This window comes from Lygodium microphyllum, chromosome 25 (genome assembly GCF_053477565.2).
Source record: "Lygodium microphyllum isolate KBCC chromosome 25, Lygodium_microphyllum_v1.1.10, whole genome shotgun sequence".
In the NCBI taxonomy this organism is placed as follows: domain Eukaryota; kingdom Viridiplantae; phylum Streptophyta; class Polypodiopsida; order Schizaeales; family Lygodiaceae; genus Lygodium; species Lygodium microphyllum.
Window position 1 is genome coordinate 84,026,111 of NC_141159.1, and position 72,089 is coordinate 84,098,199.

The window sequence follows — 72,089 nt, forward strand, 5'->3', positions numbered from 1 at the left end:
AAAGGAACTGAAATAGGCTTACATCCTGTCATCCCATATTTGGACAGCATGTCCAATCCATACTGCCTCTGCAAGAGCTGTATCCCACTTGGTGATCTAATCACCTCAATGCCCAAGAAATAACGCAGCTCTCCCAAATCCTTCATCTCAAACTTCTGCTTCAATAGCATTTTCACATGAAGGATATCTTCATCACTGTCACCTGTCATAATCAAATCATCAACATAAATGACAAGTAGCATAATACCTTTCTCTATTTTTCTCACATAAAGTGAGAAATCTGCCTTGGAAATCTGAAAGCCAATAGTGACAAGATACTGTCCTATCTTGTCAGACCATGCTCTAGGTGCTTGCTTCAAGCCATACAAGGCTTTCTTCAACCTGCAAACAAACTCAGGATGAATAGCATGCACATAACCTGGTGGCTGCTCCATATAGACCTCTTCTTGCAAATCACCATGCAAGAAGGCATTCTTTACATCCATCTGATGTAAAGACCATCCCTTTGATGCAGCCATAGCAATGACTGCTCTTACAATTGCCATCCTTGCAACTGGACTGAATGTTTCTTCATAGTCAATGCCATATGTTTGTGCATACCCCTTGACTACTAATCTTGCCTTGTATCTGTTCACAGAACCATCTGTATTGTGCTTCACCTTATAAACCCACTTACAGCCAATTGCATTCTTACCTTTAGGCAAAGGCACTAACTCCCATGTAGCATTTGCTTCCAAGGCATCCATTTCTTCATCCATGGCTTTCTCCCATTTTTCTTTTCCCATGGCTTGCTCAAAAGATGTGGGTTCTGGTTCCTGTATCACTTTGACCATATATGCATAGTGAATGGCTGTAAATCCATCATATTTCAGCCTATCCACAGGATACCTAGCTCTCGTAGACCTGCGCAAAGTAGTTTCACTCCCAGGTGCTCTCAAAACATCCCTGGTCTTCCTTACTCCAGGTGTAACAATAGAAGGGATACCCAACTCATCATCAATGCTCTGTTCTGAGCCACTGGATTCACCATCCACATAAGAGTGACCTGCATTCACATCAAACATGGGCTGATTAATCTTCTCTTTTCCTTTTCGTGATACCTGCATACCACTATCTGCATTGCTTTGAGAAGATTCTCCTGACCTCAATCTGCCTGTCCATGGCGAAGAATGTGAACCACTGCTAGAGGACGCTCCAGGTCCACTAATATTTTGTGACTGCTGCTGTGAATTCTGTGCAGCATTACCATTTTGTGCATCTACATCATCAATCACATTTACTGGTTTATACCAGCTACTCATCTCATCAAAAACAACATCTCTGCTCACTGTAAACTTACGAGTAGAAGGGTTATAGCATCTATACCCTTTTTGCTGCAGAGAGTAACCAATAAAGATGCACTTCTCAGCTTTTGGATCCAACTTGGATCTCAACTCACAAAAATTTTCAAATGAGAAATATCTGGTTTCCTACCAGTATACCTCTCCTCTGGAGTCATTCCATGTATTGCTGCAGTGGGAGTCCTGTTCATTATGTAGACTGCTGTAGCAACTGCTTCAGCCCAATAAAAATCTGGCAAGTCTTTTTCATTGAGCATGGCACGAGATACCTCTCCAATATGCCTGTTTTTTCTTTCTGCAATTCCATTTTGTTGTGGGGTATGACTGCATGAATATTGCTACTTTATGCCATGCTCCTGCAGGAACCTTGCAAACTCATTTGAGAGGTACTCTCCCCCTCCATCTGACCTTAGGCATTTTATCTGCAAGCCTGTTTCTTTTTCAACCATAGCTTTAAGAGTTTTGAAATGCCCAAAAACTTCACTTTTCTTTTTCATAAAATACACCCAAACTTTTCTGCTATAGTCATCAATAAAACTGACAAAATAATGACAGCCTCCAAGAGATGCAGCTTTAGTTGTCCACACATCAGAGTGGATTAATTCCAATGGTTTCTTACTCTCTTGAACATGTCTAGGAAATGGTTTCCTTGCCTGTTTTCCAAACTGACAGGCTTCACATACCTTATGCATTTCTGCAACCTTGAATTTTGGCAAACCTGCAACAATATTTTGGGCCTGCATTGATTTAAGTTGCTGTACATTAACATGACCAATGCGTTTATGCCAGATATCAATATCTGCAACTACACCGGTCCCATGTGCAAACATTGCTGCACTCAATTCAGACATGTCTGCATCCAATGTAAACATTCTGCCCTTCTTCTTTCCTTTTGCTATCAAGCGACCTTTATTTTTCATATCCTCAACAAAGCATCCATGAGGATTAAATCTGACCTGCAAGCCCTGTTCAACCATTTGACCAACAGAAACTAGATTCTTGGTGATATTCGGGACATGAAATACATCGGACAGGTATTTCTTTTTCCCATCCTGCATAGACAAAGAAAATTTTCCAATCTGCACAATAGGATGTGCAGTATCATCACCAGTCTCCACAAATCCTGGTTTTTCCATTTTCCTTGCATCCTCCATCCATTCTGCATGACCTGTCATGTGGTTTGATGCACCTGAGTCAACATACCATACATCATTGCTTTCTTCTGCACTTGTCACAGAATTGTTCATGTGCTGCACCATAAACAAATGCTCATTTCTCTCATCACCCTGTCTACTAGAAGATGCATAATTTCCTTGTTGCAGTTTTCCATTCATGATGTCATTTCTTCAAGCCATACAAGGCTTTCTTCAACCTGCAAACAAACTCAGGATGAACAGCATGCACATAACCTGGTGGCTGCTCCATATAGACCTCTTCTTGTTGAGATATCGAGCTCCACTCGTGATACGCCAGGGTGACCGTTGTGTATTTATGTCACCGACTTGTCAGTTGCAGACGCGGTTGGTATACCGCCCATGAATAATAGCTACATGATAGCTATCCTTATCTACTCTAGTTCGTGGCTCAGTTAGTATGCCACCTTAGTTAGTTGAGTTTGGTTTGAGACCCATATATAGGGTTCTTCTATTTCTTTGTACTTGAGTTCTTTTGGCTTACACAACTAAGAAGAGGAAAACTGTTTTCAGCCTCCACCCTTGTGTGTCTTCTCCCATTGTGCAAGCAAGAAAGCTACAAGTGAGACTCCTTCCTTCTCTCCCACAATCTTGACATGGTATCAGAGCCTTGTTCATGGTAAGGAGCTCAAGAAAGCAAGCCAAGCTCGCGGTGTTCTAGTAAGAGGAGCAGTGTTGCTTTCATTTTCTGTTTTGGGAGCACATCTCTACAGGTAGCACAGCCGGAAATTGCAAGAGTGCATTGTCTCAGGTTGAGACGCCCTTCGCGGTGAAGCAAGAGGGCAGTATAAGCTGCGGGAAAGAGCTTTAGCTCTTGGCGACCCTGTTTTTTTGATTTGAGGCCATTTCGGGGCCTGTTTTGGAGGCGGAAGTTTTCTGCACGCACTCAGGAAAAAGCCCTGTTTTATGCTGTGCAACCACTGTTCTACAGGTCAGTGAAAAGTTACTGTAGAAATCGCATCGTATGCTTGTGCGCAGAGACATTGGGAGTTACAGAATCATCCCTGTTGCCTGTTGATGTAAAATCGTCACTAGGAAGTGACTGTGTGGTCAAATACCACTTTCGCCAGTTTTGCAGATTTGCCCTTGTGAGGGTGAAGCTGAGTTTTTGCAGTGACAGAATTTTTCGCAGTGTTCTGTAATGGCGTCTGATTCTCTCTCACAGATTGTCACTGAAAAGCTTGACAAGAACAACTTCCAAGCATGGAAGTTTAGAATGACGAATTTCCTTATGGGAAAAGGATATTGGAAATTTGTTGCAGGAAATGAAGAAGAACCAGTTCTTCCTGATGTTCCCAATCAACAGCAAATGCAGGCATTCAAAGCATGGCATGAGAGAGCCAGGAAAGTTATGTACTGGCTGTCTATCAGCATTTCAGACTCTATGATTGTGCATATTCAAGATGCAAGTACGCCAAAGGAGGCATGGGATACTCTGTCAAAGATGTATAGCACAAATACACAAGCCAGGAAAATGCAGCTCAAGCAAGAGTTGCACAATGTGCAAAGAGAAAATATGAGCATCAATGACTACCACATGAAGGTGAAGAAGATTGCAGATGCACTTGCTTCCATTGGGTCACCAGTGGAAGATGATGATTTAGTTTCTGTGACCTTGAATGGTCTAGGAAAGGATTATGCACAGTTTCGGACATCCATTTCAGTTCGTGAAAGATTTCCTGATTTTGAGGAGTTGATTGCTCTTCTAATTTCTGAGGAACAGAGAAATGGTGGTGCATCTTCTTCAGGAGGAACTTCAAAAGAAACTGTCTTCTACTCAAATGCTGAAAGAGGTAGAGGCAGAGGTAGAGGAGGTCGATTTGGAGGCCGTGGTAGAAATCAGAATATGCAGCAAACTCAAGAAAACCAGTCCTATGGAGGAGGACGTGGTAACTCTAGAGGCAGGGGGAGCCAAAGAGGTCGTGGTGGATGGCAAAGAGGCCAAAATGCAAACAGTAATGTTGAATGCTACTACTGTGGTAAAATGGGTCATATGGCTAAAGACTGCTATAAAAGCACCTAGAGTATGGTCAGACAAGATAGGACAGTATCTTGTCACTATTGGATTTTAGATTTCCAAGGTAGATTTCTCACTTTATGTGAGAAAAACAGAGAAAGGTATTATGCTACTTGTCATTTATGTTGATGATTTGATTATCAAAGGTGATAGTGATGAAGATATCCTTCATGTGAAAAGGCTATTGAAGCAGAAGTTTGAGATGAAGGATTTGGGAGAGCTGCGTTATTTCTTGGGCATTGAGGTGATTAGATCACCAAGTGGGATATGGCTCTTGCAGAGGCAGTATGGATTGGACATGCTGTCCAAATATGGGATGACAGGCTGTAAGCCTATTTCAGTTCGTTTGGAGCAGAATGTGAAGTTGAGTGCAGATGCAGGTGAGCTTCTCGAAGACCATACTATGTACAAACGCATAGTAGGAAGTTTGATTTATATGACTATTACCAGGCTAGATTTGAGCTATGCTGTTGGATTGGTAAGTCAGTTTATGCAGGCTCCAAGGAAACCACATTTGGATGCGGCTAGACGCATACTCAGATATGTGAAGTGCACATTGCAGTATGGACTATTTTATAAGACTGGGGTTCAGATACAGTTGCATGGATACATAATGCTGATTGGGCTGGTAGCATTTCTGATAGACGATCTACCAGTGGATATGTGTTCTCTTTTGGGAGTGATGCAGTCACTTGGAGCAGCAAGAAACAACTTATAGTTGCCTTGTCGAGCACAGAGACTGAGTACAGGGGTGCAACAATGGCTGCATGTGAGGTACCTTGGTTGCATAAGCTACTTTATGATATGCATCAGCCTACAGATGGGCCAGTTGTCATTTATTGTGACAACATGAGCAGTATACACTTGGCAAATAACCCAGTCTATCATGCTAGAACAAAGCACATTGAGGTATATTATCACTATGTGCGAGAGAGAGTTTTACTAGGTCTTATTGATCTAGTTTATGTCAGCACAGAGGATCAGGTAGCTGACATATTTACAAAGGCATTGGGCACAGAGAAGCTACACAAGTTCAGAGACCTGCTTGGTGTGTAGGAATTGGGATTAAGCTCGAGGGGGAGTGTTGAGATATCGAGCTCCACTCATGATATGCCAGGGTGACTGTTGTGCATTTATGTCACCGACTTGTCAGTTGCAAATGCGATTGGTACACCGCCCATGAATAATAGCTAGATAACAGCTATCCTTATCTACTTTAGTTCGTGGATCAGTTAGTATGCCACCTTAGTTAGTTGAGTTTGGTTTGAGACCCATATATAGGGTTCTTTTATTTCTATGTACGGGTGTTCTTTTGGCTTACACAAACTAAGAAGAGAAAAACTGTTTTCAGCCTCCACCTTTGTGTGTATTCCCCCATTGTGCAAGCAGGAAAGCTACAAGTGAGACTCCTTCCTTGTCTCCCACAATCTTGACAAATGGAACCATCAGATTTATGATCTGAGCATCAGATCACTGATCTTTCCAAGATCCCCCTCCACAAAGAGCTTCACTTCTCAACCACAAGCCCTCTTCTCCAATTCACTATAAATAAGAGGCATGTGGGGCACTTAGGGGGACATAAGGAGACCCCGAGAGGCTATGAGAGAGAAGAAGAGAGAAAGAAGAATACTCCTTCAAGAGGCTGTGAGAAGGAGAGAGAGAGAGAGAGAGAGAGAGAGAGAGAGAGAGAGAGAGAGAGAGAGAGAGGAAGAGAGTTAGCTCAAATCCCTTGTCTCGATCTTTAACTAATCCATATTCTCTTACGATCTCTCATTTCAAATCTATTCCACCTTCCTTATCTCTCGAACCACTCCTGGACGATGGCTCCAAAGCAACGAAGTGGAAGAATCACGGGGACCAACACAACCGGTCAAGCAATGGGTATTGCCAATGATACGGGAGTGCCCGAGGTTGCGGGAATCGCCACGAACAATGGAACATCGGGTGTGGCTAATGCGAGCACGAGTAAAGACGAAGTTCCTAATGTCGTCATGTTGCCAAACCAGGTTATTCATTACTAGATTATTATTTTGCTATATAAGATAATTACATAAGATATTAGCTTCCATATTCTTCACTTACACAAATTGATAACTCATCTAGAAAACATATTAGTACAAGCATAAAACGATTAATCACTATGATTTGTAGCTAGAATAATTGAGATTCGAAGGCATAGAATCAAGATAGAATTAATTGCCAAAGGTTAATGTACATATGTCTTTATGAGCATTCAATATAGTTATGGTCAAATGCGACAAGGTTAAGAGTTTATTAGTGATGGTTATAGAAACTGATTGTCTATTTAGGAATCCTATAGGTCATATCATTGAGTTATTGACACAATATATTTCCTTAAGGGATAAGTGAACCCAAATGGAAAATTCATGCCTTGCTTAACATGTTGTAAGAGGTGTACTCAACACTTCTTTATGGGGAGGAGATTCCTCATTAGAATGTAAGGTTACCCTAGGATAAGGTCTACCTTGGCTATGTGAAGCTATGAATTACATGTTGGGATGATTGTCGTTGCATCATTTGATACACATTTGAAAGGGCTGTTTGTCTTTGCTAGAATCTAGATTTTTGATTGAAATTATTGTCAAACAGAATAAAAGGAAGGATCGCGCTAGGCTACCCCCAAGCTAGCGGTGAGACCCTACTCCAAGGGGGTCATGATTATCGCTACAAGAGGCTTGGAGTGGCTCCGTAGGCGAAAGGTCTATCCGTAGGGATAATCTCGGACAGTAGGAATTGTAGGTGCCAGAGGGGGCTCTGGCTGTAAATCCTGCATTGTTCCTTCGTGACCCACGATGGGATCCTGGAACCCTAAATACTAGTTATGAGGGTGGAATCTTGGTGGATAGAATATCCTTATGGAATTCTGTGTATCTTCTGCTAGGACGGAATGATGAAAATTGTAATAAAATTCCAATATAATAAAGAAGTTTGCTTTACTGTTCGAATTGTATGCGTGTTGGTGAGATAAATTATGTGAAGGAACATGTGACTTAATGGACTAATTAAGGAAGCTGGTTATATATGTTCCAATAAATGTGTTGTAGGTAATTAAAAAACTAAAGATGACCCATCATCAAAGGAAAGCGGGTGGGCGTAACCCCCGACAGGTCCGTCCAATGGTAGGGTGGTCCCGGTTAGTTGGGAGCTTTTCTAAATCGGAAATAGAAATGGGAAGATGGTGGTAAATTGACCAACTAGTCATTAGGTAGAACCGACTTGCATTGTTTTAGGGGGCCGGAATGGGATTTTGCCTTATGGTGGGTAGGAGGGTTGACGTACCGCACTCGCCTCCGTCTCCCATTCTCTTTGAACCAAGTGCAATGGAAAGTCCGCTTCAGATTGAGTAATCCTCTAAAAAGTGGGACTCGAAATTACTGAAGCTAGCTGGCTGCTAGGAGACCCATCCGATTTGAGAAACCCAAATCTTAAGGTCGATCCTTGTGGGTTCAGTCAGAGCTCTCTCGTTGCGAAGTAGACTTGGTAGGGCCTAAGTGACAAACCCCGTGATGTTCCAAGGGAGCACTGGGCGACATCATTTATGAAAAAACCTACTGATGGACTACTAAAAGGTGTACCATGGATTGAGACTAGCGGACACCTCACACCTTTCTCCTAGACAATGTCCACTAGCTAGTAGGCATGAAGAGAGGGGAGAGAGAATTTATATATATATATATATATATATATGTCTCTTTGAACCAAGAGTGGTGATAGTCTACTCTCAATCTTCACTAATTGCAAAGTGGTCCTTCTTAGCTAGGTGTTGCAATGTCGATAGAGATTGATAGGTCATAGACCTCTCTCACATCAATCCTAGTGGGTTGAGGCCTAAGTTTTTGCTATGAGGTAGACTTGGAAGTTTCTAGACTAACAAAGTCTACAAATCCTAAGGGGTCCATATGGCATTGCTTATGAAAGGTATATGAGTGACTACAAAAAAATGTCCTCTCCCCTAGCTTGGCTAGGGGCAAGTGTGTTACACATGGTATCAAATGAAAAGCTAATGTGATAGGTTGGCTAATACCAAGAAACTTGTGTTGTTCATATCCCAGCTATTCTTGAGATGAGACATCTTGATTTCTCTAAGAAGAAGAGAATGTAACATGCACCCTTGTGTGAGAACTTGACTTTTCTTACCTTGAGTACATGCAACATCTCAAGATATGCATTGTGTGTGTGTGTGTGTGTAAAGAGAGATACATACAATTGGATTACTAAAGTTAGTAAATAATAGTGAAGCTAGTTTGATTACGTTAGTAACTACTAGGTTAGCAATAGTATTAACTAATTTAATATAAACTATAACTTATTCCTATGTATCATAAAGTGCTTTCTCAAAATATTTATTTCACATAACTTTATCTAATAATTATACTCACCAGAACACAAAGCACATTAGTATTCTTCTATCTATCTATCATGCATAGTGCAACCGATGTCACATGCAACACTATGCATAACACACTATGAATTATGTAACAAATAGATAAAACCCACAAAAATAAAGTAATCAAATTTTCATACTGAATTTTGGAGATATCATAAATATTATAATTCCATAATAGGGATAATAATCCTTGAGCCACTTCTAGTACCCTCGCCCTGCCCCAATGCGTTGGCCCAAAAATGGCCTTTCCCACTATTGACGTGCCACCTCCCCGTACCATCAATGGTATCACCCTTCTCCCCCCTAGACAACCATCATCACCAAATTCCTCCCCTCTGGTTGATCCACCATTAGCGATTTTCCCCCTCCTCTCTCCCTTGCACCTATAGTTACAATAACTTCCCCATCCCCATATATAACCCACCTCCTCTCCTTCTTATGAATTCCACACCCCTATTGTACCTCTCCTTCATCCACAAAATGACATGCATCCTCCCCTATCTCAGTTCCCCCACTATGTTTTCACACGAACACAATAGGGGGAAAAAGGTTGTGAGGCTGGGAGAATATGAGAGAGAGAGAGAGAGAGAGAGAGAGAGAGAGAGAGAGAGAGAGAGAGAGAGAGAGAGAGAGAGAGAGAGAGAGAGAGAGAGAGAGAGAGAGAGAGAGAGAGAGAGAGAGAGAGAGAGAGAGAGAGAGAGAGAGAGAGAGAGAGAGAGAGAGAGAGAGAGAGAGAGAGAGAGAGAGAAAGAAAAGAAAGAAAGTTATATTAACATCTTCTAAAGACCAAAACTGGCCTATGAGACAAACTGTGATACAACTGATGAGGTCCAGCTATCCAAAATAAAAGTGCTGAATGAAAAGCTAAAAACTGGAAACTGAAAATACGGTGCTGTGAGTGTGATAAGTGTCGTGTATGTGTATGTGCGTATGTAGCTCTGGTACTCCAGATAATGGCTACAAAAGGGGAACAAATGTCGGCTGTGATAGGGGAACAACTGTCGGCTGTGATAAAGTGGTGCGATGTGTATATGTAACAAATGCAGGGAGATATACTATACTGGGATGTAGTAGCAGTCGTCGAAGTCGCTAATAGCAGGTGATCCCTCCTGGATGCAGGATGCGGTACATCGGCGGTGGAGAAAGAGCAAACTGGAGATCTGAGATCCAATGTGTCGAGTGTCGTCGGATCTCAGTCTGCTGTTGATGTAGATCAAGAATCCTCCGGAGAGAGAGAGAGAGTCCAAAGAAGGACTAAGTATTGAAAAGGACAAAGGCAAACACTTAATAGCATGCATGTATGGATTACAACCAACCTCCTTTTGTCTTATGTAACTTTTCACTTATGTATCCTCACACTATCATGGAGACATGTGGACATTGGGAGGGATCATCATTAGTAACACACCAATGTCCTTCAAAATTCCAGATTCTTTCCTTGTGTTACTCCACTTAAAATTTGATTTAAAATATTTAGGAAATTATCTCTATTAAAAGGCTAAATCATAAATAGATAAAATCACTAGTCTAGGTGTAAGGGCTAGACTTAATTAACATCACTTCCTAAGGTTCTAGGTGTTTTTTTGTTTAACATATTATTCTCGTCAATGAGAATGAGGGTTCTACTAGATTGTGAGACAGTATACGATAAATTCAATTTGTGATTAAAGAGTCTATGTGCTAGGAAAGGGAATCACACCTAAAGATCATAACAAAGGATGACTTATGATATGTGTTTTAACTCCTTGAATAATTGAGAAGGGTAGTGGAGATAGGGAGCACATATGCAAAATAGGTTTCCCTAAGTGGTATCTGGTGTTTTATGATTGTCTTACTTTATATATTGTGTTACATTATCATTAAGGACAATTGAAATAGGATGATATATATAAAAAATAATATTTTCTTGTCCCATGCATTGTCATACTAGTGAAGCTGCATTATCATCGAAGATAGAGACCATGCAATAGTAATTGGTGCAAGGAAGTACCACCATCTAAGATAGGGTTATACTATAGTTGGAATAGTTGTAAGATGCAGTGATTTTTGGAATTGTACCTTGAGTTTGGGAGGATGCGATGTTCTTGAAGATAGGGATCATGCAATGGTATCAAATTATAGACATTGACCTCATGCATGCATGGATACACCGTTGTGTGAAAGATAGGGATTTTTGAATGGTATTGATGAATGCTATTTTTATGAGATCATAGAAATGTTGTTAAAATCTTGTGATTGAAAGTGAGGGTGCTATGAGACAGTCACTATACTCCCTCCATTCGTCTTGCTACTTTCAACCCCAGCCAAATATTACCATCTTGAGTGTGAGATCACCACCTAAATGATGATGTCAAACGTGTGAGAAAGGGTTCTCCTATGGTAGTGTGGGACTAGATGGGGACTCTGCTTATATCAACATTTGACCTATGATACAAGAATAAATCCTTGGTAGGTACTATACATGGAGATAAGCATCAAAGAGACTTCAAAAAGAAGAGAGGGGTAAGGGTGAGACTGACCAAAAGGGATATCCAATGATGGGATATAAAAGGATGGAGGAAAGATGGGTTGAAGCATTCCTTTAGGCTTGGATATGAGATTGGTTAAATTATTTTAAGTAAAATTTTCCTTAATATTGTTTGAAAATTATTTTAAATAAAAATTTCCCTAACATAATTTGGAAAATACTATTTTCAATAGTTTTTGTGTAATGCTTAAAGGCATTTAAAGAACCTTGTGTAGTGGATTGATTAATGAAGCTAATTTTAATTGTTTTCACAATATGGTAGGACCCTAATTAAATAATTAAGAATTTTGAGTAGATTGGGTGAACAATGGGTAGATGGTCAGTATGAGAATGCTATCCTATGGACGAGTGTGCCTGATTAGTCAAGTGCTTTCCTAACAGATGGAATAGGAATAGAGCTGAACGATGACTATGTTGTCATGACACTCTGTGTCTATGGGTTGAAACCTTGCATGATCTCTACTCCTATCAAGATTTCATGTGTATGTCTATGGAATGTGTCTATTAGTGTCCATGAGAGTTGTACTTTGATATGCTAGGGTATGTGAGGATTTCTAAAAGTATTCTACACTTCTTCTTCAAAGGCGGATGAAGTCAGTGCCATTACTTTGGGCTCTAAAAAAACGTGCCAATCAGGCTAGATTATCTTGAGAAAGTGGTCCTTGAATGTTGGGATCAAACTTAATAAATCCCCTCGTGGGATCGTAATGGAAGTTGGATCCCATGAAGTTTGAGTGTCGGATGCTATCGAAACCATCTATGCAAAGGTCAAAGCCTCGGCTTGATGAGTGGGCTAGTTCCCCTCCATCCTCATGGGTTTGGTTGACTCGAGAGTTAACGCCATGCATGAAATCGTGACCAGTACTATTTGTTTCCTATCTTGGATGTGTAGGTGTCCAGTGGTAGTCTCTGCTGTTGTGTCGATGTTGCTATAGTCCCTTCCACTACTATAGGTTTGGAGGTTGCTATTGGCAATGGCTGTGGATCTTGCAATGTTGCAACTCTTTGGCTGCCCATGATGCCACTTGGTGATGGACCTTCTCTTGTAGCCTAGGAGGTTCTTGTGGGCTTATTGTCTTTGCCTTTGGTACTCTTTCCTGATTTGGTAACCATGTTGACTTTTGACTTGTGGAGTTCTTTGATTTCTACCATGTTGATAGTTGGAAATTAAGTCTAATCTTGACTCTATTGCTTTTGGGTGTCATATTGCTGGGCCTTAAGACTTTTCAATCTTCAATGGCTTTCTTGCATATTAAAAAAACATTGTTTATTCGAGGGGTGATAATATCCTATTGTAACTCCCCGATTTCATCCTCCTCCTTCGTGGCCTATGCCAAGAGACGGATAGTCTTCTTGTGGGGTGATTCCAATTGGCTAGTTGTGCTCCTTGGATGCCATGCTAGGACCCTATATTACCTATCTAGTTGTGGGTATTAGGAAAAGATTGGTGTGGTGAGTGGATCTGTAGAAATTACCACAACACCACTGATTGAGACTGCATTCAGTAGCCAAGTGACCCAAATTACTACACTTGGTACACAAGAGGGTTTTGATGGGAGTTATTTGAGCGCCCTTTGAGGGTTCATGGGCCTTGTTCTTTCTCTTGGATTTTGCCAGATTTAGGCATTCCTCTTCCTTAGAGTTCTCCTCCTCACTGCTACTTACTTGCTCTTTGTCCAAATCTATATTAGAGCCACTAGGTTCCATCCGACAAGGTTTGTCAGTGAGTTTGACTGACTTTTTACTTTTTTTAATATTGCCTTTGGCTAAAAACATCTCTACGAAAAGTGTACATTGGCAGAAATAATCCAAGTCATGGCCGGAGAGGTCTTCTATGGCTAAGGCCTTATGGATTTTCCTATTCAATCCTTTTGCATACAGGGAATGCAACATTTTTCCATTTGGTTGGGTGGATGGGGACATTCATCCTCTTAGGACTTTAAATAAACATGCATAGCTCTAGATTGTGGCTATATTTTGTATTAGACTACGCAATTGTTCAAGTTTTTGGACATGAGTTTGGTCTTGCTGGAATCATGAATAGAATGTTGTTCGACATTGCCTAGTTGTTTTCTGTAGTGAACCTATATGCCGTCTCTTTCTGTATCGATGACTCTAATACGGAAACCTTGTGGGTGGGATCTACTTGGGTAGGAAAATTGACCATGTATGCCACTTTGAATTACCGAAGGAAGGCATCCGGATCCTCATTTGTTGAGCTAGCAAACTTTGAAAATAAAACCTATTGTCAAGTGCTTTCACCAAAATTGAAAATCCCTAATGAAACATTAGGTAGGTAGGATTTTTTGAGCTTAATTGTTTGCATGACTATTTTTTGTTGTTTTGTTGGATTTTTTACATTTTTCCAGAGTAGGAATTACTTATCTCATTATTTTGGATATTTTGAGCTTGAAAATTTGATTGTCTTGGTTGAGATTGGTATTTTTCTGGACATATTGGAGATGGATTTTGATTGAAGCTAGTAGAGATTGTGAATTAGCTATGCTCTCTTACTGATATCTTAGCAAATCATGGGGATTATGGGTTCACAAGGTTGAATGCATTGCACTCAAGGGTTGCCTCTTGATTTTGTGAATTACTTCCATGCCATGAGTTGGGTTGATGCACTTGTTGCACATCGTTGAGCACTAGCATGGCATGATGTCCACTATAGCTATATGCAATAAATTTAGATGCACACACACTTGCAAGAACACCAATCATTGAGCATTAAAGGAAGCAATTTTCAATCACTCATTTCTTCATAGTTGTGATTACTAAATTGTTTGTTTGAGACCGTTTTTGGGGACATATAGGATATAAGAATAATGAAAATTTAGGAGGTGAAAGAGGAGGAAATGGAAGAGGATATTTCAGAAGACTAGTGGTTTGTTATTCTTATGGAGAGATAGGTCATATAAGTACAAACTATCCTTATCTGCCTAGACCAGGAGGGGATATGTATTTATTGCCCCAAAATCTTTCGAACAAACAAAATGATTATGGAATTGAAATTAAAGTCCATACCACATCCCAAGCACCAATGCCAATAGAATAAGAGAAAGGATAAAGAGCCATTGATTGTATTCTTCTTGAAAATTAGAGTGAGAAGTACAAAACAATTGATGTGATGCCTACAACAAAGAGAAGGAGAGATGTAGAGAGAGATGAGCCTAAGACTAGTAAGATTGGTGAAGAAAGAGGGTGAATGATAAAGAAAGGAGAGAATAAAGAGAATAAACAATGGAAAAAATTGAGAGCACCCAAGAAACATAATCATGCTTTGGACATTCCATTGGGGGAAGGGGAAAATGACTATGACCTGAGAAGAGATATGATGGGCAAGAAGGCCAATATATCATTTGCACAGTTAATGGAGTTGTGCCCTAGGATGAGAGGACTATTGAAAAAATTAGTGAATCTGAAGGCCAAGGAAAGAAAGAAAGGAACAGTGAGAGTTTTGAGCATAGAAGAGTTACTTGATATTTATCCTATTGTTGATACTTGGTATAAGAATTAGAATATAGGGGAAGCATATATTGATGGAGGAGCACAAGTTAGCATGATTATTCAGGCTTGTGTAGAGCAGTTTGGACTTCAAATTATTGAGGGATCAAAGTTTTGAATCAGGCTTGCTAATCATGCTAAAATGAGGTGCCTAGGCATAGTTCAAACTATGGAGGTCAAGGTTTATGGTGTATCTATGAAAATAGATTGTCATGTTATTCGAGTAGGGTTGGGAGCTTTTTCGCTTCTCCTTGGTAGATCTTGACCTAGAAAGGGGTGTGTGATATAAGATTGGGGAAGAGGAACCAAAACGATTTATGGCTATAGAGGAATAGCAAAAAAGTTTGATATGGCTTCAAGAAAGGAGCAAGTGAATGAGAATGATAATGAAGAAGAAGAGGAGGAGGAGAGTGATACTTCTAAGGAAGATAGTGAGAATGAGAGTTCTAACAGTGATTTTGATTGAGAAGTGTCATCAATTGCAATAGAATTAGTAATTCATGGAAGAGATGGGGGGAGACAAGATAGTTGAGGAGGACTTCTTGATTTTTTTAGAAGATCATGAGGGGAAGGGCTTAGAAATTGAAATATTTAATGACGAATTTGAGGATTTGGATTTGTTGCTGCCTGGATGAGGCTGATGTGATTGAGTGTGGTGGTGAGCTTCTAGATGATGGGGCTGATTGAGATAGTATTGAGGTTATGGATTCTGACTCTTATTGTGATGGTGTTGTTGTCTATGACTCTGATGAGTCATGTGAGTTGGTTGATTATGGTTTGAGTAGCCTTGAAGAGGCTTCTATTTGTGAAGTTGTTGATGTTTTGAGTAGACCTAACTTCATACTTCTTGATGTTTGTGTGGATAATTGTACAGTTGATTTGGGCAAAAATAAAGAAGAGAAAACTTCATTTGATAATCTTGCAGTTTCTTTAAGTTCTTCTAGAGTTTTTGATAATGATTGTGATGATTTTGATTGGGGTTTTGAGGATCCTAAGAGTGACATTGATGAGAATATAAGAGAAGATTTGAATAAGGCTATGAAAATAATTGAAACATTGAAGGAAGAAAGGTCTAAAACTAGGCAAAAGAAGTTTGAAAAAGATTATGAGGTGGAAAATGAGGAGTGGGGAGTTGGATATTTGGATGAGGTCTATGACCCTAATTTGTTGCCTTCTGTTTGTGTTTGTGATGCTATTGAAGCATTTCTCCTAAGATTGTTTGCAAGGATGTATGAATACCCTTTTCTTTATGTGGTGTTGACAATTTGGAGTCATGTCTTGTTGAAGAGATGAATGGTTTGAATGGCTGTCTTGGAGAGGCCCCATGTCTTGATGTGTTTGGTTCTTGTAGTGTTGAGTGTCAGGAGGCAGCTCAGTTAGATGTGAGTAATAGTATGATTGGGTGTTTTGTAGTAATGGGAGAACCATTTCTAGTTCTTTGTAATGACTTTTTTGATTGTTTGGATGCCTGTGCAGATGGAATTGAATTTGGTAGCAAAGAAAGGGTTGAAATATTGTTCAAAAATCCTAGCATTTTCTTGTTTTCTTTTAGGGCGGATGGGAGGGATATGTTATTTGTTGTAGATGATGTGTGTTTCATTGATAGTGTGGGTTATTTTGAGGATTTTTAATTGGGAAATTTTGTTGATTTTGAAGAGAATTTTATGGATGATTTTTATTTGATCACCAAGGAGTTTCTTGAGGCTAATGTGATATTTATTTGTTTTGATTTTGAGTTTTGATGAGAAGCTTGATGATAGATCATTGGACTTGATTTCTGATTGATTGTAAATGTTTCATTGTTTTATAAAAACAACTACTCTACATAAATGCTTGTAGACTAGGGAAAGGGATAAATATGTCAAGTGTTTTTGTGAAAACTAAAAATCCCTAATGAAACATTAGGTAGGTACAATTTTATGACCTTAGTTATGTGCTTGACTATTTTTTTGTTGTTTGGTAGCTTGAATTTTTTTATGTTTATGTAGAGTAGGAATTATTTGTGTCATTATTTTGGATTTGTTGAGCTTGAAAACTTGATTTCCTTGCTCGATATTGGTATTTTTAAAAATACATTAGAGTTGGATTTTGATTGATGCTGATGGACATCCTAAATCAGGTATAGTCTCTTCTTGATATCTTAGCACATCATGGGGATTATGGGTTCACAAGCAGATCATGTTACACTTGTTGAATGCATTGCACTCAGGGATCCTCTTTGATTTTCTCAATTACTTCCATGCCATGGGTTGGGTTAATGCTACCATCATTGAGCGCTAGCATGACATGATGTCCACTGCAATAAATTTAGTTGGTTGTGAGATGGGTTGTTTATCTGGTCAACTTATTGAGGATCATTTATTTCATGTGTGATTGTGAGATATTGGGTGGGTGGTGTGGAGTGCAACATTTCTTTCTTTCACTAAGAGTTGGGAGGTGAGGTTAAGGATCAAAATAATCAAGAAATTGTTTTTGCATTTTGCAAGATGTACAAGTATTTGTAGATAGGCTAGGCAGTTATCTTTCAATGCTATTGAGGGCTAAATTGACTTGTTTTTTGGGCTGCTTTTTGTTGTTTTTGTAGCTCGATGGTTGATTTTGTGATAAAATGATTGGATTTTGCTGATATTGGAAGTGTTTTAGAGTATTTTGGATAAGGTTGAGTAGGTCTAAGAAGATCATGATAGTTTTTAGTTGAGTTATGATGTTCTGATAATTTCTGTGATGTGTCTGTTTGGTTATGATAGGGTCTGTTGTTTTGACTTTGTTTTGGTATGTTTTCTTTCTATTTGCGAGGTTTAGATTATGAATGAGTGTTTTGGATGGATTAAAGAGGTTTTGGTTTGAGCTATATGGTTTTTATGTGTTATGTTGCCCTTCTATAGTGTTTTTTAGAGCTTCTATATATGGTCTGTAAGCCTCTCTTTTCTTCTATATGTATTATGATGTAATATTTCTGCAATGAAATATTAATCAACCCTAGACCCTGCACACCCCGCACAAAAAGAAACCCAAAGTAATCTCCCGCAACGATAAATGTTGGTGGCTAAGTGCTCCCTCCGCGTGCATCAATGAACTCCAGGCTGCATTGTGCATAAGACCTGTGGCTTGAAAACCCTGAGCCGTAGGCCTCCGCGGGAACACCCCCTTCTTGGGGCAAAAAGATAATGAATTTGTGCAAATTTATTTCAAACTCCCCTCCCCTTCAGCCGTTGAATGGTGGGGGAGAGGGAGTGTGAGAGGAGTGGGTGTGGAGTAGGAGAGCATGGGGGGGAGGAGGCATGCAACTAGCCACATGTGTGGCTATATCCCCCCCCCCCCCCCCCCCCCTTCAATCTATATGACCTCCCCCTCTCAAGCTTGAGCGGAGGAGAGGGAAGGTCGTGTTGTTGCTACCCGTTGCCAAAGTGCTGTTGCCCACTGTCAGTCCACAGTCGCGGCCGCCCTGATCACGCCGCCAGACTACCGCCTCCATCCTCACCACCATCATCATCATTATCATCATCGTCAGCATCCTCACCTCCATCCCCATCATTTTCCCAATCATCAATTTCTCTCTCCACGTCATCTGTCTATGATAGAACTTGGAATCTTCTAATATTGGAAGTTTCTAATAGGGCTTCCATAAGCCTTGTTTACCCGTGCTTTCCCTGGTTTTTAAAATCGTGTCCTGCAAGGCTTGTGTCCTACGCGAAGGAGGAGATATCGGACAGAAGTGGCTTCGTAACGTGTAAAAGAGCCAAGAGGAAGTTGCTGAATCGAGATTTAATTCGTCAATGGCTCTTAAGCAAAAGACGAGAGGAGCACACGCGGGAGTTTCCACCCCGAGTATGCGAGTGGACAACGCCTCGAATCTTAATGCCTAGGTTCCTAAAAATTAAATCCGCATGAAAAGGATGGACTAGGCTTGTTTAATTCTCGTAGGCAAGTTTAAACACATTGGGAAATTTAATTGCCCATTCGTTAGTTGCATGTCAAGTATTTGCAATTGCTTGCATTTCTATGGTCAAGGGTAACTGTAAATTCTAAACGCATGATGCATAAATTAAAATATGGAATTGTGCAAAGGCATCTTGTTGCATCGCGAAAAAGGATAGGGCATAAACACAAAATGCACTTACGTAGTAATTTCCTAGTTGTGATTCGTGTATAAGATAAATCATAGACGGCCATTAAATGATGTCTGAATAGTTGCAATGCATGGAAAGGATTTATGTACTTTGCAATTTGCATGCGATGATAATTACATCCTAGGTTGGGTTAAGAGCTAAAGGAAGGATTAAGTCAATGGACTCATGGCATTTGCTCAAGCGTGGAAGTTCTTTATCAAAGTTAAATGCATCTTCATTAAAAAAAAATTAAAGCTTTGAATTCGTTGCATCAACGTAGGGTTTATTAGAGTTAGCTCTGAATATCAATCATTATAGTATAGGGCAAGGAAAAGAATGATCTCTAAGTTGCATAAAAGCAAAAGGTCTATGGTTTGAAGTTGCATACTCGCATGGAATGATGCATCTCACCTATTTTTCAGTTACTTACATCTTTTAGGGGAAAGTACTTGCAAATTTAGAAGAATGTATTTGGATCCTTAAAAGAAAGGTCATCTTAAATCATGGGTTGGTTGGATCAACTAAGTAATCTGCATATGGTTGAGTATTTTACATAGAAATCATAAAGGTACGATTAGATTGCATATGACGATCACCTCAAAGTGCTAGGTAAGGTTAAGTTATGTTAAAATTCTGCCTATATCGCACTTGGGATGCCGATTTAAGACTTTCGATCCCAAAGATCCTACCCACATGCACAGAATGTTAGGGTTAGCTAAATGCCTTTGCAAGAACGATCTAGGGTTCTCACCCTAAGGATCAATTGATCAAATACTAGACTTCCGTATGAATTTAGGAACCCTAGGGCCAAAGCGTTATCGGCCTAGTAGGGTTAGGGTAGGATTGGGTCAATAGGACTCCCAAACCCTATATCTTGGTCAAAGGTATTCTTGACCAAGGAATACCGTGTGATGGAAGAAATAATCCCACAAGTCAGGTGCAACACCTATCTCGTGCAACAAGTTGCAATGTCGCATGATTTTGTGCCTAAATCACAAAATAGTATTGCCACTCCTTAGAACAAGGTTGGCAAGTTCTAAGTACAAGTCTAATTTTTCTAGAGGATGAAAAGTCATCCTGCTACATCACCCTTCCTTGGGCTGATTTGCCAAGTTAGGGAAATTATGAATTGCCTGGTAAGAAATTGACCAATCAAGTGAGGACAACGGGGTTGCCCAGGATTTATTGTCTATAATTTAAGGATACCTAAGGTACTGACAAGTTAAGTCAACAGGGTATAAACCCTAACCCAAGGAAAAAGGGGTAAACAAGCAACTTAGCTTACGAAACCCTTGGGATCTTGCCAAGTCGCACTTGATCCTGGATCGAATACTGGATGTATTTGGAGAAAAGGATTCACACCTTAGCAGTTGGCCGTATGAACGATTGCTGGAGTGCTTGTGTTTGTACACTTAGGAGCACTGTTTGTTCTTCTTTGCTCAAGGAACTAATGCTGGAAAATAACTACTGCTTCAGGTTGAAATCTTGGAGGGAGAGGCAACATCAGTTACCCTTGATTGTCTGCCTGACCCTATCCAAGGGGGTTGTTAGCCGCACCGGGTACATGGACCCAACCCGCTGTTAGAGGTCTCTCCGTGGGTGCTACTTGGAGCAGGAGGACGCTTGGGTGCCAGGGGTGCTCTGGCCATAAATCCCTTGCCTCCGGATCCTGCACAAGAGGCTTACATGACTCGAGATGGGATCTCAAGGCCTGCATACTAGTCAACCGGGGAACTTGGAATAGCGATCCCTGAGGATTATTGGAATAGCCTTTGGGTGGAATAGCCTTCAGGCGGATTATATGATGTATTCCAAAGATTGATAAATAAAGATCAAATGTTGAAAAGAAACTTGCTTGACATTGTTTTTCTATGTCAGTGTCTAAGTTACGTGAAGGAACCAATGATTAATTGGCTAATTAAGGAAGCTATTTTTGCTTGTCAAACTAAATGTGATAGGTAATTAGATAACTAAAGCAACCTGAGGAAAGTGCGGTGGATGTGACCCTGGGTCCGTCCTATGGAAGGGTGGTCCCGGTTGGTTGGGAACTTTTCTCAAAGGATTTGACAGCAAGGTAAACGATGACCTAGAATCTTTAGAGCTAGAGTCCCGGTTTATGCTGTTTTAGGGGAACGGAATGGGACTATGCCTTACGGGTAGAGAGTCGAGCTTCGCATCCCTCTTGTTTTCCATTCTCCTTGAACCAAGTGCAGCATGAATGCTTTGAACCTGATGCTTCCGCGTAAAGTGGTTCGTCTGGGGCTCGACACTAGCTACTTCCTAGAAACTGGACTATTAGGGAAACCCTGATTCAGGTCAGTCCTAAGTGGGAATGGCCGGAATGCTTCTGTTTTGTGGCAGACTCGGGAAGACCTAGATCGCAAACCCCATGACATTCCTTGGGAGTGCCGAGCGGTGCTTTCTGGACTCTCTTCCTGATGGGCTGCTAAGACATGTCCTGCAAGTGGATAGGGGGACATGTTACAGTTAGTATCAGAGCAAACCAACGAGATCTAATATTTACAAGAGAACTTAATGAGGGGAAATAGAGCAATGTTGCCGTTAAGAAAATTTCCTTACTTACTAATGGAAACTGGCCTGCAGTGTCACGAAGCATGGAACAAATTCTTGCTGTTCCAGGTTATGTTTATGACTGCGATGTGTGGCTCCGATTATCGACGGAGCCTAGGAATGATGAATATCCTAGACCGCACCTACAATCCTTCACCCCTATACATGGAACGGAGATGGATGGGAGATTCAAGAATTTATTACATAGCTGCCCACCGACTTGCGTACTTTCAAACCAACTTGAAGAGAATCAAGTGGAAGGAGGATTTAAAGATCGTGAAGCTGTACATCTTTGTCAAGGCTCACGCAAACGCAACCCTATATGTTGGCGGTCGAAAGGTCAAGAAGAACAAGTATGTGTACGAGGAAGTGACTCGAATAATCCCTGCTGATAGAATCAAGGTGTTGGGACGTTATGAGAAGAACGGGTATCAAAGGAAAGGATACCCCAAGCTTCCTATGACCTATCCATTCCTGAAAATCCGTGATTCCACTCCATATTATTACTCAGTTCTTGTAGCCGAATATAACATGATTTTATTTTCCCCAAATTAATGAATCAGATTGTTCTACCTTCCCAAAAATAATTGTACTCGAAAGGGCTATGCCCATATGAATGAAATAGACTTTTTTTTTATCAATGACTGTCTTGGCTGTAAGTGTTGGTAAAGGAGTTAAGTGATTAGGTTACTTGGCTAAAAGCTGAACTAGGCATGTTAATGTAATGTGAGAAACGCTTAGCAAGTTTTTAACGTAAAGAATCTTAATGCTCAGGCACAACCTCAAGTGCAGATTCCTACTCTGACCCCTACACTAAATACGGCTGTAATTCAGGAGAAGAAGTTTCTTCTCAAACAAATCAAGCCACCATAATTCGATGGTAAGGGAAGGATCGTCCAAACTGATGTTGAGGTCTGGATCGAATCCATGGAGGATTATTTCGAAGCAGCAGGTACTGCACCCGCTAACCAAGAGCTCATCAAACTTAAGCTTACCGGTGAAGCAAGACTTTGATGGAAGAAATGGTGCAGAGACCAAGGGATCTCGGAAGGGTCAGTTACCTGGGAGAAGCTTAAAAGAGCTGTGCGAGGGAGATATCTACCACTTGCCTATCGCACACAGAAGATGAACGAGTTCTATGAACTGAAGCATCTTGGTCTATCCCTTGATGCATACTATTCAAAGTTCGTCTCTCTTTTAAATTACATGCCTCAAATGGATATGACACAACAGGTGTCAAAGTTTTGTGCCGGATTAAACCCACCCATAAATACCCGCTTGGAATCAATGCGCCCAACAGACCTTCAGGACGCGCTCATTCAAGTTGCACCGATAATATAGGAGGTGCAGACCAAGCCAAGAAATGACAGGATTTGGTCTTACAAGGATCAAACAAGGGAGTGTATAGGTCTCAGGCTAAGAGAGCGCAGGGCCAAAACTAGGAACAAAGGAAGAAAGCTAGGGTGAACGCTACTAACAACTTCACTCCTACACAAGGTAATGGCCGCAATCTCCGTTGCTTCCATTGTAACGAGCTTGGTCACTTTAAAAGGCAGTGTCCCAAGCTTAGCAAAGGACAACGTCAAGGGCCATTGGAGCCGTCCATGGACAAGGAGCCACCGTCATGGCTAGAGGGAGAACCTCCAGTGTTGCCAACAAGGAACTGCTTAATGAAGAAGACCCATCCATGGAAGCAGACATTGAGAGGGCAACGGTTCACGCCGCTCTTCACAAGAAAGGGCCAAATCGCCAATTCTCGGTGATTCAAACCCCTTCGGATTACCAAGGTAAAAGCTTCAAAACCTTGATTGATTATGGCAGTACACATTCCTTCATTTCACCAGTCTGTGCAAAAAGATTAGGAATAGCCACAATAGATGCACCTACCTTACTCATGGAATTAGCAAATGGTCGTGAGGTCACTTGTACCAGGCAAACTGCCAAGGTGAAATTCCTACTGGATGGAAAGTCGACTTCGGTCAGATTTAGGGTAATGAACCTAGGTGTCCATGAATGTTTGCTTGGTATGGATTGGCTAATACCTAATGATGCCCACATTCACTGTGGAAAGGGCCAAGTCTCCTTTTGAAATTCTGAAGGGGAACTGGTCACAACTCAAGGAGAGGTTGGAAGGCCAAAAATTCAACTGGCCAAAGCAACATGGATATTAAAAGGAGTTAGAAAGGGGATACCTGTCTATTTGATTAAGCTAAATAAGCTAGATCAGAATCAGGAATCTAGGAAAAAGCCTTCATGGTTGAAGGAATACGCAGACATATTTCCTAAAGAGTTGACTAAACTTCCTCCTCAAAGGGAAGTCGACCACGAAATCAGGCTAGTGCTAGGAGCTGCATCAATCGCAAAGAGACCATATAGGATGTCCATCCTGGAAGCGATTGAGCTAAAGGAGCAGCTCAAAGCAACTGTTAGACCAAGGCTACATCCATCCTAGCAGTTCACCATGGGGAGCTCCAGTGCTGTTCTAGAAGAAGAAAGATGGAACACTTCGACTATGGATTGACTACAGAGGGTTAAATCAATTGACCATTAAAAACAAATACCCCATTCCAAGAATAGATTAACTTATTGACCATCTTCAAGGTGCGAAGATCTTCTCTAACATAGATCTTAGGTCTGGATATTATCAGATAAGGATCAAGGAAGAGGATATCCCAAAGACGGCATTCAACACAAAATATGGACACTTTGAATTCCTAGTCATGTCATTCAGGATGACAAATGCTCCTGCTACCTTCAACGGGCTAATGCAGGATATCTTTAGGCCCTATCTTGATGACTTCGTACTCGTCTTCTTTGACGATACCCTAGTATACTCCAAACATGAAGAAGATCATGAACCACAGCTTCGCATTGCCCTTGAAACAATGAGGGTACACAAGCTTTATGCCAAGAAGAAGAAGTGTGCATTTTTCAAGCGATAGATTGAATATTTGGGATTCATTGTATCAGTGGAAGGAATTTCAGTAGATCCGGCCAAGGTTAGAGACGTTCTGCAATGGCCAACACCAACAAATGTCAAAGAAATACGTAGTTTTCTTGGATTGATAGGATGGTATAGGGTCTTTATCAAAAACTATACTTTGATTACAGCACCTCTGGGAATGATCTACTAAAGAAGCAAGTATCAATTGTATGGTCACCTACTGAACAGTCCAGCTTTGACAAACTAAAGCAAAGTTTGGTATCAGCACCCATCCTAAAACTTCCAGATCTTAGTAAGAAGTTTGAAGTGATAACTGATGCTAGCGCACTAGCCTTAGGATGTGTGCTTATGCAAGAAGGCCATCCCGTAGCATACTCTTCAAGGAAACTGAAGAGTCATGAAAGGGACTATGCTACCCACGATCTGGAACTGTTGGCTATCATCCATGCTCTCAAACTTTGGAGACACTACTTGATGGGTAACAAATTTACCTTAGTGACGGACCACAAGAGTCTTAAATGGATTTTCACCTAGAATGAGCTCAATATGAGGCAACATCGATGGATTGAAGTACTAGAAGAATATGATTTTGAAATCAAATACCATCCCAGAAAGGGAAATGTAGTTGCCGATGCACTCAGTGGCATTTCTGAATTCTCTGATTTTGCAAGATCCATCAACAGCAAGATCTCTAGCCACAAATGTATCCATGCCAAACAACCCAATTCTTGAGTTAGCTAGAGAAGAGGCATCCCATGACCCAACCTATCAGAAATTGCTAAGGGATATTCCCATCAAGGATCAAGACCCGAAGCTACAAACAAAGTATCAAGAATTTTCTATCAATAGTGGACATGTCTACTATAGAATGAGATTATGTATTCCGACAAACCAATCACTCAAGCAAAAGATACTTTGGAAAGCCCATGATTCCCCTTTCTCAGGACATCTTGGTTATGCCAAGACCCTCAATGTGGTCAGAAAGAGCTATTATTGGGAGAGGCTCAAAGGTGACGTTCTCAAATATGTCACGGAATGTTTGTCTTGTCAACGCATTAAGGCTGAACATGTCAAAATGCCAGGGAAATTGCAACCACTTGACATTCCCCAAATGAAATGGGAATTCATTAGTATGGACTTTGTTGTTGGCCTGCCCCAAGTTCAGGGAGGATACAACTCCATTATGGTCGTGGTGGATATGCTCACCAAGGTTGCACATCTTATCCCTGTTAAGACAAACTATAAAGCCTCAGACATCGCAAGGTTATTTATCAAGGAAATATTCAAACTGCATCACACTTCTGGAGGGCTATCTTCAAGGCCATTGGGACTCAACTCTGTTTCAATACAGCTTACCATTCCCAAACTGATGGTCAAACGAAATGAGTAAACCAAGTCATTGAAGATATGCTCAGGGCACACTGCTACCGCAAACCCAAAAAGTAGATTCAATATTTGGCACTGGTTGAGTTTTCCTACAATGCTTCTTACTAATAAAGCATTCAGATGACCTCTTTTCAAGCATTGTATGGGCATGATTGTCGTAGTCCTTTGAACTTTTTGGATCCAACCTTGAGGGTTGATGCCTCAAAGCAGATGCTGGAAGACATGGATGACCAAATCAAGTCAATAAGACAGGACATCCAAGCTACCAAGGACAGACAGAAGACTTACACGGACCTGAAACGACAAGATAGATCCTTCGTTGAAGGTGATATGGTCTTCATTCGCGTACATCCAAAGAAGAGTTCCCTATCCTTGGGTGAATGCAAAAAGCTAAGTCCAAGGTATTGTGGACCCTACAATATTCTCAAGTGCCTAGGGCCTAATGCTTACAGACTGCAACTCCCCGAAAACCTAAAAGCTCATAATGTATTCCATATCAGTCTATTGAAAAAGTATGTGCCTAACCCTAGTCACGTGCTTGATGATAAACAAGTTGTAATGTCTAGCCAAGGAGTCCTTGAGCTATGGCCTAACATGATATTAGATGTTAGGGAGAGGCATTTGAGATCCCGGACCTTGAGAGAATACCTCGTCCAATGGAAAGATTATCCCAAAGAGGATGCCACCTGGATGGATTAAAGTAACTCTCAACCAACAATACCCCCAGTTCTTCTCGAGATGAGGACATCTCGATTCCTCTAAGGGGGAGAGAATATAATATTTCCGCAATGAAATATTAATCGACCCTAGACCCCGCACACCCCGCGCAAAAAGCAACCCAAATTAATCTCCCGCAACAATAAATGTTGGTGGCTAAGTGCTCCCTCCACGTGCATCAACGAACTCTAGGCCACATTTGTTGTGCATAAGAGCCATGGCTTGAAAACCCCGAGCCACCGTAGGCCTCCATGGGAACACCCCCTTCTTGGGGCAAAAAGATAATGAATTTTTGCAAATTCTTTTAAAACTCCCCCTCCCCTTCAACTGTTGCATGGCGGGGGAGAGGGAGGGTAAGAGGAGTGGGTGTGGAGTAGGAGAGCATGGGGGGAGGAGGCATACAACTAGCCACATGTGTGGCTATCCCCCCCCTTCAATCTATATGACCTCCCCTCAAGCTTGAGAGGAGGAGAGGGAAGGTCATGCTGTCGCTGCCCGTCGCCGTAGTGTTGTTGCCCGCCATCAGTCCACAGTCACCGCCACCCTGGTCACGCTGCGAGGCTGCCGCCTCCATCCTCACCACCATCATCATCATAATCATCATCGTCGTCATCCTCACTTCCATCCCCATCATTTTTCCAATCATCAATTTCTCTCTCCACGTCACCTGTCTGTGATAGAACTTTGAATCTTCTAATATTGGAAGTTTCTAATAAGGCTTCCATAAGCCTTCTTTACTCGTACTTTCCCTGGTTTTTAAAATCGTGTCCTGCAAGACTTGTATCCTACGCGGAGGAGGAGATATCAGACAGAAGTGGCTTTGTAACACGTAAGAGAGCCAAGAGAAAGTTGCTGAACCAAGATTTAATTCGTCAATGGCTCCTAAGAAAAAGACGAGAGGAGCACACGCGGGGGCTTCCACCCTGAGTACACGAGTGCACAACACCCCAAATCTTAATGCCCACATTCCTAAAAATTAATTCCGCATGAAAAGGATGCACTAGGCTTGTTTAATTCTCGTAGGCAAGTTTAAATACATTGGGAAATTTAATTTCCTGTTCGTTAGTTGCATATCGAGTATTTGCAATTTCTTGCATTTCCATGGTCAAGGGTAACTGTAAATTCTAAACGTATGATGCATAAATTAAAAGACGGCATTATGCAAAGGCATCTTGTTGCATTGCGAAAAAGGATAGGGCATAAACACATAATGCACATACATAGTAATTTCCTAGTTGTGATTCGTGTATAAGATAAATCATAGACGGCCATTAAATGATATCCAAATAGTTGCAATGCATGGAAAGGATTTATGTACTTTGCAATTTGCATGCGATGATAATTACATCCTAGGTTGGGTTAAGAGCTAAAGGAAGGATTAAGTCAATGATGGACTCATGGCATTCACTCAAGCGTGGAAGTTCTTTATCAAAGTTGAATGCATCTTCATTAAAAAAAAATTAAAGCTTTGACTTCGTTGCATCAACGTAGGGTTTATTCGAGTTAGCTCTGAATGTCAATGATTATAGTATAGGGCAAGGAAAAGAATGATCTCTAAGTTGCGTAAAAGCAGAAGGTCTATGGTTTGAAGTTGCATACTCTCATGGAATGATGCATCTCACCTATTTTCCAGTTACTTACATCTTTTAGTGGAAAGTACTTGCAAATTTAGAAGAACATATTTGGATCCTTAAAAGGAAGATCATCTTAAATCATGGGTTGGTTGGATCAACTAAGTAATCTGCATATGGTTGAGTATTTTACATGGAAATCATAAAGGTACGATTAGATTGCATATGACGATCACCTCAAAGTGCTAGGTAGGGTTAAGTTACGTTAAAATTCTGCCTATATCGCACTTGGGATGCCGATTTAAGACTTTCGATCCCAAAGATCCTACCCACATTCACGGAATGTTAGGGTTAGCTAAACGCCTATGCAAGAACGATCTAGGGTTCTCACCCTGAGGATCAATTGATCAAATACTAGACTTCCGTATGAATTTAGGAACCCTAGGGCCAAAGCGTTATCGGCCTAGTAGGGTTAGGATTGGATTGGGTCAATAGGACTCCCAAACCCTATATCTTGGTCAAATGTATTCTTCACCAAGGAATATCATGTGATGGAAGAAATAATCCCACAAGTCAGGTGCGATACCTATCGTGTGCAACAAGTTGCAACGTTGCATGATTTTGTGCCTAAATCACAAAATAGTATTGCCACTCCTTAGAACAAGGTTGGCAAGTTCTAAGTACAAGTCTAATTTTTCTAGAGGATGAACAATCATCCTACTACATCACCCTTCCTTTGGGTTGATTTGCCAAGTTAGGGAAATTATGAATTGCCTGGTAAGCAATTGACCAATCAAGTGAGGACAACGGGGTTGCCCAGGATTTATTGTCTATAATTTAAGGATACCTAAGGTAGTGACAAGTTGGGTCAATAGGATATAAACCCTAACCCAAGGAAAAAGGGGTAAACAAGCAACTTAGCTTACGAAACTCTTGGGATCTTGCGAAGTTGCAATTGATCTCGGATCGAATGCTGGATATATTTGGAGAAAAGGATTCACACCTTAGCAGTTGGCCGTATAAACGACCACTGGAGTGCTTGTGTTTGTACACTTAGGAGCACTGTTTGTTCTTCTTTTCTCAAGGAACTAATGTTGGAAAATAACTAATGCTTCAGGTTGAAATCCTGGAGGGAGAGGCAGCATCAGTTACCCTTGACTATTTGCCTGACCCTATCCAAGGGGGTTGTTAGCCGCACCGGGTACGTGGACCAAACCCGCTGTGAGAGGTCCCTGTGTGGGTGCTACTTGGAGCAGGAGGACGCTTGGGTGCTAGGGGGAGCTCTGGCCATAAATCCCTTGCCTCCAGATCCTGCACAAGAGGCCGACATGACTCGAGATGGGATCTCAAGGCCCGCATACTAGTCAACGGGCGGAACTTGGAATAGCGATCCCTGAGGATTGCTAGAACAGCCTTCGGGTGGATTATATGATGTATTCCAAAGATTGATAAATAAAGATCAAATGTTGAAAATGAACTTGCTTGACATTGTTTTTCTATGTTAGTGGCTAAGTTACCTGAAGGAACCAGTGATTAATTGGCTAATTAAAGAAGCTATTTTTGCTTGTCAAACTAAATGTGGTAGGTAATTAGATAACTAAAGCAACCTGAGCAAAGTGCGGTGGATGTGACCCTGGGTCCATCCTATGGAAGGGTGGTCCCGGTTGACCGGAAACTTTTCTCAAAGGATTGAGAGCAAGGTAAACGATGACCTAGAATCTTTAGAGCTAGAGTCCCAATTTATGTTGTTTTAGGGGAACGGAATGGGACTATGCCTTACGGGCAGAGAGGTCAAGCTTCGCATCCCTCTTGCTTCCCATTCTCCTTGAACCAAGTGCAACATGAATCCGCTTCGACCCTGATGCTTCCGCATAAAGTGGTTCGTCTGGGGCTCGATGCTTGTGGCAGACTCGGGAAGACCTGGATCGCAAACCCTATGACATTCCTTGGGAGTGCCGGGCGGTGCTTTCTGGACTCTATTCCTGATGGGCTGCTAAGACGTGTCTTACAAGTGGACAGGGGGACACGTTACATCTGAGTGATGGATGTTTAGCTTGGGGATGTTTTGAAATCTTGGAAGATGAAGAATTCAAGCTTTGAGTAGCTTTAAGAAGCATAAAAAATCACTGTTGAAGACTTGAACTAAAGATTGAGCTGTCAATGACACTGATGAGCTCTCAAGGGACACTGTAGTGGCTTTGGTGACTCTTCATATCAAGCATACCTCTTGGTAAGGGATATCTAAGACCAAGAGAGGATTATCGAGAGTTATTCTTGGTTATTCCAATTTAGTATTGAGAGAGAGAATATGTGAGAGAGATTGTGTATAAGAGATAGCCAATTTTCTATGAAAAACATTATATCTACATGAGAGAAAGACTATGAAGACTATGAAGATGATAAAATATGAATACTATGTGATGAATTCCATTCAACGTTAATCATTCCTTTGTGTTGTTTTGGTTCTTTGCATAGTTTCTATGAGGAATATATTTAAGTTTTATTATGATTTACTCGTGGGAGATTTACCATGTGATGCTATGTGAAAATTAGTTGTTCTTTGGCATTCTTTTTCTTCTTCTGGTTGATGAAAGTATAAAGAACATGCTTGTTGGGGTGACAAGATATATTTTGTTGCAGTAGTTTTCCCATTTTCTTAGTGTTCCTCTTGGGGCTCCATGTTTTTTTGCACAGCTGTGAAAAATTGCCATCAACAAGCCCTTGCAGAGGCTGAAAATGGAAGAAAAGGCATTGTTGAAGAGGAAGAAAAGTAATGGAAGAGTGTAGAATCCCTACCACTGTTAAAGAGTTAGAGATATTCATTGCCAAAGCCACTTTCTAAAAGAATTGCATTCCTCAATGGTAGAAACATGTCACTATCTTAACGCGGGCTCTATGTGATAGAATGATCCCATTGTCTTTTAAAGCGACATAAAGTTGTATCACTATAGTCAATTGTTTCCAACAAAATTGAAGAGAAAAATAGACATAATCAAATATCAATGGAATATTTAGCCTTCCTCGACAAATTTCTAGAAATCATCAAGTGGGAGATTGTGAAGAAGCTTTAGGACTCGTATAGTCAGTTTTGTGGAGGTTCACAAAAATAAGAAGGAAAAGAGTTGGAATTTATTCGTGGATGCCCAACAACAAGATACATGGGATGCTTTGTGCACTAACAATTTTTTGTTTTTCCAATTGGCAACCCATTGGAAGCTATTGGACAGAGTGTTCTTCACAACCTATGCTATTGAAACCCTCCGAAGTTTGTATTATCAAGAGACAATGACACCATGGTTATTCTTAGAAGAATGAATTTTGATACCTTTAGAATCGAATATCTTCCCCTCTACAATGGAATGAATGCCAAATTCAGAGATATTGAAAAGAAGGAAGTAGAAGAAATGTTGGCAAGGGAGTTCTCTAGAGATTGAAGCCCTTTTGATTTCCTTCTATTGAGTACATACAAATTGGGTGGAGTTAACTCTTTGATGAATGATGCGATCAAGAGGCAAGCGCTAGAATAACTCTAGAGGTGAATGAGAAGAGAAAATGAAAAAATCAAAGGCGAGAACAAGCTAGCAAACAGTAGAAGGCTCCTTTGATACCCTTGTGGCAGAAGTCCCAATGGTGAATCAAGGTCCCCTTCCTAGCTAGATCCATCCTAGAAATGTTGATGATAGGCCAACAAATGTAGTTCCATTGCAAATATTTAAAGGCCTCTCTCTCTCTCTCTCTCTCTCTCTCTCTCTCTCTTTGTACTTACCTTTCTCTATGTGCATAGATTGCATTTGAAATGGACCTATCATCAAGTGCCACATAAGAAGCAAGGACTAAGGTCTGTATATTCATAGCTTCTATCACTGCTAGCCCATTGTCCAATATATAAATTACAAATTCTTAATGCTGAAGAAAGGGGGATTTGCATTAGAGAAATGGTGGACATGTTCTTGCTATTACCCACACTAATGGTCTAATACATTGCAAAAGTGACCACGAGACTAGCCAAGCATATGTTCTAGATATTATGGTGTCGTGACATTGTGCGTCCACTACTGCAAACCTATGGGTGAAATTTTTCACCAAGATTATGAACTCATTAGTCAGCATCATTAGGAATTTATTTTCCATTTTGTGTGTCTTTTTGTTTGCATTTTGCATGACGCACGAGCACATGCAGTAAGGCTAGGCACATTTTCTTCAGTGCATTCATAATTTTTGTGTGGAGTATTGTTTGATTGATTGCATTGCATAGAGTTGAATTTGCATTTTTCAAATCACATGAATGATTGGACATGAAGTTTTGTTTCATAGCATATTTTTTCTAGGGCACATTACATGAAAAAGAGATTCATATGAAGAGGTATTTGGGTTCTCAAAGTTATAGGTTTTGTTGAAGAATAAAAAATATGATGGAATTTGATATGATTTAAAGATGGGAGGTCTTGGAGGATTTCATTTGAATAAGAGATGGACTTTGGCCAATGCTTAGAACATCAAAGGAACCTGAAAGAAGCACGGTAAAAGCATTGCCAGTATTCCATAAGATATCTTAAAACATATATGGAAGTCAAAAGGGCTATAGGCGTTGATGTCCATTCCCTCTCTTTGCATGGAGCCTCTCGACCTTATCATTATGGATAAATAAGGAGATATTGCCATTGTTGTGGACGAAAGGTTTCATCCAAAATATGAGATAGAGGACCTATGGAAGTAAAAAAATAAGCAAAGGGTTCAATAATGCTAATTATCCAAGTGAAGGAGAATTTAAAATTTACTCGACTACAACGGAGTCTTCTTGGATTTGATTCAAAGTGCACCATTGGCTTATGGATTGGATGAATAGATTATGCCGGTCACTTGAGTTTGACTTGGAGGTGAATTTTAGCAGTGTTGGTTTTTGTCGAGAGGCTTGTTCCAAGCTTCTTGTTCCTCATCAAAAATCATCTCTGCTTATCCCTAATGGCCACCATGGACAAAGGAAAGAAATTTGGCAGGTCATGTGCAAATACTACCCTGTGGTCTTCAGAAAATTTAAGGGTATCCCAATCCGAAGCTAGTGCACAATATTGGAATTTCCTAGTTTATAGCTTGTTATAGAAGGTAAAGAGAGGCTTTGCTAAGTAGGTTTAAGCCAAGATTAAGCTCAAATGCTGTTGCAAAGTGAGGAGATATATGTAAGATATGGACGAAAGGTGGAAGGTTGTGGCGCACTCAAAGAAGCCAATTAGGCCAGACAATGCGAAGGGAGCCAAGAAGAAGGTCACATTTAAGCCGAAATCCACTATGCCTGTGTATTCTACCTCTTTCGATAGACCCATTTCATGTGTAATTCTGCCATTAAGGATGTCTGATTTAAGTTTAATGTCATTGGCTTCCCTGAGACAAAGAAGGACGTAGTGGCGCAAGTGAAGAAAGAAATGAAGTTTTTTCTTTTCAATGTCGACCAGGAGTTTCTGCATGGAGTCTTCAAGCTTCCTCAATTGGCGGAATGAACCTTGCTCAGGATGATTTTAAGGACTCCACGTGGAAATTTCCAGCTCATCACAAGCTCATGTAGATATTTTATCCTTTGGATAGCCCAAGCCCAAGCCTGGGAAAGTTCGGAGGTAGTTTCGAGAGCCAAGATTCAAGCCATATGTGGATTGTAATTGTGATGACAAAGTTGACGATGCAAACGGAAAGTTGACATCATTGTGTAAAGTTGATACTCGAAAAAGCTTTTATAACCAAAAGCTTTTTGGAGGCTTAAGATGGCCTGAATGATGACTTGATTGACATTGTTTTTTGATAGCAGCAAGACGTATTCATTGACGTCAAAGAACGATGCTTTTTTATGTAAAGCTACGACAGTTTGAGGTGGCGATGGCTATAACAGCAACAAGGAGGGGCGGATGCAGTGAGAGATGGTGATGAAAAAGAAGGCGACTAAGATGGAGAAGCAGACTGATCTTCTATGCAGTTACTCTTCACAACGATCGTGACTATCAACCTAGGTGGTAGCCTCCAAGCGGAGATCAACGTGGGCGACGAAAGCCATAACTACTTGGAAGATGCTTATTAAAGCATAGCAAAGACAACCTTGAATTCATCTTCTCTCAAGAAGATTAGGTGGTAATGCATGTGTCCTCGAGCATTCTCCTGCGAACATCTTCCTTCCTGTAGCTTAGGCCAAGTGTAAGAGGCTCACCATATTCTCATTCTTGGCCATGAAAATCAGAAGTTCCTTGTACGGCCTTGATTTCAGCATATATTGTTTGAGGTCAAGGTGTTGATGCTTGAGTTTATCGTTTTGGCTGAGATGTTGCAATCATCGTGTTGTCTTGAAAATGACAGTATTTTAGTCATGTGAGCTCATCTATTATCTCTTTTTTGTGATCATTTAATTTTCATTGTGAATGGCTAAGATTTGTTTGCTTCTTTTATTATGACAAGGAGTGATACCATGATGAGAGTTTATCGCTTCATCCTGGTGCCTTTACATGAGAACGAAGATGCTATTCTAAAGAAGAAGAGCTTCATGCCATGCATAAATATTCTTTACCATATCGATATTGCCATCCAAACAAATTGACCATATTTCTTTTCAAGGTTGATGTATGAACACCTAATTTTGTATGAATTCCTTGATCTCTCTAAGAAGATCATGTTAGAAAGGCTCTTGAGGTCAAGCTTTAAGCCCTTGCCTACATCGAAGTTTCTAAACTTGCAATCTTGCTTGGATTTCTACTTTTGTGGTGCGCAGATCGGACGCAGGTAGCTCACGTAGTGAATTCCCAAAGGTCCCCAAGAACAAAGTACTCTACTTTTTAGCACAAAAACCAATGTAAAAGCAAGCACGACATGAGACAAGAGACAAATTGGGTTCAATCTCCCCCATGCCTTGTGTGAGCGCTTCACAAAGCATGTATTTAATGTATATTTCCAATCTTTATGCTCAAAAATAGCCCAATTACAAAAATATGACAAGCTTTTAGCTTTTGAGTTTGCTTTCTACCAAAAATAGGAAAATAAAGCTAATGGACGGTGCCCATAGAGTCTGGCACGCCCAATCTCAATGTCCAAATAGAAATAACATATCCAGGCGCATAAGCGCATACAAAATAATAATAAATAATCGATGTCTCTATAGACATAACAAAATATAGGCGTGGTGCCTATCAAAATATAGTCCAAAGATCGAAAACCCGCTAGACTCCAATGCTTTCCTCCGCCACTGCTGCTATCTCTACACATCAACTGAAGCATTCACAATCGTTAGTAAAATAACACAATTAAACCGACAAAAGTGAATACCTAGCAGTCTTCAGCTACATAAATAAATCAACTGGTTAGAAATAAATCCTAACTTTAATTTATTACGAGTGCGCACTCTAAACTCATAAACGTTTATTAATTTAATATGCATTTTGCGGAATCACCCGCTATGGAATCACCCATGTACACACTAAATTAATGAAACGCCCGAAAAGGACAGGCGTCCCCATCAACTTCTCGCACAAAGAATCCTCTTTGCGTATGAGCCCCGGTCATCTAAGTAAGTTTACGGAATCCACCGTAAAACCTCACGGAATCCACCGTGGAATATGCCTCCTGGCATCATTTTGGAACTCCCTACTCCCATCTCACAAAGCATCCTTGCAACGAGCGACATTCACAAACCCCCATGCGAATCCCATGTGACATTGTGAACTCGACGTGAAAGCGTTGCTTCTTGATCATTGAGATCGGAGACTCTTCAAATAATCCACCCTCTTCATCAATTGCTTCTTCCTTTGGATTGATGAGATGAAGACTTTAAAACTATTTCTTCAACCATTATAATGCATAATCAACAAATGCAGTTATCTATGCAGCATCAATAGCAGTTACATCATCAGCAATTGGATCGACAATGGCTGTTGCATCAACAACAAGAGCATACACATGGTGCAACCAAGGTGATCGAGGGTGTGGTTAGCGAGCGCAAATTATTTGATGGTTGGAATGTTTCAGCCTACATTAATATCTTTGAAAGCCAGATGTGCTTCTTCGGAGTTTCAACCAATTGGAGCAATTATTTCTCATGGCTTGTCATGCCAGCTTTGCGGGTTAGAGCAGTAAATTTGTTTGTGCAAGACTCTAACTGGAATGTTTTCAAGAAAGCACTCAAAGATGAATATTTTCTGGAGGATTATGGTATTACTACACGGAAGACATTTAGAAAGTGGGTTTATCAGCCCAACAAAGGACTTGTTGCTTTTGAATCGTTGTGGGAATTTGAAGCGCGATACAACCAGTTGGATGCACTATAGAAAAGAGCTCTGAACTCAGAGAAGGTGGAGTTATTCTTGTAGGTGGATGATCCTGCACTTCAGGATGACTTGGGAGAGTTTCTTGAAGACCATACGTAGCCTATGGGATTGAACACTGATTGGCAAGATGCTGTCGATGTGGTTTCTACACTGACAAAGAGGTGGAGATGGAAGGCTCGTTTGCAGAACGACATCCAATCACCGCCAACGATGGAAGGCTCGTTTGCAGAATGGCATGCAATCACCTCCAATGATGTCTTCTCCTACCTCGACTTCTCCTACTTCTCTTATTGCTCCATCCACTTCTTCTCTTATTTCTCATCCTATGTCTATGCCTACTTCTATGCCTATGCCTAGTGCGGAAGAGATTTCAAAGAACTTAAAAGATCTACAAATCAAGATGACCAGAATGGAGTAGCAGCTACTTAGTCCAGCTCCAATTTCTGCCCCGGCCTCTTCTACTCCTACAAATTCTTCTAGAAGCGATCGTGTTTGCCATTGCATGTGGTGTGATATTCTAGATCATGAGTGGAAGGACAATTAAGATTTTGACGAGGCAAAAAGGTTGAAGTTGGTAGTTTGGAAGGACAAGATGATTTGTTTCGGGGATATAGAGCAACCGATTAAACCAAATTTTGCTAAGGGTCATATGAAGAAATTGTTGGAGGAGTCTCTTTTGCACTCTTCTTATGTGATGCGAGAGGTGGCAAGAGAAGTTGCTGCCAATAGTCTTCAGTTTGAGCAATTGCCGAAGGAAAAATCTCCTTTATGGTCCCATGCACTACACACAGAGAAGAAGGGAAAAGATTCATCATCCAAACTTTCAGCCATAGGCGATGCAATCAGAAAAGGGACTAGATGGGAAGATTGAGTTGATGTCTTTTCTATCTATGCTTATATGGAGAAATCCCAAGGATTTGAAGTGCTTGTTGAGGAGAAGTAGAAAAGAGATAATGATCAGCTTGAAGGATCAAAGAGGATGACTAGGAGGAGTGATCCAGTTCTTCAGCCTTCTTCTTCAGGTCCAGAGTAGAGTATGGATGATGTTCAGAAGCCAAAAGTGCAGGAATATCAAAAAGCCCCAAAGAAAAAGGATCCGAATCCAAAAAAGCAACCTGGATACAAACTGCTTTCCGACATTGAGACAACTATGGACTTGAAAAAGATACTTGAGGATCGAATTCTTAATTGCAAAATTGAATTTACTATTGGAGAAGTCTTGGGGATTGCAAAAAGAGAATTTCATGATGTTATCATCGACATCATTAAAAGAAAACGACAGGTTATTGAGGAGCCGACACATGATATGATCCATCGAGAGGATTTAGCATAGTTGCTGAGGCTATTATTTATGGGTTTGTGGATTGAGGAGATTACTGAGGAGTCTACAGAAGGAGCTTTATGTATGCAATCCAAGAAGACTCTTCAGCCTTTACTTCAACACGTACAATATGCTGAAAATGATGATGCACCTAAATTGGTACAATATGCTGAAAATGATGATGCTGAAAATGATAATGCACCTAAATTGGTGCCTCGTAGCCATTTTTCTTGTAGTCATCGGGCTCGTGCGACTACGGAGACTGTAGTCAAGCTTGGTGAGACAGAGACCCCTTGTGTTGCTCTTTTGGATCATGGCTCCAAAATCAATGTTATAGTGCATGGATTATATGATATTGGTAGATGGCTAGTTGATGTGGACACCATGGTTGGCACATGCTTGCGGCCAACAACACTGCACGAGATTTGTATGCTGCTTATCCAAACTTGAAGATTTCTATTGGAGATGTGGATGAGTCTTATCATTTCTTTGTGCAAAATTCTTGTTCCTATCCTATTATTTTGGGGCAGGCATTTACTGATGAGTCTCCGATGGAGACTAAGGTTCTGGACAATGGTCTACTTATACACAGATCTGAAGCAAGGATGGAGAGAGGCTGTCCAGTTCATGACCGTTTGTATCAACCATCAATGGAATAAGGATTCCTTGAGGCATTCTCCTCTTCCAGCGTAGGAGAGCCAGATTTTTGCTAGGTACCACTATCTTGTGAGATAATGGTGGTATGAGACAAGGGAAGCTTTCACCTCCTGGCAGTAGCGGCAGTTTTTCCTCATGTGTTTATGGAGTATCTACTAAAAGTACTTTGTGTTTTCGAGGTGTTTTCAGTATATTTCAAATATGCCTAGAGCTGTTAGTAAGTATGTGAAAAGAAAAGAGAAAGAATTGAAGCTTGCAAGTGTTTTGCAGGAAGAAGATAGGGTAGATGGTCTCTATAATGGGCGTTCATGCTCGGATACTATGGAAGAACTTTCAGCATTGCTGAAACCTAATAATTAAAAGTTTTCATATGTCTTACAAGTCCATTCTCTGGTGATATATTGTGAAATTACTGATTTCATGCTTCAAAAGAATTTGGGTGCTGAGGATTCTCAGCAAAAAGTATTCTTTACTGAAATATTTTAGCAAAAAGAGTTGGATGCTATTGTTTATACACAACAAAATTTGTGTTTACTAGGGTATTTACAACAAGGACTGAAATTTGCAGGTTGTAGCAAAGAAGCCAAAGTATAGACAAAATATATGACATTTGACAAGAAGGTTAGACTAATTGTAGGACTGCTACCTTTGGACAGTGATGAGATGATTAGGAGAGATGCTTTGCAACCTCCTTTATGAGATCCTGTAGATATTGGACATAAGTTTTAAGTTGAGACACTGAAAGAGATGAAGATTGGGATTGAATATTTTCTGCTTCCAGAAGAGATGAGATGTTTTGAAGAGATATTGTGCATACATGGGAAAGCTTTTGCTTTTTTTCCACATGAGATTGGATGCGCTGATCCTAGAGTTGTGACGCCTATGGTTATTTTTACCATTCCGCATGTCCCTTGGAATCTAAGACCTATTCCTATGCCTAGAGCTCACTTGCCCAAATTGGTGGAGCTTTTGAATGAGCGGATCAGAATGGGAATTCTAGAACTATCTTCAGCTCCATATTCTAATAGATGGTTCAAAGTTCCTAAGAAGAATGGGACACTTAGATTCATATAGAACTTACAACTAGTGAATAGGGTCACTATTACAAATGTTGATGCAGGACCTATTGTGGATGAGCTTGCAGAGGCTTTTGTTGGATGTGCTATCTATTCACTTGGTGATCTTTATTTTGTATATGACTAGTTCCAGCTTGCCCTTGAGAGCAGAGATTTGACTATGATGAAGACACATTTAGGCCTTGTCCGAATGTGTACGCTTTCGCAAGGAGCTACTAATTTAATTGCTCATATGATGAATGGGATGAACAAGGTCTTATGAGATTTTATTCTAGAGCTTACCATGCCTTTCATTGATGATCTTCCTATTAAAGGTTGTTTCGAAAAAGAGAAGGATGAGACTTTAGATGATCATGGATGTAGGTGTTGAGATATCGAGCTCCACTCGTGATATGCTAGGGTGACCATTGTGTATTTATGTCATCGAGTTGTTAGTTGCAGATGCGGTTGGTACACCGCCCATGAATAATAGCTAGATGATAGCTATCCTTATCTACTCTAGTTCGTGGCTCAGTTAGTATGCCACCTTAGTTAGTTGAGTTTGGTTTGAGACCCATATATAGGGTTCTTCTATTTCTCTGTACTAGAGTTCTTTTTGGCTTACACAACTAAGAAGAGAAAAAGTGTTTTCAGCCTCCACCTCTGTGTGTATTCCCCCATTGTGTAACTGAGAAAGCTACAAGTGAGACTCCTTCCTTCTCTCCCACAATCTTGATATGGTATCAGAGCCTGGTTCGTGGTAAGGAGCTCAAGAAAGCAAACCAAGTTTGCGGTGTTCTGGTAAGAGGACCAGTGTTGCTTTCATTTTTCGAGTTTGGGAGCAAGTCTTTGCAGGTAGCACAGCCGGAAAGTGCAAGAGTGCATTGTCTCAGATTGAGACGCCCTTTGCGGTGTAGCAAGAGGGCAGTATATGCTGCGGGACAGGGCTTTAGCCCTAGGTTGCCCTGTTTTTTTGATTCGAGGCCATTTCGGGGCCTGTTTTGGAGGCGGAAGTTTTCCGCACGCACTCAGGTTAAGGCCCTATTTTTTGCTGTGCGACCACTATTCTACAGGTCGGTGAAAAGTTACCTTAGAAATTGCATCGTATGCATGTGTGCAGAGACATTGGGAGTTACAGAATCATCCTTGTTTCCTGTTGAGATAAAATCATCACTAGGAAGTGACTGTGTGGTCAAATACCGCTTTCGTCAGTTTTGCAGATTTGCCCTTGTGAGGCTAAAGTTGTGTTTTTTGCAGTGACAGAATTTTTTGTAGTGTTCTATAATGGCATTTGATTCTCTTTCACAGATTGTCACTGAAAATCTTGACAAGAACAACTTCCAAGCATGGAAGTTTAGAATGACGAATTTCCTTATGGGAAAGGATATTGGGAATTCATTGTAGGAAATGAAGAAGAACCAGTTCTTCCTGATGTTTCCAATCAACAGCAAATGCAGGCATTTAAAGGATGGCATGAGAGAGCTTGAAAAGTTATGTACTGGTTGTCTATCAGTATTTCAAACTCTATGATTGTGCATATTCAGGATGCAAGTATTTCAGACTCTATGATTGTGCATATTCAGGATGCAAGTACGCCAAAAGAGGCATGGGATACTTTGTCAAAAATGTATAGCACAATACGCAAGCCAGGAAAATGCAGCTCAAGCAAGAGTTGCACAATGTGCAAAGAGAAAGTATGAGCATCAATGACTACCACATGAAGGTGAAGAAGATTGCAGATGCACTTTCTTCCATTAGGTCGCCAGTGGAAGATGATGATTTAGTTTCTGTGACCTTAAATGGTCTAGGAAAGGATTATGCACAGTTCCGAACATCCATTTCCGTCCGTGAAATATTTCCTGATTTTGAGGAGTTGATTGCTTTTCTAATTTCTGAGGAGCAGAGAAATGGTGGTGCATCTTCTTCAGGAGGAACTTCAAAAGAAGCTGTCTTCTACTCAAATGCTGGAAGAGGTAGAGGCAGAGGTAGAGGAGGCCGATCTGGAGGCCGTGGTAGAAATCAGAATATGCAGCAAACTCAAAAAAACTAGTCCTATGGAGGAGGACGTGGTAAATCTAGAGGCAAGGGGAGCCAAAGAGGTCGTGGTGGATGGCAAAGAGGCCAAAATGCAAACAGCAATGTTGAATGCTACTACTGTGGTAAAATGGGTCGTATGGCTAAAGATTGCTATAAAAAGCAGAATGACATCATGAATGGAAAATTGCAACAAGGGAATTATGCATCTTCTAGTAGACAGGGTGATGACACAAATGAGCATTTGTTTATGGTGCAGCACATGACCAATTCTGTGATAAGTGCAGAAGAAAGCAACGATGTATGGTATGTTGACTAAGGTGCATCAAACCACATGACAGGTCATGCAGAATGGATGCAGGATGCAAGGAAAATGGAAAAACCAATATTTGTGGAGACTGGTGATGATACTGCACATCCTATCATACAGATTGGAAAAATTTCTTTGTCTATGCAAGATGGGAAAAAGAAATACCTGTCGGATGTATTTCATGTCCCGAATATCACCAAGAACCTGGTTTCTGTTGGTCAAATGGTTGAGCAGGGTTTGTAGGTTAGATTTAATCCTCATGGATGCTTTGTTGAGGATATGAAAAATAATGGTCGCTTGATTAGCAAAAGGAAAGAAGAAGGGTAGCATGTTTACATTAGATGCAGGCATGCCTGAATTGAGTATATCAATGTTTGCACATGGGACCGGTGTAGTTGTGCCGATATTGATATCTGGCATAAATACATTGGTCATGCTCATGTACAACGACTTAAATCAATGCAAGCCCAAAATATTGTTGCAGGATTGCCTAAATTCAAGGTTGCAGAAATGCATAAGGTATGTGAAGCCTGTCAATTTGGAAAACAGGTAAGAAAACCATTTCCTAGACATGTTCAAGAGAGTAAGAAGCCATTGGAATTAATCCACTCTGATGTGTGGACTACTAAAGCTGCATCTATCGGAGGCTGTCATTATTTTGTCACTTTTATTGACCACTATAGCAGAAAAGTTTGGGTGTATTTTGTGAAAAAGAAAAGTGAAGTTTTTGGGCATTTCAAAACTCTTAAAGCTATGGTTGAAAAAGAAACAGGTGTGCAAATAAAATGCCTAAGGTCAGATGGAGGGGGAGAGTACCTCTCAAATGAGTTTGCAAGGTTCTTACAGGAGCATGGCATAAAGCAGTAATATTCATGTAGTCATACCCCACAGCAAAATGGAATTGCAAAAAGAAAAAATAGGCATATTGGAGAGGTATCTCGTGCCATGCTTAATGAAAAAGACCTGCCAGATTTTTACTGGGCTGAAGCAGTTGCCATAGCAGTCTATATAATGAACAGGACTCCCACTGCAGCAATACATGGCATGACTCCAGAGGAGAGGTATACTGGTAGGAAACCAGATATTTCTCATTTGAAAATTTTTGGTTGCATTGCCTATGCTCATGTGCTAGATGAGTTGAGATCCAAGTTGCATCCAAAAGCTGAGAAGTGCATCTTTATTGGTTACTCTCTGCAGAAGCAGAAAGGGTATAGATGCTATAACCCTTCTACTCGTAAGTTTACAGTGAGTAGAGATGTTGTTTTTGATGATATGAGTAGCTGGTATAAACCAGTAAATGTGATTGATAATGTAGATGCACAAAATGGTAATGCTGCACAGAATTCACAGCAGCAGTCACAAGATATTAGTGGACCTGGAGTGTCCTCTAGCATTGGTTCACATTCTTCACCATAGACAGGCAGATTGAGATCAGGAGAATCTCTTCAAAGCAATGCAGATAGTGGTATGCAGGTATCACGAAAAGGAAAAGAGAAGATAGGTCAGCCCATGTTTGATGTGAATGCAGGTCACTCTTATGTAGATGGTGAATCCAGTGGTTTAGAACAGAGCATTGATGATGAGTTGGATATTCCTTCTATTGTTACACCTGGAGTAAGGAAGACCAGGGATGTTTTGAGAGCACCTGGAAGTGAGCCTACTTTGCACAGGTCTACCAGAGCTAGGTATCCTATGGATAGGCTGAAATATGATGGATTTATAGCCATTCACTATGCCTATATAGTCAAAGTGATATAGGAACCAGAACCCACTTCTTTTGAGCAAGCCATGGGAAAAGAAAAATGGGAGAAAGCCGTGGATGAAGAAATGAATGCCTTGGAAGAAAATGCTACATGGGAATTGGTACCTTTGCCTAAAGATAAGAATGCAATTGGTTGTAAGTGGGTTTATAAGGTGAAGCACAATGCAGATGGTTCTGTGAACAGATACAAGGCAAGATTAGTAGTCAAGGGGTATGCACAAACATATGGCATTGATTATGAAGAAACATTCAATTCGATTGTAAGGATGGCAATCGTAAGAGCAGTCATTGCTATGGCTGCATCAAAGGGATGGTCTTTACATCAGATGGATGTAAAGAATGTCTTCTTGCATGGTGATTTGCAAGAAGAGGTCTATATGGAGCAGCCACCAGGTTATGTGCATGCTGTTCATCCTGAGTTTGTTTGCAGGTTGAAGAAAGCCTTGTATGGCTTGAAGCAAGCACCTAGAGCATGGTCTGACAAGATAGGACAGTATCTTGTCACTATTGGATTTTATATTTCCAAGGCAGATTTTTCACTTTATGTGAGAAAAAAAGAGAAAGGTATTATGCTGCTCGTCATTTATGTTGATGATTTGATTATCACAGGTGATAGTGATGAAGATATCCTTCATGTGAAAGTGCTATTGAAGTAGAAGTTTGAGATGAAGGATTTGGGAGAGCTGCGTTATTTCTTGGGCATTGAGGTGATTAGATCACCAAGTGGGATATGGCTCTTGCAGAGGCAGTATGGATTGGACATGCTGTCCAAATATGGGATGACAGGCTGTAAGCCTATTTTCATTCCTTTGGAGCAGAATGTGAAGCTGAGCGCAGATGCATATGAGTTTTTGGAAGACGCTACTATGTATAGACGCATAGTAGGAAGTTTGATTTATATGACTACTACCAGGCCAGATTTGAGCTATGCTTTTGGATTGGTAAGTCAGTTTATGCAGGCTCCAAAGAAACCGCATTTGGATGCGGTTAGACGCATACTCAGGTATGTGAAGTCCACACTAATACTGATTGGGCTAGTAGTATTTCTGATAGACGATCTACTAGTAAATATGTGTTCTCTTTTGGGAGTGCTGCAGTCACTTGGAGCAGCAAGAAACAGCCTACAGTTGCCTTGTCGAGCACAGAGGCTGAGTACAGGGGTGCAGCAATAGCTGCATGTGAGGTAGCTTGGTTGCATAAGGTACTTTATGATATGCATCAGCCTATAGATGGGCCAGTTGTCATTTATTGTGACAACATGAGGAGTATACACTTGGCAAATAACCCAATCTATCATGCTAGAACAAAGCACATTGAGGTGCATTATCACTATGTGCAAGAGAGGGTTTTACTAGGTCTTATTGATCTAGTTTATATCAGCACAGAGGATCAGGTAGCTAACATATTCACGAAGGCATTGGGCGCAGAGAAGCTGCTCAAGTTTAGAGACCTGCTTGGTGTGCAGGAATTGGGATTGAGCTTGAGGGGGAGTGTTGAGATATCGAGTTCCACTTGTGATATGCTAGGGTGACCGTTGTGCATTTATGTCATCGACTTGTTAGCTGCAGATGCGGTTGGTACACCGCCCATGAATAATAGCTAGATGATAGCTATCCTTATCTACTCTCATTAGGGGAGTTTTGAGGTCTCGAAAATGCCTTTTAGGATGTGGAGAGAGAGTGCTCTAGACCAATAAGAGCAAAGCCTCCATAACGGAACTTCTATTAAAAAAAATTAAAAAATCATTTTACAAAAATATATAAATATGATAATATTGCGAATTTGTATTTTTATTATGTATTTTTAGTCTCTTATATTCGTGATTATGACATCTTTTGCATTAATGGCATAGAGTCTCGGCTACTTTTATTTAATGATGTTTCTAGATTAATGATAATGATTGATGTAATCGAAATTCAAATTGGTGAAAAGCATGGCACTCGGTTTTTTCCCTCCTTTCTTTTATTCCTCTATTGTTTTTCCCTCCGTTATGATAGCCTAGTCCTCTCTCTCTCTCTCTCTCTATGCATGTATCTCTCTCTTCTACCATGGATACAGAAATTCGACCTTCAACAAGGCGTCCAAGCTCCCAAATCACATCCATATCAGTGTTTAACTCATTCCAAACTGATGGAAGATGGATTCCTACTATCATTAGCAAAGGTAGTTGGATCACCATGCAACAAGCAAAACGTGGAAAAAGGCAAAGACATGAGAGCTCCTTTATCTCTGCTTGGAAGGGCAGAATTCGAGATTTTAAGCTTGGAGCAAATAAGAATAGTATCAAAGAGGTACTAGTGCAACATGTGTTCATGCATAGAGAGCTGTGTTTGAAACCTGGATCTTCAAAGCTTCCAATGCATAGACCAAATTGTAAGAATTTGATTCTTAAAGTTTTTCCTTTCTTAAACATGGTTTAGGTTTTTCCATTATAATATTTGTTTGTCCTGTAGATGTCTATCCCTCTAATCTTGAGGAATGGCAACCAGTGGAATCTATTATTGATGTTATTGATGTTATACATGGTTCAATTGGAGAAGAAATGTATAGAGGTAGAAAGAAGACAGAGCTTGCAGAGAATGGAATATTCTTTTATGACCATTCTTATGTTATTCCTATGCGGCGTTGCCAATGGGGATCAATAAAACTCATTCCTTTGCCAGATTTTTCAAGATTTGAGTGGCCTTTGCCAAGTCCAGCTACTAGTGAGGGCTATAGATGTAAGATATTTTCTGAGATCTAGAAAGCACTAAAATCTAATATCTCAAGTAGGCTAAGCAAAGTTACTTTATTTATGCCTATTAATATATTTATTGATTTCTTCTCTAATATGGAGATAAGAATAACAAAAACCATGCTTTCAGTGAAGAGACTAACATATGATCATATCATACAATTTGTTGATGAAGGATGGGATACAAGGACAGAAGGAAAAATTATATGTAAGATAGATCAAGACTCTATAGCTTGTAAATATATGATTGCTACTCAAAATTTTATCCTTAGCTTTTACTATAGTCGATGGCATTTTGTTGGTAGTAGTCTAGTTGCTTTAGACCAGAATCTTAATGATTTCAGCAAGGATCCTATAGTGGATCTTGATATTTGGTTCAACGAGGATATTATTGCAATCTTAAAGATCAGAAAATCATGTACGCTACATCAAGTGAGGATGGATTTACAAAATGAAGACATTGAACTACCATGCTCCTTTGTATTCTAACTTGACAAGAAATGAGTAAGTTTTCACATCATATTATATCTACTTAGATGTATATCAAGATCTCACTTTCTAACTAACAAACATTTGTAATTTATTTTTTGCAGATATCGAAAAGGAGAGAAAATAAAATACACTGCAATGACATTCAAGAAAAGATATCTTTACTATCAATATAAAATACATGTAAAAATTTTGTAGCAGATGTCTATCTGCCATCTCTATGAGATATACAAGGGCTGAAGGGAAAATTTCTATATATGAAGGCTTACAAGGCGATATGGCAAAGCTATTTCTTTTTTGGAGAACTATCCTTTCTAGGAGTCCTTTTGCCTTTCTTTGATGTCTTGGGTATAGAAGGTGTTGAAGCTGTGGATTTGCCTTCCGTGGTTATAGGCACCGCATCTCCTTCATGGTGAAAATCCCCACCAATCTCTGTTGTTGGTTGTATACAATTGACCATTATATACTTCAAGAGCTTTGCTCTGATGTACCAAACATGCTCTGATGTATAGAAATCCTTCGAAAACTGTCACACATTTATAGAAAAAAGAGTTTTAGTTCATTATTGTTCTTACAATAGACTATATTTTTATCATCAATGGACTATTTGCAATTAATATCTATCTTAAAGTTTAGCATCTTTCATATTACCTTTACATGTTTATCATCATTTAGATAAACAAAGTTAACCATTATTCTAGCATTTGCAATCACCCTCCAGCCACAAGAATGGCTATCATCCTGATGGGGACATTGCAACCACCAACACAAAGTAAAACTATAAAGAGGATGAATGGTAGTTCATAGAATAAACTCACGTTTCAATTATTTTAATGAATAACTTACCGCAACTTGTCTATATTTCATTGTTGCAAGCAAATCAGATGGCATAGGGGGTCTTTTCTCTAGCTCTTCAATTAATCTTTTGGCACCTCTGTATATAAAATATGTTGAAATTTAGAGTCCTTACAAAAAAAAGAATTGAAATATCAAGGAGCCCTTGGATAATATAACTTACAATTTAGCATTTTCATGGCTTCCTTTCATAGAGTTGATTAAAAAGCATTCTTTATCCACAAGGTCTATTGCAATCAAGCTCCAATGAGAACTAAAAGCAATCATATCTCAACAAATTAGTAGGATAAAATCTCAAAAACTCTAATAGAATATTGAATCACTTACTTTTCATTATATGGAATTATAAGCAGCTCCAATGTATCAAAGTCAATCAAATTGAGCCAGTGCTTAATAAAACTTGTATCAAGCTCATTCCTCATAAAGAATGAGATAGATGGATCAAAAACCTCAATTTTTTGTTGTATATCCAAAGGAAACTCATGCATTATACACCTAGAAAAGGCATAGAAATAGTGAGTATAAACAAGAAAAATCTTATTGCTAAAAAAATATCAAAAAGTATAAGTAATTATGGATGGACATACCTTAGGCCAGCAAGAATAAGACTGTCATTTACTTCTCTTCTTTTATCCTTAAGAATCTGAACACATGCAGCATCAAAGGAGATAACCTCAGTTCTTTTGCCTAAGTCACCAGGTAAGAAACAAAACACACTGAATCCTTTTGGATTAGCTGCTTCAAGAAGGGTGGCTAGCTCATTTTCAAAGGACTCTAGTTGCTCTATTTCCCTTTCTTCAACCCTTTGCCTCCTATACTCTCTCCATTTATCTGCTTGTTCCTCTTTAGCCTTCTCCTCTTTTTCATGTTACCTTGTATCCTTCTCATGGGTGACATCCTCAACCCTGAGACCAGAATCATCTTTCTTTCTTCTAGCTGGGGGCACATTAAGGATATTAAATGTCTTCATATCAGTGAGGGAAATTGGCTCAAGGACCTTTGAAAATCTATATCTTAGCCTCCTAAGAATCACCATGTCCTTGTCCATGAGTGTGAGCCTATGAGCATGAGTAGCACAAATGTAGGCATCTTGAAAAAACTCAACTAGAAAATCCTCTGTGGCTTCTTGTATACAATTAAGAGCTGTTCTTGTCCATCTGAAACTATCCAAACTATATCTATCACAAATTTCCCTGACAAGCCTTTGAAAAGACAACTTTGGAATTGCATTGTCAAGAGCATTTACTGCCTTCCTAATCTCCCTTAGACACCTGACATTTTGAGAAAACTTTCTCCTTGGCTTTGACTTTCTAGAGAGCTTCTGAGGCTTTGAAGATTGATGAATCTTTGATGCTAAATCCCTAGGATCAATCTTCTCTTTTCTTGCTGTTGCCTTAGTCCTAGCCATCTACCAAAAAAAGATATGTTACTTCTTCTCCAGCATGTCCAGCGAAACGCGAGTCCCAGACAAGATTTATCTATGCTGCATGGCGTTTTCGCGTATCAGCTGAATTTTTCTCGAGCTGTCTAATGAAATGCGAGTATCAAGCAAGGCGCCTCCTTGCAGCTGCTTCTTTTCGTGTTTCACCGAACTTGTTGTCCATTGTGTCCAGTGAAACATGAATTTAAGCCATGAGACCTGCTTGAAGTACCTTATTTTCGCGTTTCACCAGACAGCTCATGAATAGCATAAAAATTGACAAAACCAAGAAAAAAGAGCTTTGATCCAAGGAAAGCTTTTAAGATTACATAAAATATCCACAGAATTAGGGAAGAAATTTGAAGATTTTCTTAAATATCCACAATATTAAGGAATGCTTTCACTGTGGAAAAAATTCTTTTGTAGTAGTCATAAGCTAATAATAACATAAAGGATTAAGGAAAAGTATCAAAACAATGCATTGAATGGAGCCTGTTATTGAAAAGCAAGATGCAGAAACCATACCTTCTTTTTAGCTTGTTCTTCACAATCTCAGCCTAAAGACGACAATATGCTCGAAGGTTTTCTTTGTTGGAGAAGCAGTGAAATGCTTGGAGATTGGAAGGAAATGCTTGGAGACTGGAAGAAACACCAAAAACAAAGATGGAGTAGCGATGAAATGCGATGAAAGGTGAAGGCGGTGAATTTGCATAGACTCAACGTTCTTCGCAAAGTGTTAATAACACACGTGTGACGTACTCTCGCTTATCGGAATTTTTCTTAAACTTGGAAAAGGGTTATGTAACACACGTGTGACGTATTTTTGGAAAAAGAGAGTGCGCACGTCTTCTGAGGAGTTTAATACGCTGTGTTAAGTGAGACAGTGTACACGTATTTTTCCATTATTACACAAACTTTTTCATTGGAACTATCACCACATGCTTAACGGTCAATATAAAAGCATTTCAAAGCCAATTCTCCGACATTGTCTTCTTTTCTGCCAAAATTTCGTCTCGGCTTCCCTTTAAGGTCCTTGCTTCCTATGTGGAGAGCAGTTCAACAATCTTTGATAGGTAACAAATTTTTTTTATTACAAGCATTTTAACAAAATAAATTTGATTAATATAGAAAGAATGTTTTATAACACTTGAACAATTAAAGATGTTATGTGCTTTCTATCTTTTAAAAGCAGCATAGCTTTTTCAAAAATGATTTTATCATCAATTTGTGTGTTTCCATAGAATTTATTTATAGTTCATGTTTCTTTTCTTCATTTGCAATTTTTAACCAGTGAAACGCGAAACAATGTCTCTGTTAGTGATATTTTGCTAAGTATCGCGTTTCACCGGCCACATATTAGAATACTTTTTGTCTTCAAGGAAGTGTTCAATGAAACACGATTCCTTCACAGGCATTTGCCTTACACACTTGAATTTTCGCGTTTCACCGGTCAACTAAAAAAATTCTCATTTTTTGATTTTTTTGTCTTGGAAAATCAATTTTGGGGCCTCTTTCCATGGTTCCATCTTGTTTTATTGGATATTGGTTCTATTCTGCTTTTTTTTTTTAGGGATAAATATTTTTCTAGTCAAGATGACAAAGAGGAAGCTATCTCTGGAAGGAATGGATGAGGAGGAGATAATTGAGACATCTGATGATAGGCTCTTTGATTTTTTACACACCACTGGAAATTCTTCCAAGTTTTGCTATATCAGGGAAATTTTCAATGTTCCTTTTGATTTGAAGGAGTTATTGGAGGATCTTGATGATAAACTTAAGGAGTATAGATGTTTTTATGATAGACATGTGCAAGGTTTGGAAGTCAATGGATTTGTTCATTATAGTGATGTCATGGGAGCCACCAATACATCCAGGTCAACTTTGCTAGGCAGGTTCAACCTCATTGATGAGGAATTCAGAAAAAAAGAAACATGTTGCCCTTACCACAGCTACCAACACCAATGCCTTCTGATCCACAAGGACGTTGGATTTATTGTGTATCTTCAGTACATGGAAAATTCTTCTCCAGATATAGACCAACAAAGAAAGCTAGAGGATATTGCAAGTATGGATAAGGAGGTCGAAGAGAAGGAGGAGATGTTCCAAGAAGATGTTGAGAATCAACTTGTCCAAGGTTTTGATGTAGGTTTATTCAAGAGTGATAATATCACAATGGTGGAAGAAAAGGAGATTGAGCCAAGTGCACAGGTTGATGAAGAAGGTCCTCTTGCCTGTGTTCCAACATTTCCCACTTATCTTATCAACAAGAAGAGATATGTGTTGCTAAATGATATTCAACATCTTTTTGATCTTAGAGAAGATTATTGCTTAGCAATCCTTGCAGGTTGGGGCAAAAATGACATGAATTTTATAGGTTATGAACAAGAACCACTAGCAAGTCTTGATGTTGAGGGAGAGAATTTCCAAGATAGCTCTATAGCCTTACATACATGTATTAATCAGATCATAGAATACGAAAAGGGGGGGCTACCTACAGAAGAAGAGTTCTTGCAGGTCCAGAAGAAACTTCATATTGATGATGTAGGGTATGAAGAGAGATTGAAGTCTCCATCAGATGAGAAGCCCAAGAGTTCAATAAATCTTTATGATGATAGTCTTCTTGAAGAAGACGAACACCCTAAGGTATGAAATATAATTCGAAGTTACCCATTGAGTTTATGTTAGACTTTATTATGCATTATAGATCAATATCTTATATCTTGTACTGTTGTGGTTTGTTCTATAGATTGAGATTGAAGATCTGGACAACTTTCTTGGAAGGGCCAAGGGCTCTAGGCCAATGAAGCTTGGAAAAAATCAAAGCCTTGGCCATTATATTGGAAACTTAAACAATCAAACAATTGTAATATATCATAGTAGATTGTCAAGCTCTCCAAGTCTACCAATGATGGCTTTGAGAGCTATCTCAAAGGTAATTGGATCTCAAGTTTTCAGTAGAGGTTTGGACAAGATCATTTTGGTGGAGAAGGAAGAAGCCATAAGAGTTTTTGGCTTCATGCCTGGATACAGTGGATCTAGAGCTGAATATTTTGGAGTTCTTGGCTCCTATTTGCTCTCTTATGTAGGAGATAGTAAGAATTTGAAGCTTCTTCCAAGCTATCGAAAACAAGAGTTTTTGAAATACAGAGGTCTTATTGAGTGGGATGAAACAAAAGATTCCTCTAGAGTCCCTGTCAAGCTACTTGAAACCAAGGACTCCTCTAAAGGCCCTGTTGAGGTGCCTGAAACTAAGGACTCTTCTGCAACACAACCAGACTAGAAGATGCCAAAGATTAAGGGTTTCTTGAAACCCATTTTTTCCCAACTCTTTGTTTGGTTTGTAACCATTCTGTAAATCTTTGCTTTGCGCAAGAATTTAAATATCTATCTTTTCTTCTTTGGGTAACAATTTGTATAGTCCTTGCTAAAGATGATGTATTGCTTGATGTGGTTGTATCTTTAAGCTTGAATTTATGCCAAATTTGTCGATAGAACCATTGAAAGACCTCTAATAAACTGTTGGCTTTGTGTCTTCCACCTCCATGTCTTGTATGTCTGAAATATTTTGTTCTTGCTTGATAATGTAATTTTTCCATACCTTGGGTTGACCAGATAGATAGAGATCCATATTGTTTAATAAAGTATGGAGCATGGTTGTATAGAATATGCTGCATAGTCAACAAATAAAGAAAGTTATTAAAAAACATTATATGAGTTCGACAATGAAGAAACAAACATATACAAACTTCTTACCATATAGTGAGTAAAGTGTTGATCACCCCAAGCTTCTGTCATCGCCTTTTTGAAAAGGTTCAATTGGTTTTTAAAGTCTTTGAGATCATCATCATTCCATTCAGTCTTATCACAATAAAAAAACACTTTGTCTAGTGTTTCCCAAACTTTAGCTTTTCTATTTCGAGCTTGTCCATTATCAGTGTGATCCTTAACTGCATTATGTAGGGATTTCCACTGATTAAATTTAATAGTTGAGCCACCATTTCTCGAGTTTATCTTGCCAAGTCTCCCATGAAAGCCTAGAAACCTTCTAGCATTCACTCCACCAATAGGTGTTTTTTTTGGGACACAATTACCATCCTTAGACTTTTGAAGATCTGGTTCAATAACAACATTTCCACCATGCAAACCAATTGCAGAGAGAACTTTTTCAACCTTTGTTATAGCATCTGTTCTAGTTGATAATGGCTTCAACTTCCATGCAAATCCTATATAGAGATGAATAAGCTTTTCGATTATCCTGCAAAGTGCATGAAGTGTACAAATATGGGCATTCGCTAAAGGAATGTCCAAGACTAGTTTAAACTGTGGATCCTTAATGTGCCTAGAGGGAGCTCTATTCCAATTGCTTGAGTTTAACTCTACAGCTAGTGACATGCAGTATAAGCAAGGAGATCTCGAGTTAGCTCCCTTTGATACATTATACATACATTTGAGTGTCTTTAGGTCACCAGCTATGTGCCACTCAATCCTGTAAACCCCTAATCCTTCAACAAATAGCTCTTCTCCTGCTTGTTGCCTTTGAATAACATTAGGTATTGATGTTTGATGAAAAACCCAATATAGTATATCAAAATTCTCAGTATCTACCTCAAATGCTCCTAGCCACCAGATTTTATATTCAAATTGAACACTAAATGATGTTGAGTGATTGCAATGACCTGACGAAAGTGCTCTATTCATCAAGGTGATAGAGATTCTCTCCAATTTTTTACATTTCAGAATCTCACTTTCATCAAGTTTAATCACAAATCTAGCCACTCCCTGTGCCTCTGACAAGTCATAAAATTTGATCATTAAGCATTGTAGGGTGGGCAAGTCAAGGAAAATATTGTTAAATTCATTGAATGTAACCTCCTTTTTCTTGCCCTTGAAGCTAGCCTTGATATGAAAAGGCTCACCTAGAATCTCCATCACTTTGTTATTAACTCTTTGTCTGATAGTCCTAACCACAAATGGTTTCGGAAGTATGCAATTGTGTACCTGTCCTTGCTTCATATTTGATTGTAAAAGCTAGAAAAGTTGCATATAAGCATCTTGACTGATACCAATACTATCCAGTGTCTTCTGTACTGTAATATTTCCGCGTACCGTACCGTAAATATTAACTTTCCGTATACCGTGTAAACCTTGTGTAAAGGGTATCTCTTGCATTGAAATTGTTGACGGCGTAATGTGTGACCCGCGCGCGTGAAATGGGGTCCTCTGCGGATGGTAAATTGAACCGGGTGTTAAAAAACCGCAAGCCGCACGGAAACACCCTCTTGGGAGGGGCAATTCAATTAATTAAAGGCAAATTTTTTAATGTATTTATCCCTTTCCCCCAGCCGATGCATGGCTGGAGGAAAGGGAGTGTGTGGGGGGGGATGGGAAAGTGGGGTTTGCATGGGAAGTTCTCGCACGTGGGGGGAGACCCCTTCCCCACCCCCTGGCCTATAAAAACACCCCCTTGATGGGGGTGTGCTCAGGGGAGGGAGAGAGGAGGAGAGGCCGTCGTGAGAAGTCGCCTTGCTGCCGCCAGCCTGCCGTGTTGCTGCCCGCCAGCCTGCCGTGTTGCTGCCCCGCCAGCCTGCCGTGTTGCTGGCCGCCAGGCCGCCGGTCGTTGCCGCCAACCCCCGTCCGCCGCGCTGATCACCCTCGCCAGGCCGCCATCCCACGCCACGTCGCCCACGACCCAGCCCACAGAAGCTCCTTTGGAAGCTTCTTTAGAAGCTTCCATAGGGGGGGCCTCCCTAAACCCCTTTCCCACGACCCCAATTTCCCATCCTTTGCCACCCATTTCAAGGGCATTTTTCCACCCCTTGGCCCAAAAAGGCCTTTCCCACGGCATATTCCCTGAAGATCCCTTAAATACCCCGGGACTTCGAAGAAGGAGACGGTGAGGCCATAAAGACCTCACAGGAACCTTCGACAAGACTTCGGCCAAAGACGTTAAACCCGCAAGCCGTCCAATTACCGCGCCGATTCGAGTTCGTGGGAAATCCGAAGCTTTTGTTGCAAGTTCTATTTCGAAGAGGAAACCATCCGCATACAAGCACAAAGGCAGATCGGAAGTCGAATTTACGATTACGATGGCTCCAAAAAGATCCCAAGAGGCAACCGCGGGAGGCTCGACTCCAAATGTGCAAGTGGACATCACCCCGACACCACAAGTCCAGGTTCTTCCGTGTTAAATTCCGCATAAGGAAATGATTAGGCGCGCTTAGGAAGGAAATTTCATGTTACGTTTAAATTAAAAGCATATGGAAATTGAAAGAAATGCATCTTTTGAACATTATGAAAGATTGAACGATTAGAGAATTAGATGCATGTAGATGGTACCTTATTAAGGTAAAGAATCTAATCCTAAGCAAGGAAACGGAGTTTATATGTGCATTAGTTGCCACCCTAGATATGGTGAATTAAGCGTATATGCACATTAGGTAACATACCTCTCGTAATGATTTCATAAGAAAAGGTTAGCACCATAAGGTTTCATTCGGAAAGAATTAATAGGGTACTAAAGTGAACTTATAACTTGCAAAATAGTTATAAGATGGAATAGAATAACACTAATTTCGCTTGAGTATCATCAACGACTTAGTGGCTAGGAGAATGTTAGGAATTGCGTAGTCGTCATGAGAATAAGGTCAATCATTAAGAGCCGTAATTAGGTGTAAATGCATAAAATGAAAAAGGGTAAACAACAAGGTTGTAGGTACGACTATTGATGTAAGACCTAGAAGGTCCTAGGAAAAGCTGTAGCTAGATTATCGTACACCAAGGAAAGATTGTATGATTCGCCAAGGCATAAGTTTCGAGAGCATAGACTACAAAGTAGTAGGCTTGATTAATTAGGAAAGTTAGCGTACATATTAGTAAGTAATTTTACCTTACCAAGGAAACGGAAATCAATCGCATGTTTACGCGAATTGGATCCCGTTAGATTTGGTTTATCACCCTAGAAGGATCATTCTTGTCGCAGAACAAGCCGAATTGAATTGACTAGGTAATATAAACATCAAGGATTCGTATAAACATGACTGAGTCAATATGATAGGAATCCTAAGAGATAACTAGGATTTAGTGCAAGGATAATTCGACCCCGCTTAAGACAAAAAAAAAAACTGTGAGTCTAAGGATCTTACACGCATTCACAAAATGTCGAAGCGATTGGTTGTTTATTCATAAAATGATCTAAGGTTTTATCCTAAGGATCATGATGGAACTCCGACGGAGTTGCATATTCTAGAATCATGAGCCAAACCTAATTAGAAATGACTTGGAGGATACCCCAAAATCCTGTTACTCAGCTAGGGTTAAAATCCGTGATCGGAACGCTAAGAAATGGATAGAAGGATTCCGTGGAATAGATGCAATACTTGTGCACAAAGCTGCAGTATTGTATAGATTTCGGATTTGTCCGCAAAGAGTCTTGTCATCTCTCGAAATGAGATTAGCAAGTTATTGAAAGAATTTAACTTACAAGAGGATGAGTAATCATCCTGTTAACTCACTTTCCTTGGAAAAGTAATTGCCAAGGGAAAGGAAGATTAGGCGTTGCCTTGAAGCAAATGACCGACAATAAACTAAGGCGACATGGTCGCTGGATCCTGCCACAACAAACCTAATGTATTGGAAGGGTATGACCCTGACCCTAAGAATGATAGGAATCTTGCCAAGTTGCAATTGATTCTGGATCGAATGCGGGTTGCATTCGGAGGAAAAGGAGTTACTCCTTGACAGTTTGCCAGCCAAACGGCCATTGGAATTTGATTGTGTTTGTAAAAGTTAGAAAGGACTGTTTGTATTGTTTGCTCAATGAACTAAAGGATGAAAACATATCTAAATACTTCAGGTTGGTGCCTGAGAGGCAGCTTCAGTTACCCCCGACTGCCTGCCTGACCCTAACCAAGGGGGTTGTGAACCGCGCCGGGAACGTGGACCGAACCCGCCGTGAGAGGTCTCTCCGTTGAGTTCTGCTTGGAGCAGGAGGACGCTTGGGTGCCAGGGGGGGCTCTGGCTGTAAATCCCTCGCCTTCCGGGTCCTGCACAAGAGACTAACGTGACTCGGGATTGGATCTCGAGGCCCGCATACTAGTCTACGGGCGGAAACTTGGGATAGTAATCACAGGAAGGATTACTGGATAGCCTTCGGGCGGATTATGAATACGCCTACGGGCGGGAACTCCTTGTATTTCAAAGATAAAAGGATATAATGATAATAAAGGAGTTGTTTGACATTGTTTTCTTTATGTCCTGTGATAAGATTACGTGAAGGAACCAGTGCTTAACAGGGTTAATCAAGGAAGCTGTTTGTATGTGTCAACTAATGTGGTAGGTAATTACATAACTAAAACAAACCGAGGAAAGTGCGGAGGATGGACTGGAGCCCCGAGAGGAACACCAAGGAAAAGGGAATTCTCTTGCAAGAAAATCTATCTTGTAACATCAACAAGCTTGTTTATCATGTTTCATATGATCACAATGAAGAAAAGAACACCAGGCACAACAAATCTTCATGCAGCATCATGTAAATCTCCCACGGTTTTTAATAGAATCAACCATATTCTTCAACATCTTCACAAAATCCATCAATATCACAAAGAAAACAAAGAAGTACACCATCTTTGAATTGGAAATACATCACATAGTATTCATCTTCAATATCTTCATAGTCTTCTCTCTCAATCTCTCATATACAATCACTTTGTTTGAATAGAATTGGCTATCTCTGACTCTCTCTCACACACTCCATCAATAATACATCATATCCTCACTACAATCTCTCAAAATTACTCTCAATAATCACTCTTAGGTCGTGGATACCCCTCCCAAGAGGTATGTCTGATATGAAAGGTCACCAGAGCCACTACAGTGTCTCTTCACAGCTCACTACTGTCACTTTACTCTAGTCTTCACTTAAGTCTTCAACAGCTACTTCTTCCACTTCTTTCAGCTCTTTTGCACTTGTATTCACCTCTTTCCAAGGCTAGAAAACTTTCCCAAAATCACACATACATTCCACAGAACACTTACAGAACAGTCTACAGAACAGTTACAGTACAGTTACAGTACAGAACAGAACAGAAACAGAACAGAAGCAGAAGCTCTACAGAAGACCTACAGAAGGTTACAGAAGGTCATCAGAACTACATAACTCACTCTCAAACCATTCCAAACTCTCACAAACCATTCACTAAACTTTCACAATATCTCATTCTTCATCAATCTATACTCCATCCCTCCTTATAGAAGACAATCAGAACAAAAACAGACCAAAACAGAAGGTATACAGAACCAATCAGAACCTATCAGAACATCACAGAACCATCAACAAACATCATGATCTTCCAAAACACAATCAATATCATCCAAAACACTCTCAAACCACTTCCTAATCAATCAATCATCCCTTAAAATCAACCATTCAGCTCTCAAAAACAACAAAAATCAGCCAAAAAACAAGTCATTTCAACACTCAACATATCCCCACACTTAATAAGGAAGCGTCCTCGCGACCCAGGAAAAAGGGAATACAAGTTCATTTCAAAGCTTCACTTTGATCGTCAATATCTTCTTACAAAGAATCCATCCACCACGACCCCAACTTATAACCTGTTTCTGATTAAAAAAAATACAAAGAAAGGAAAACTCTTTTTACATTAACACCTCTTATCAAACTAAAAATCATCACAAATTTGTAAAGGATATAAGAGTTTGCTTCTTCTTCTTCTGCATCAGCTTCAACTCTCCAACCACGACCCCATCTCGACAAATCTCCAAAACATAGCTCGTACACAAAATCCAATAGGAAACCACCACGTTCGTTTGACATAAATAAACTCACAACACAAACACTAATACACAACCATCTGAATGACTTTCTCAAAAAGAAGAGTTTGGTATTAAAAAGCTTGCACCATACATTGGAAAGGCATCAATGAAGATGATCCCTCTTAAAAGATTGATGTTGTCTGAATCGATCCATAGATAAGGATTCATCTACAAAGTTTTTAGGAGGATTTTGGAAAAATTGGAGACAGCACATCCTTTCCAATAGGACTAAGTATCTGCTAGGCAAACAGAGGGCATGAAAATACAATATCTCCAACTGTTGGGAATCAATGCTAACATTGACATTCATGCACAACTTTGGGATAGGCTTTGAATCAGTATGAGAGTGCCTATGCATATACGCCAGGTACCAAGCAAAGTGAGCAGTTAATCTCACTGAGGGATCTGCAGACTGTGAATATTGTTGGGCAAAATGAACATAGTTTTGATAAGCTTGACTTGAAACTGTCCATTCCCCTGGAATTATTGGCCAATTAATCTGCGGGCCTGTAAGGCAATCATCCGAACTCCATCCCCTTCTTCTGGAAATCTGATTATCAAAACCGGCACAGTCACTAACCAACTGAGGTGGTTGAGATATGGAAGTGCTAGGAGAGGGTAATGGAATAAGGGAAAGTGGATGTAGGGAAGGATAGGAAAAATCATAAAAGGAAGAAAAGGTTAAAGAAGGAGTGGCAGAAATTTGTAAGGAATCACTAAGGAAAGGTGTTAATTGATAAATAGGAAATGTGGAGGGTACATTAATGAGGGGTGAAGGACAGGGTGGAGAAGGGGAAAATACCCTATCCTCAATAAAGGAACAGTAAGTGAAAATAGGAATTTGAGGGAAATTGGAAGGTTGGAAAAGAAGTGGTAAAATTACTGTGGAATGAGTTTGACAAAGGGAAAAATAGATAGCATAGCGGTGAGCCAATTGTTGGTAATAGAGGAGGGTAGGAACAGAAGGTCCCAAAAGAGATCGTCTCTGATAGGCATCAAAGAAAGTAGCATCAAACGGATTATGTTTGGAAAGATAGGTTAAGAGATCCATCCTCAGTTGATTAGTACTCTGTACAAAGGTAGGAGCTGTGTTTTGTCGGTGATTGAGGACCACTGAATCAATCATAGGATGCCACGAACTATCCTGACAATCAGCCACTTTGGAGGAATAATTCTGAAACATATCAGCTATGCGCAACTCCAAATGATTGACATACAGAACAGCCTGTAAGACCACATCCCCCACATACCATGCCATATCTACCTCATCTGGAATTAACAAATCTCCTCGGAGATACATGTATGACATCAACATGGTGACTGGCATGACAGAATCTTCAAAGACCATTCTGACTACCTCTGTCAACAACTCAGCAGACCAAGCCCCACTCCAGCCATCCTCTGGAAAAGGTAAATCCATCGTGGAAAGCTTCATATAGAAGACCAGCTTCTGTAAGTGGTAGTGGACAAAGAAAGAATGGTCTGGTAAGACAAAGTCCTGAAACTGCTCAAAGGTAGACCATAACAAGTCCATTCGGGACTGCAATCTTTCCACTTTGTCTTGGAATAAAGGGCACAAAGTAGCCTGTCTCTGTAATGCAGCCAAGTCCTGCTGTGAAAGAGAAGGAATTAATGGAACAGGAGGGCTTGGAGGAACAGAGCGGGACTTCGCAAGCTGATCCTGCAACTGCTGGATTTGGGAGGCTTGGTTGGCCACTGTGTCATTAGCCATCTGTAAAGCTGAAAGCTTGTCATCTAAAAGAACTTGGAATTCTTTCGCTTCACTGGACATCCTCTCCTTCTCTGCTGAAAGGTTAGTAACCTGTGACTGAGCCTCGAATAACTGGGTCTTCAATAAAGAAATCTCATCACTTTGGGTGGCAACCAGTTGGGTTTGCTGTTCCATTTGCTTAAATAGATCTGCTAGGGTATCCTTAGTAGAAGCTAATTCAGATGTTGCCTTATGCAACTGGTCTTTGGACTGCATGAGCTCCTCATAGAAAGACGCATACAGCTGTTGAACACAGGCTGTCACTGACAACTCAATGGAACTTTGAATATCCTTGCAGAGGAAAGGAATGGCATCTCCTGAAACGAGACTGTTCAGGGAAGGAACTGAGATCTCCAAGGATCCTTCTCTATGTGCCCTGAATAGGTTATTGCAAGTGAGAAACCCAGGGAGTTCACTGCCAGAAGTAGCAGGGATAGGCACTGAGGGAAGTACAGCAGGGGCTTTGTCCGCTACCCTCTTCAAGCGTTTGCGTTGTATGACCAGGGGAGGCGGAGAATCATCATCCTCAATGTCAATAGGTGCTGACTCTTCTGAAGGTGGAGGAGGAGGTACTGGATCTGATGGAGGAGGTAGAGGTACAGTCTTCTGTAAACCTGAATAGGTCAAGAAGGCAGACAAATAGGATCCGTAGGTAACATTGGTAACATTACCCCTCGTAACTTTAACAAAATGCTGATCCATCTTAGTAAGGAGGTATGTGCTCCAATCAATGGCAACTCCTTTTAGCACCATCCTGGAAGCTGTGAAAAGCTCTTTGGACAAATAGTGGGATGGCGTTTTGGCAGGCATAAACCTGTCCTGAAGGAACTGGCACATCGTCTTCCATACGGGATCAGTAATCATAGAAAACGAAACTCCTGAAGAGTTTATCACTTTCTTAACATCAAGGAGTTCCCTTGTCTGCTTCTGCAACAGTTTGAGAATCTCTTCATTAGAGAAGAGCTGTCGAGTGGTCACAAAAGGTTCCCCTTTGGAGGGTAAGGACAAAGCCTTCCCTAAGCCTCGAGACGTCAATGTCATAGACATGCCTTGGACTACTCCTGTCTTCTTGCTGTAAGAGGCCAGGAACTCATCACATACGGACGGATCCTCTGGAAGTAATGGAAAAGGAGTGGCCACAAAAGCAGCAAGTCCTGCCTTCGTGAGGGGCTCAAAAGTAAGTAGGGACGAGTAATCCCTACTAACTAGTGGAACGTATTGAATAGGGGGAGGAGCATGAGAAGGCGCCATTCAGATGGTTACACACACACCACAACCACAGACAATCAAGGAGAATGCCTGCAAAGCAACAGACAAAAACCAAGGATAAGAGAATTACCAATAAAACGTGACTCGACCTACTAACCCCAGGCAAACCACATCCTAGAAAAAAGTTGACATGACCTTGAGACAAATGCGACCGAAAGCTTCATGCGATGCATCAAACAAACACCCTGAACCCGTATCAGGCAATAAAAGAACAAACTACATACCGTACCCGTAACCGTAACTAAGACATGAAACCAAAACCATACCATAGCAATATATCATCTGTACGACATCTGTGATAGAACCAAGACTGGACCATGGAAAACAGCACTAAGAACTGCGTATACCCATCCCACGAAACACTTCATTAAAAAATGAATTAAGTGCAGTGAGGGGGGATTTAATTTAATGAAGGATTGATTTTAATCAATTATTAAAAATGGGTGAATTTTTATTAGGTGATAAACCTTAATAAGAAAACGGCGGTTCCTTATTACAAATTTAATTACCAATTATTAGGTTAAACGGTGCAGTTATTCGATTCCCGGACTTCGATTCCCGACTGGGTCTCTAAATGCAATTCATTGATTATAATTAAAGTGATGTGGAGCGCTTTTTTGCCAGCGCGTGCGCATGTGACGGCTGGTTGATTTTAATTTAAAATTTTAGAGTGCCTCTGTAGCGCACGTAGCGCGTGTTAAGTGAACGGCTGGTTTATTTTAATTAAAAAAATGTGTGTGTTTAGCGCGAATGCGCGTGCCATGGTGGGTGAATTAAAGGGTTCATTTTAACAATTAATTGTGATTAAGGGGGGAAATAAATAAAGAAATAACAAAAAATAAATACCTGGCAGGGTGTGTATGAAATGCAGGAATGCGCACGGAAGAGTCCCAGTAAAGGAAAAGCAAAAAGCACTGATGAAACAACAAACAACACCTTAGCAGATGTGGTAATTTGATTTATGTTGGTTTTTTATTTTTATTTATTTAATTTGATTTTTAGGTGTGATTTTTTATGTTGGAATAAATGGAAAATGAGCAAGGGAGGTGAGGGAAATTTTTTAGAAGGTTTTTAGAATTTTTTAGAATTTTTAACAATTTTTAAAATGATTTTTCATATTTTTTTTGGCAATTTATGGGTAATTTTAGGAAAGATGAATTTTTCTAAAATTATAGGAAAGGCAAGTCCTAGCAGACAAAGGTCCAAAAATTAACAAAAGACAGAAGGAATTTTTAGAAATTTTTTTGAAATTTTTTAATGAAAAAAATGAATGTTGTGATTAATTAAGTCACATTGATCACATAAATCACATAAGTCACAAGTCACTTAAGTTACTGAAGTTACTTAGGTTACTTAAGTTACTTAAGTTAGGTTAGTCATGTTAGTCAGGAAAAACTACCTAGGTTAGTTAAGTCTAACTAAGTGAGTTAATTAAGTTTTAACTAAGTTAGGTTAGTTAAGTGGTAACTAAGTTAGGTTAGTTACGAACTTAGGTTAGTTAGTGACTAACTTAGGTTAGTTAGTTACTAACCTAGGTTAGTTAGAGGTGGGAGGTGGAGTGGAAGGAGAAGGGAGGTGGAGGGCGACGTTCGGGCGGCGCTGCGGGGCGGTTGGTGGCGCGGCGAGGCGGCGAGGCGACCGGTGGCGACGGCAACCGTGGCGGCTCTGGCAGCGCGGGACGGCAGCGACGGGCGCGACGGCGACTATGGCGGCGCGGCGCGGCAGACGGAGGGGCGGGCGACGATGACTCCTGCGACGACAGCGGCTTCGGGCAGCGGGGCGGCTGCTGGCGGCGGCGAGGCGCAGAGCCTCCTGACGGGCGACGGCGCGGCCTCCTGCGACGACGGGGCAGCGTGGCGAGGAGAGGAAGGAAAAGGGGAGGAAGAGGGAGGAGGAGGGGAGGAAGAAGGAGGAAGAGGGGAGGAAGAGGGGAAGAAGAAAAGGAGGAGAAGGTCGGCAGGAAGGAGGAAAGAAGGAGGGAGAGGGAGAAGAAGGGGAGAGAGAAGGAGAAGAGAAGGGAGAAGAAAAGAAAGAAGAGAGGAGGAAGAAGGGAGGAGAGGGCGATGGCGGGCAGGAGAGAAGGAGGAGAGAGAAGGGAGAGGAGAGAGATGGTGCAGATGGAGGGAGAAGGAAGAAGGAAGAAGAGAGGAGAGGGGAGATTAAGAAGAAGAAGGCGATGGTGGCAGGAGAGAAGGAGGAGAGAGAAGGGAGAGGAGAGAGATGGTGCAGATGGAGGGAGAAGGAAGAAGGAAGAAGAGAAGGGAGAGTACGTGCAGAGAGGGAGAGAGAGAGAGAGAGAGAAAGAAAGAGAGAGAGAGAGACGGTTGAGGCGGGAGGGGAGTTGTTTTAAAAAACAAAAATAAAAAGAAAATAAATAATAATAATAATAATAATGAAATGGGTGGGCGGGCAGGAGGGGGTGAGCAGGGGCTAGGGAGGATGGGCGGGGTCAAGAAAAGGCGGATCCCCGTCCCGCGCACGTGCGCGGGGCGGGGTAAAAAAATTTGCCATGACGGGATTGAAACGATGCTGGGATGACGGTACGGGGTACGCGGACACGACTGGGGCGCGTGGAGATGCGTTAAATCGAAAAAGGGCGCGTTCACGCGCAAAACGAGCGCGAGAAAAAACATAAAAATAAAGAAAAATTAATAACTCCCAATCCGGATGTCAAAACGAAATAGCGTAAAAACGAAAAGTGGGCAGGACGACAGGAGGGAAACAGGAAAAATACGGGACGGGGGTTCCGAGAGGGGTAAAGGACGTTCACGTGCAAAAAACACAAAAAACGAACCAAAAACGCAATTGAAAAATTAATATCGAAAGATCCGTGCATCGGAATGAAGTGTGGAAAAAAGGAAAACTGTGCAGAAAGATGTGCCCGACAATCCGATCATGTCAAAACATAATTCCGATGAAGGTAAGACGCGTTCACACGGGAAAAACCCAAAAAACAAACCCGAAAATGGGATCGGAAATTAATATCGGACGAACCGTTTACCGGAAGGACATGCAGTAAGAAGGAAAAATGTCCGCAGGAAGGGTGGCACAGGGTGATCATGTTAAAACGCAGTTCCGGCGGAAATAGGAGGGGTTCACATGTGAAAAACTCTAAAAATACTCCCGAAAAGTCATTTAAAATTTAATAAGTGAAAATCTAAACGTTGAAAAAGGGTGGAGAAAAAAGGAAAAAGGGAGGGGAAGGCACAGGGGACACGGCTGTCAAATCAAATTAGAATTCCGATACAAATAGGGCAAGTTCACACGGAAAAATGTCAAAAATACGCACGAAAAAGTCTTAAAAACCCGGAAAATTAATAACGGACAAACCGTGTATCGGAATGATGTGGAATAAAAAGGAAAAATGGCAGGGGAAAAGCTTTGGTCAGGGCTATGACGTCAGATCACGGTTTCGAAGCAAGAAAAGCGCGTTCACATGGAAAACCATCTAAATTGTGTAAAATGCTTCAAAAATTAATAACGCAAAAACCGTGCACCGGAATAGGGTGTGGAAAAAAGGAAAAATGGACCGTTCAATGGGAGGAACATGGCTATAAGGTTGGATGTGGATTTAAGTGAACGTAGGGTGCATTCACATAGAAGGACCACAAAATTAGGGAATGAAGGAAAACTGCAAGGGAACAGTCCCAAGGGTGGGTGAAACATAACCGGGTGGGTGGGAAGGGACCCCAGGAAGGTAAAAGCAAGTCATGGTATACATGCATGAGCAAGATAAGGCATATGTAGATGAGTATGCAATGTAGACGCGCAGGGACGCGTCCCCACACTTAAGACCTTAACGGATAGGGTTAACCGAGCATTAGGGACCTAGGACCATGCCACAGACCATCCACTAACTTCCCCACACTTAAAACATGAACATCACTAAGAAACAGAAGTTGTAGGGTTAGAAAAACTTGGCCCGTTTCGTCAAGAATCAAGGTTGAGTGTCAACGGCACGTCCAGTGTGGTTGTCGGCGCTAGAGGGACCAAGGCCTCTTCTTGGCACACGTTCGTCATGGCAGGGACCACGCAGCAGCACCCAGGGAGGTAGCTGATGGAAGGAATCGTAGGAAATTCGTCGATGATGAGGGATATCGCACTCAACTCACAGTCACTCAAACGAAATAAAAGAACAGTCACTCGCCCCATGACTAATATCACTCGAAGAAGAATGATTGAAACCCATATCTCATACCCGGTTGAGGAATCAACAAGGGGGAATGGTGCAGAAAGAGTATGCCAGGGTGCACATTTGATGGTGCATTAGTGCGTCCAACCCGTCTGGCATAAGTGCAAGGAGAAAGGCAAGGGAGCCTTACAGTGCAGTGCACAGAACAGGGTGATGTGTCTTGTGTTGACGGTAAAGACCCATCCCGTGGGTGCATAGGGAAACAGGAACATACCTGACTCCAAGTGTCGTAACGTCCCTCAATCTCACCTCTCGGTAAATGATTGAAGAAACTCCAGTCACACTCAACCCACCCTCTGTCTCACTCTCTGTTGATAGTTACAGAAGGGCAGCCTTTTCCTGAAACCCATTAATGTAATCCTCACAATCACTTGTGCAAAGGGTGTATGCCTTGTGCGCATTTGATGGTGCAATTGTGCATCCCGCCCTGTGCCGGCATACGGTGCAAGAAGGAAGGCCAGGGAGCCTTATGGTGCAGTGCACAGGGACAAATTGTGCTTTGTGCTTTGAGAGGCCCACCCCGTGCGTGCAACACTTCATTCACACTTCTCATCTCTCATTTGATTGGAAGGGAAAAGACTGGTCTCTCGCCCCACCCTCTGTCTCACTCTCTGTTGATAGATACAGAGGGCAACCCATACTCACTTCCCCATCCGGTTAGGATGAAAGCGCACATCACTCAAGGGGTTGTCGATGAAGATCGCGTCATCAGTTGTTGAAGAGGCGTACCCAGGGAGGTAGCCATCAAATTCGAACATTGTGTTGGATAGGAATATGTCGTTTGCTGGAGGACAGGTACTCACTTTGCAAAGAGACCCATGACACAGCGTACCAAGGGAGGCAGCTTCGGAATTGGATCCGAGGGATATCAATCAATGAATCCACTTTCTGGACTGCTGGGTGTTACCACCTTTTCCACAGCCAGCTTCTCGCCCAAGGGTGTTTATCACCTTTTCTTGGAACGAGGCCTGCTATGACAGGGAATTGCTTCCTTTTCTCTCATAACAGATTTGTTTTGTTTGTTTTTTTTTTCTTCTTTGTTTTTTTGTTTTTGTTTTTCTTATTTTCCCCTATTCCCGAGGGTGTTTCCACCTTTTCTCGAAGAATAGGTCGGCATGACAGGGACCTAAGTCCTTTTCTCCCATGACCGATATGTTTTGTTTTGTTTTTTTTTTTTCTCTTCAAATTGAACAAGGGAATGGTGGAAAAACCATGTGTCAGAACCAACCTCTCCACTGATGCTGGTGGAAAATAGAGGATAAGAGATCAAGGCTGGAAGGGGGGTTTGAGGGGACAGAGAGTTGCGTCCACTGCATCAGGAGTGACTGAAGAACGGCTATCAGAAGTAGCGTCATAACAAGTACAGTGCCGCGCCAACGAGGGAAAGGATCAAGTGTCCGTAATTGTCAAGATCCCCAAGGAGGGAAGTACTTCTTCAGGCGATATCTATTGATCAGAAAGGGATCATCAGAGGCATCAACGGTCTGCACTTGGACAGAACCATTAGGGTTGACGGCAAGTACCTTATAGGGGCCCATCCACCGCTGTTGGAGCTTGCCAGGAAACTTGCCAAAGCGTGAATCATAGGCTAGGACCAAATCACCTTCTTTGAACTCCTTGTGCTTGATGAAACTGTCATGGTAAGCCTTACGTCGGGCTTGCGTGGCTTCCATGCACTGTAGAGCCATCCGACGAATTTCGTCCAAACATTCCAAGTGCAGGAGACGGCGTTGCAGTGAATCATCATCCCCCAAACGCTCTTTGATAGCTACTCTCAAAGAGGGTAGCTCCAGTTCAACAGGAAAAACAGCTTCTGTACCATACACCAACTGGAAAGGTGTTTGTCCCGTTGCTGCTTTATGGGAGGTTTTGTACGCCCAGAGGGCCTCTGTAAGTCGATCATTCCAATCACGACGATGTGCGGCAATCGTCCTTGTCAGAATCGAGCAGAGGATGCGATTGGTGACTTCGACTTGGCCATTGGCTCTGGGGTAATAGGGAGTAGACTTGCGATGGCGGATCTTATACAACTCTGTCAACTCTTCCATGACTTTGTTAAGGAAATGAGTGCCTCTGTCACTTACCAGCTCTAAGGGACTGCCAAAACGGGTGATGATATTCTCGTACATGAACAGGGCCACGCTATTACCATCGTCCCGCTTGAGAGCTTTAGCTTCACACCACTTTGTGACATAATCTGTACATACGAGGATGTATCTATTCTGCTTCCTTCTGGTAGGAGGATCGATCGGACCTACGAAGTCGATGCCCCACTTCTCGAACGGCTTCAACGGAAGGATAGGTTGCAGCGGCATGGCACTTGTCTTGGTGGGTTTCCCCATTCTTTGACAAGCATCACATCTTTTACAGTAATCATAGGAATCTTTGTGAATGGTAGGCCACCAATATCCTGCTAACAAAGCCTTCCTGGCCGTAGCTTCTCCTGCAAAGTGACCTCCACATGGCTCGTCGTGGCAAGCCTTCAAAACAATCCCAATCTCTTCTCCTGCAACACATCTTCTGAGTACTTCATCTTTGCCTTTCTTGTACAGTGCACCACCTAGCAGGGTGTATGGGGCTGATTCTAGCATGAGCTTCTTCCTTTCCCGACTGGAGATACCAGGAGGGTATTGTTGGGTTGCCAGCAGATTGGCAATGTCTGCATACCAGGGAGTTACAGTTTCCACCAAGAATAGGGAAGCATCAGGGAGGTCTGGATCATCCTGCTCCTCGTCTGCAGTTTGTGGGATACGCGACAGATGATCCGCCAGAACATGGGAACGACCAGGCTTAGTAATCACCTCAAAGTCGAACTCCTGGAATAAAAGGAGCCATCTCATCATTCGTCCTTTCACATCTGCTTTGTTCATTAAGAAGGACAGGGCCTCATGATCCACATAAAATTTAAAGGGGGTAGATAGGAGGTAATGGCGAAACTTCTCCAGGGCAAACACCATTGCCAAGCACTCCAGCTCTGTCACTGTATAGTTTCGTTCCCTATCAGTGACTTTTCAGCTTGCATAATAGATCGGTTGATCCAACTTCGAGGAGCCCTTTTGGCAGAGGACTGCGCCTAAGCCTTCAATTGATGCATCAGTGTGTACGTGGAACTCTTTCGTCCAATTAGGAGGTTGCAGGATGGGTGCCTCTATCAGACACTGCTTCAGAGTGTGGAAGGCTTTGTCACATTCTTCTGTCCAAGTAAACTCTGCATCTTTCCTCAGGAGCTTGTGCAAGGAGGTTGCCTTTGTTGCAAAATGGGCTATGAACCTTCTGTAGTAACCCACATGGCCTAGGAATCCCCTCAACTGTTTGAGGTTGGTGGGTGCTTGCAGAGCTGAGATCTTTTCTATCTTTGCAGGGTCTGTTGATATCCCTTATGCTGAGACAATGTGGCCCAACAAGACTCCAGAAGAGACCCCAAAGATGCATTTGTCGGGGTTAAGGGAAATCCCATACTCCCGGCATCGGTCAAAGCATTGTTCCAGGTGGTCCCAGTGTTCATTGATCAAACTATAGACACAGAAGTCATCCAAATATACCTCAATAAAGTCGTGCAGATGATTTTGAAATGCAGCCATCATGACGCGTTGGAAAGTAGCAGGGGCATTGCAGAGCCCAAATGGCATCACTCTGTAAGCGTAGGTCCCCCATTCTGTGGTGAAGGTTGTTTTGGACTGGTCTTCTTCTGCGATTTGGACTTGGTTGTATCCGCTGAATCCATCCAGAAGAGAATAAAGTTCATGTCCTGCCACTGTGTCCAACAGTTGGTCTGTGAAAGGGATTGGAAAATGATCCTTCTTTGTCTTGGAATTAAGCTTTCGGAAATCCACACATATTCGCAATTTGCCATTCTTCTTGGGTACAACCACGATGGGTGAAACCCATTCACTGTTTGCCACTGGATAGATGAACTCGGCTTCCAGAAGCTTCAGCAGCTCCGCTTTCACCAATGTGGAATAATTCGGGTTCATTCGCCTCTGTCGTTGCCGTACTGGCTTGGCATCAGGCTCCAAGTCAATATGATGTTGACATATTGTGGGATCAATCCCCTTTAGGTCTTTGTAGGACCACGCAAACACATCCAAATTTTCTTTCAACAAGTTGTACAAGGTTGACAACTCCTCTTTTGGGAGACTGCTACCCACCTTCAAGTGGCGTTCAGTGCCATCTGCATCCACAAAGGTTAACTGCCTTTCACCTTCTACTTCCCGAATGAAGGTCCCGCGGACTGCTTCTGGATACAGATCCGACTCCTTCAAGTGAGTGGTGTCCTCTTCTGATGTCCCACTAGAACCGATTTCTTCTTTTGGTGGGGACTTAGGTTGCTCTTTAAGATATTGGAATGGGATTAAAGCTGTTTCGGGTTTGGTTTCAATATTAATCACCTCATGGCTTGAAGACTCATCTTCTGATGATACATCCAGGAACGTCACATAACAGGGACCCTCTGATGCTTGTTGGGTTTGTGGGATTGGTGCTTGTTGGCACGGTGCATCATCATCATCTTTCTTTGGCAAAGATGGGTTAGGACGGCATAAGCCACTGCTGAAAGACGGCTTGTTCTTCTTAATCCACGTCTTATAAAGGTTTTGCATATGAGAAGATCCATTTACCAGACCAAATGGTACCATTGCCATTCTGTCCCATAGCATGAGCTCATCGGCTTCTGATGCTTCTGGAACTTCGTCCTCAAATGTATCCTCTTCAGGTGGGATAGACTCTTCTGGCTCGCTTTCATCATTCTCTTCGTCCATATCATATTCATCCTCTTCTGTCTCTGTCTCTACTTCTGCTTCTGCTTCTGTCTCTGCTTCTGCTTCTGTCTCTGCTTCTGCTTCTGCTTCTGTAGGAGCTCTGTAACAGAAGAATAGATTCTCTAGTTCCTCTCCTGTCTCTGTCTCTGCTTCTGCTTCTGCTTCTGCTGTGGCCATGTAACAGGGAGAGCAGTACATCCATGCTTCTATCTCACTGTCAGAAGTGATTTCAGAAGGCATTCTTGGTTCAGGCAGGAAGTATTCACCCATTGATAATGGCTTTGCATCTTTTGGAAGTCGGCTTACAGTATCCACTGTTAAAGAATGTGCCACTGTTTTCTTGGGAAGGATCTGTTTGACAGCATCTTCATCTGCTGATGTTCCATCTGTAGCCTCATTAGGGGAGTCAGAAGATAATTCCAAGGAGGTGGATCCATGTCCTTTTTGAGAACCATACAGTTTCAGCACCACTTTGTTGGGTCCTCTACCCAAGGTCAAAGTTCCTTTGAACCAATCAGTCCTTGCTCGGGCTTCAAAAAGCCATGGTCTACCTAGTAACAGAGGATAGGATGTACCATAAGAGTTTGGCTTCACCACCAGATAGGTTAGCCAATAATCTTTTCCCGCCACTGTAGTCTTCACATATGGAAGAATGCCCAGAGGCTTGATTCTGCTCTGATCCGCCAGTCTGATGAGCCATTGGGTTGGTTGCACACCTTGTAGGCCTAGATCCTTCATTGTCACATCCGTCATAATGTTTACTGATGAACCTCCATCAATCAGTGCATTTGCAATGAAGCAGCCTTCTATCCATACGCCAGTCTCTGGAGTACCCGGATCTAGGAAAGCATTAGCCACATCCACTTCTTTTACAGGCTCTGGAGCCTTGTTGGACTTTGTTGCTGTTGAGGGAGCAATCCTTAAACCACGTCTTCTTGTCAGTATACTTTTGAACCTTTTCCGGCAACTGGGAGACAACATCAATAGTTGTCGGAATGTAAGGTTTGGTTTAAAGGTATCTAGATCTCTAACCAGATCGCATTCCTTA